Source organism: Bos grunniens, chromosome X, assembly GCF_055505025.1.
Source record: "Bos grunniens cultivar Pamir isolate PY7600 chromosome X, Bosgru_T2T1.0, whole genome shotgun sequence".
Classification (NCBI taxonomy): domain Eukaryota; kingdom Metazoa; phylum Chordata; class Mammalia; order Artiodactyla; family Bovidae; genus Bos; species Bos grunniens.
The window spans coordinates 58082223-58154311 of NC_141194.1; the positions used below are offsets into that span (position 1 = coordinate 58082223).

At 44.0% G+C, this 72089-nt stretch overlaps 3 protein-coding genes and 2 pseudogenes across 3 annotated transcripts; all 5 read right to left on the bottom strand.

Moving 5' to 3' along the window:
- Positions 1 to 687: 687 nt before the first annotated feature.
- LOC147340510 (germ cell-less protein-like 1 pseudogene) lies at positions 688 to 2308 on the bottom strand (annotated as a pseudogene).
- Positions 2309 to 17026: 14718 nt separating this feature from the next.
- LOC147340511 (germ cell-less protein-like 1) lies at positions 17027 to 22525 on the bottom strand. The gene has a single exon (XM_086387604.1). The coding sequence runs from the start codon at positions 18958 to 18960 to the stop codon at positions 17455 to 17457; it is 1506 nt and encodes a 501-aa protein (XP_086243730.1). The 5' UTR covers positions 18961 to 22525; the 3' UTR covers positions 17027 to 17454.
- Positions 22526 to 33209: 10684 nt separating this feature from the next.
- On the bottom strand, positions 33210 to 34830 carry LOC147340512 (germ cell-less protein-like 1 pseudogene; annotated as a pseudogene).
- Positions 34831 to 49531: 14701 nt separating this feature from the next.
- Positions 49532 to 53625, bottom strand: LOC147340513 (germ cell-less protein-like 1). Its single transcript, XM_086387605.1, has one exon. The coding sequence runs from the start codon at positions 51463 to 51465 to the stop codon at positions 49960 to 49962; it is 1506 nt and encodes a 501-aa protein (XP_086243731.1). The 5' UTR covers positions 51466 to 53625; the 3' UTR covers positions 49532 to 49959.
- Positions 53626 to 65781: 12156 nt separating this feature from the next.
- On the bottom strand, positions 65782 to 68341 carry LOC147340514 (germ cell-less protein-like 1). The gene has a single exon (XM_086388482.1). The coding sequence runs from the start codon at positions 67713 to 67715 to the stop codon at positions 66210 to 66212; it is 1506 nt and encodes a 501-aa protein (XP_086244608.1). The 5' UTR covers positions 67716 to 68341; the 3' UTR covers positions 65782 to 66209.
- Between the last annotated feature and the right edge of the window lie 3748 nt (positions 68342 to 72089).

Below are 72089 nucleotides of genomic sequence, written 5' to 3' on the forward strand. Positions count from 1 at the left end.
TCTTAGAGTTTTCCATTCTTTGACCTCAAAATGACTCAATGGAGGGAATGGGATGGTGACAATTTGTAAGCTAACAGTAATCAGAAACTAACAAATTCAAATCGTGACTAGTGTGCTTCTCCTTTTGTGACAAAAACACTTTTTATCTTACCCTTTTGATTACTAGTGTGGACTTCTCGTGATGCTACTTCCAGATGCCAAATAATTCCCATTATAATTCAAAAGCATTCCTTTCCAGAGGTTACCAGACCTGTTTTTAAGCGGGAAAGAGTCTTTCCACGTACAATTCCAACGTCAAATGTTTCTGAAGGGCAAAGGCCATCAGCGTGCTTAGAGAGTGCATTCTGGTGCATAAATAATTCATGGCTGTATGCCACAGAAAAAGTCTGTCTAGTACCGAGATGTCCTCATAGCATCAATCTGCCGCCTTCCACTCCACCCCCAATATAGGGTTGTATAAGATTTGAGGCGTCTTTCTAGGGTTAAAATGCTAGGAAAGTCAAAATAAAGCCAAAGTAACATCAAGATACGATATGAAGTCAACTAACCTAAGAATGTTGAGGAACAACCAATAAAGAGAAGATCATCAGTGTAGCCTGGGTGCGTTCACAGAGTGAGAGATCATGGGAACCAAGTACTACACGCTCAGTGGCAGGGAATGGGGAAAGGGAAGCAATCCAAAGGAAGCTAGCGGTAGTAGTGGTAATGAGTGGGGCAGAGTGGCTCTAAACACGCGAACTGAAAGAGAAACCAAACGGTTTCTTTAACATTCCTTTAATCAAGCTAAAGGAAATGCATATTTTAAAAGAGTTTCCCCAACAGTAGTAGAGTAGGTAGGTTCACAGGTTCTCTCTAAAGTCAACTGGTCTTTGACTTTGCAGAAATGATGGGAGGGGGCATTGATGGATGGTAAACCAGGAGGACAGGTTGCCACTTTAACAGCACAAATGAGGTCTAAAGGTGTTGGGGGAGCAGGGCTTTAAAATTTCTCCTCTTCATAGGCTCAGGTAAACAATCTCAAGTATTATGAGCTACAGTTCAACAAAGACTCTGACAGAGGTGGGCCACCAGAGGTGGGCAAGTCCGGTTGGTCCCGCAGAAGGAGCTGGCATCTGGACAAAGCTGGTCGTCCCTGACCCCAGGAAAAGAGCTGCTCACCTCTCTGAGATTTTGTTTTCAGGAGTCCTCACTCAGGAAAACGCCCCTCTCTGGGGAGGTACAGGAAATTACAGGTCACATATATGGGGAAAACCACATCTTCGTTCTCCAGATTCACCACCTCTAGCTCTTCATCCTTTCCCAGGGAAAGCACCTGGAGTTCTGTCTCCTTCCGGAAAATGGCTCTTCCAGCCCTGTCCAAGGAGGCCAGGCGCAAGCGGAACGCGACCTTTCTCTGCCAGAGTAAGCTGACCCCGAGACCGCAGGACGTGTTCAGCGCGCTGCGCTTGAAAATGATGCGCCGGTTGGCATAGCACACCACCAAGTCCCAGCCGACGTTGAAGCCTGCCCACCGCCAGCTGCACTGCTTATCCCTGAGGAGCTGGCCCCCGCACCGCATGCTGGTCCTCTGGAGGTCGGACACGAAGACATCCACGGGCCCGAGGTCTCTGGTCTGCTCAGCCCGGAGGAGGGCAAGCCACTGCTCTTTGTACACTGGGGTCAGCCACGTGGCAGGGATCAGTGCATCCTGGTCGATGATGCGTGCTGACGGCAGGTCGCAGATCATGTAGGCAAGCCGCAGCTGCTGGAACGCTGGCACGAAGGCTCTGCCCTGCTCGGTCTCCAGGAAAGGGGTGCCCTCTGACTCCTGCCTGGACCTGGCAAACCACGAGTCGGCGTCAGGCAGCAGGTCTCTGCGGGGGCCTCTCCATGTCGGCTGCAGCTGCAGGAACATCCACTTTTTCAGCGTCGTGTACACATCCATCTCTACCTCCATCACGAAGAGCTCTGAAGAGGCAATGACCTCTTTCATGAGATCCAGGCTAACTTCTCTCAATAACTCCTCACTATGCTGGGTCATCAGGTTGTCCAGCAGCCACTGAAGACACATGGCCCTGATGTTCTGGAGTCCGTAGCTCTCAGCAGAGCAGTAGTAGCTGCACACGGTCTGATCACTGACCGTCTCCTTCATTATCTCTCCGCACTGCTGAATCAGCTTGTCCAGCTGCAGCATGCTGGCTGTGGCCAGCATGGGGACCACTCGACCGGGTGGGATGAGCACAGAGTTTCGGTACAGGGAACCTAAAGCCTCGTGCAGTGCCTCACAATCAATGTTCTCGTCAGGCATCTGCAACTCTACAGTATCCATGGTTGTCTCACGCCACGCACCACTGAACATGCTAGCAAAGTATCCTGACCGGCACAAGTAGACCTTGTGCAAGTTCCACTCCTTCCCCAGGGCACGGATCTGCACGTCACTCCCTTCTCCTCTCAGAAAAAGTGTCTTATAAACGGACTCTAAACTGTCTTTTGCTCGCTTCCTGTGAGGCGCTTTTGTGAGCTGCCCTTCTGGGCCTGTCTTCCGCTTGTGGCGCCCTTGGCTGGTGGTGGGTCTGGCCTCTTCGCTCTCCTCCCCTTCCTCTATCACTGCCACTGCTACCTCCTCGGCCTCCTCCTCCCCCTCAGGGGCACCTGGCTCCTCTGGGGCATGCCCCACTCTGTTCGAGGGCATCTGACTGTTTACTGCTCCCATGGCTTTTACCTCAGGGGTACAGAGGGCAAGCTTCCTCACCAGACGCAGCCGCCACTGGCACTAGCTCAGCCCACGGTGTCGTTGGATACGGCTGATGTTTGTGACGTCATCTTGGACGCCACGCAAAGCCACACCCACGAGGCTTTCCCCTACCCCTCCCACTCCCCATCACAGGATAAGTGCACTCTGTACCAGGAATTCCACTCTGTGTATCTTTCCCTCCAGGGATGATTTCTCTGCGGCTCCCTTCGTAGGATAATGGTGGAACAGAGGACTTTGTGTATGAATTTTCCCCATGAATCTTAAGAACATCATTTCCTCTTCCCCATTTGAAATAATTACTGATCACTCCTGTTTTTGGATAATTACGTCTTGGTTCCAGCTCTGTGCTCTATGCACCTTAATTTCTGTAATTATTTTCTTAGGTTATCCCATCATTTGCGGCTGTCAAAACATTTTCTGTGATAAAAGTGGCAATGTGTGCCCAGTCTTTGCTTTTGTCTCTATTTTAGACACCAGCTAAGCATGTAACAAACTTAAACACTGAAAGAAATGAGGAATGAATGAGATGGATTTTGATTTTTGAGGAAATTAATAATATTAAATACTGACAAGTGTTATATGCTAAACAAAGTATACGGTGTAGAGAGAGTGTGGACCTTTCAATGACAAGGAAAGTACAATGCAAGGGAAAAAACTTTGAAAACGGTAAGTCTCTCAGGTCATTTGACCTTGCCTGAGTAGAATGTTTGGGGCTTCCCAAACATTCCCAGTGGTAAACAATCCACCTGCCAATGCAGGAGACGCATGAGGCATGGGTTGGGAAGACTTCCTCGAGGAGGAAACGACAACCCACTCCAGTATTCATGCCTGAAAAATTCCATGAATAGCAGAGACTTGCAAACTAGTGTCCATGGGGTCGCAAAGATTCTGCCCTATTCAAATCATGTGAGTAGAATGTTTACACACTTTGAATAGGACAGGATAACCTTAAATCACATTTTAAATATTCTCTGTTAGATGGCTATAGAAAGTTGATAAGAAGGTCTATATAATGCTTCAGGTTGAGTGGTGCTTGGCATGAGACAAACATGAATACTGACTCTAGAGTTGTGACAGCTAATGGTGAATGGTGAACAGTGCCGCCAGATTCATGGTCTCCGAAGGAGAAGATTTAACTCGGGACCAAAGACAGTCTCAGTCACTTGGAGCATTGTGTAGATTTTATCTAAAGTGAAAGTGACAGAAAAAGCTTCAGACATAGATGTCAGAAGGGAGCAGGAGAGAACCCACCTCACTACTTTAAGCAAGGCGTTATACACTTCTCAAGTAGCTGCTGAGACTAGATAAAAGATACCTCAAGACTTCGAGAATTTTTCCAGACCCTTTCCTGTAACATACCTCCTGGAATGACATCAGCACGAGATTAGCCAGAAGGAACAGGTTAACCCAGAGCTACAGCTGTGGAAGTTTTTACCCAGACCTTCTCCCATAACATATATCCAAAGCTTAAAAAAAAAAAAAAAAAAAAAAGACATGTCCTTGAATAAGAGATACTGCTGCCTACGAGGCCTACATATCTATAGCAAAGAATGTGAAAAAGAAAGAATGTTTATCTCCTCCTTAAAGGGGCCTTAGGCTTTGACTCCTTATCAACCTGCCTAAGTTAACTCTCTCATTTCCCCCTTTTTATTTTAGGAGAATATTGTTGCTGAGGGGAAAGGGGCAGAGAAATCTGTCAGTAACTGCTTCCTGCAGGTGAGGGGCACTGACCCTAAGTGGTTGAAGCAACATATTCTCCTTACCCTTTTACTTAGGGTTTCTGATCCAAGGGCCCCAAGTAGTAAATACACAGTTATATATGTAAGGAGCAAACAGCAAAAAAACAGAATGATTACAATGATTGTAGTCAAGATAGTTTTTCACAAAGGAGAGCTTGTAAACCAAGATTGTATCTGTAACCATGGTGGAACATCAGGGGAGTCCATTTTGAAGAGTGGCCAGAATCTCTGCATCACTGTTACTTTGTCTGGGAAGCCATTGTATCCTTTAGAAAGAACAAACTAGATAAGTAGATTAAAAGGCAGAGACCAAATATCAGTAGATGAATTACTGTAATCAGCAGTCCAAGAATAACCTGCAAGAATCAGGTTACATTTGATAGTAACTTTGATCCTGGTCTGGATAGAGTCAACACTTGGGCTGCCCTATTTATAAGAATGGAGCCATCTGGCATATTCATATACATTTTGAATGTAGGTATAAAAAACCCAGTTAGAAGTAGTTGAAAGAATGAAAACCTGAAATTTAACAGACAAAATAAATCTTATAATTTCTTTTCAGGTGAATGAGTCTATAACCCAGCGTAGACAGGTGCTTGAGGTAGCCAGTTGTCAAAGTTTGTCCAGGGAGGCCTTGGCTTCTTACTGTGGTATTACTGTAAAAGCCAAAATAGTTGTCCCCATTAACAATTTAGGTGCTTTTCTGGGTATGAGAAGATGCAAGAATTTGGGCTCAAGAAAATCTTTACCTGAAAATCTCTAACTATCCAAAGGCCTGTTTTGTCCATTTTTCCAGAACACAGAGCGAGTGCCTAATTTCTGATTTTCACCCTGAACTCCTTTCAGGGGACGTTGAAGGTCAGCAGCTGTAGTGTCCATGAGTTAATCTTTGTAGAGGCAGATAGCAAGTGCCAGTTGCCAGAGCAGGGCCCTTTTATGGCCATGAGTTTGACCATGGTTTGCAGAGCATTTCATTACCATCTTGTTCCATGGTGCTGGGAGGGTTCATTCGCAGGTCTGCCAAAGATCTCACTGATAGGCCACTCAGTGTGTTATTACTGGACTAGGCCCTGTGAGTAACAAAAGTCTCTGGACCACACCTGTCTTACTAGTCTCTTGGTCCAGGAAAATATTCTGTCTTGTTGCTTCTTATATACAGAGTCACACCATTATACTTATGGATTTCATATGGAGCTGCACACCATCATTATATCAGTGGCTCAGTCACACACTTGATAATGTAAGGAACAACACTTCTTGAAGCAGGCAGTATAGAAAACAATATCGTTAGAAGTAATAGTAGAATCATCAGGAAGAACTTCAATCAAGAACTTCTATTAAGTATAGCCCAGTGACATATCCATGTCATCTGATTTCGTTTGCTAAATGACTTTCAGATCAGATCAGATCAGATCAATCGCTCAGTCGTGTCCAACTCTTTGCAACCCCACGAATCGCAGCACGCCAGGCCTCCCTGTCCATCACCAACTCCCGGAGTTCACCCAGACTCACGTCCATCGAGTCAGTGATGCCATCCAGCCATCTCATCCTCTGTCGTCCCCTTCTCCTCCTGCCCCCAATCCCTCCCAGCCTCAGAGTCTTTTCCAATGAGTCAACTCTTCGCATGAGGTGGCCAAAGTACTGGAGTTTCAGCTTTAGCATCATTCCTTCCAAAGAAATCCCAGGGCTGATCTCCTTCAGAATGGACTGGTTGGATCTCCTTGCAGTCCAAGGGACTCTCAAGAGGCTTCTCCAACACCACAGTTCAAAAGCATCAATTCTTCGGCACTCAGCCTTCTTCACAGTCCAACTCTCACATCCATACATGACCACAGGAAAAACTATAGCCTTGACTAGACGAACCTCTGTTGGCAAAGTAGTGTCTCTGCTTTTGAATCTGCTATCTAGGTTGGTCATAGCTTTCCTGTCAAGGAGCAAGCGTCTTTTAGTTTCATGGCTTCAGTCACCATCTGCAGTGATTTTCGAGCCCAAAAAGATAAAGTCTGACACTGTTCCACTGTTTCCCCATCGATTTCCCATGAAGCGATGGGACCGGACGCCATGATCTTCGTTTTCTGAATGTTGAGCTTTAAGCCAACTTTTTCACTCTCCACTTTCTCTTTCATCAAGAGGCTTTTTAGTTCCTCTTCACTGTCTGCCATAAGGGTGGTGTCATCTACATATCTGAGGTTATTGATATTTCTCCCGGCAATCTTGATTCCAGCTTGTGTTCTTCCAGTCCAGCGTTTCTCATGATGTACTCTGCATAGAAGGTAAATAAGCAGGGTGGCAATAAACAGCCTTGACGTACTCCTTTTCATCTTTGGAACCAGTCTGTTGTTCCATGTCCAGTTCGAACTGTTGCTTCCTGACCTGCATACAGATTTCTCCAGAGGCAGGTCAGGTGGTCTGCTATTCCCATCTCTTTCAGAATTTTCCACAGTTTATTGTGATCCACACAGCCAAAGGCTTTGGCATAGTCAATAAAGCAGAAATAGATGTTTTTCTGGAACTCTCTTGCTTTTTCCATGATCCAGCGGATGTTGGCAATTTGATCTCTGGTTCCTCTGCCTTTTCTAAAACCAGCTTGAACATCTGGAAGTTCACGGTTTATGTATTGCTGAAGCCTGGCTTGGAGAGTGTTGAGCATTACTTTACTAGCATGTGAGATGAGTGCACTTGTGTGGTAGTTTGAGCATTCTTTGGCATTGTCTTTCTTTGGGATTGGAATGAAAACTGACCTTTTCCAGTCCTGTGGCCACTGCTGAGTTTCCAAATCTGCTGGCATATTGAGCCCAGCACTTTCACAGCATCATCTTTCAGGATTTGAGATAGCTCCACTGGAGTTCCATCACCTCCACTAGCTTTGTTCGTAGTGATGCTTTCTAAGGCCCACTTGGCTTCACATTCCAGGATGTCTGGCTCTAGGTCAGTGATCACACCATCGTGATTATCTGGCTCGTGAAGATCTTTTTTGTACAGTTCTTCCGTGTATACTTGCCACCTCTCCTGAATATCTTCTGCTTCTGTTAGGCCCATACCATTTCTGTCCTTTCTCGAGCCCATCTTTGCATGAAATGTTCCCTTGGTATCTCTTGTTTTCTTGAAGAGATCTCTACTCTTTCCCATTCTGTTGTTTTCCTCTATTTCTTTGCATTGATCGCTGAGGAAGGCTTTCTTATCTCTTCTTGCTATTCTTTGGAACTCTGCATTCAGATGCTTATATCCTTCCTTTTCTCCTTTGCTTTTCCCTTCTCTTCTTTTCACAGCTATTTGTAAGGCCTCCCCAGACAGCCATTTTGCTTTTTTGAACTTCTTTTCCATGGGGATGGTTTGATCCCTGTCTCCCGTACAATGTCACGAACCTCATTCCATAGTTCATCAGGCACTCTTTTCTATCAGATCTAGGCCCTTAAATCTGTTTCTCACTTCCACTGTATAATCATAAGGGATTTGATTTAGGTCATACCTGAATGGTCTAGAGGTTTTCCCTACTTTCTTCAATTAAAGTCTGATTTTGGCAATAAGGAGTTCATGATCTGAGCCACAGTCAGCTCCTGGTCTTGTTTTTGCTGACTGTGTAGAGCTTCTCCATCTTTGGCTGCAAAGAATATAATCAGTCTGATTTTGGTGTGGACCATCTGTTGATGTCCATGTGTAGAGTCTTCTCTTGTGTTATTGGAAGAGGGTATTTGTTATGACCAGTGCATTTTCTTGGCAAAACTCTATTAGTCTTTGTCCTGCTTCATTCCGTATTCCAAGGCCAAATTTGCCTGTTACTCCAGGTGTTTCTTGATTTCCTACTTTTGCATTCAGTCCCCTATAATGAAAAGGACATCTTTTTTGGGTGTTAGTTCTAAAAGGCCTGGTAGGTCTTCATAGAACCGTTCAACTTCAGCTTCTTCAGCCTTACTGGTTGGGCCATAGACTTGGATTACTGAGATATTGAATGGTTTGCCTTGGAAACGAACAGAGATCATTCTGTCGTTTTTGAGATTGCATCCAAGTACTGCATTTCAGACTCTTTTGTTGACCATGACGGCTACTCCATTTCTTCTGAGGGATTCCTGCCCACAGTAGTAGATATAATGGTCACCTGAGTTAAATTCACCCATTCCAGTCCATTTGAGTTCGCTGATTCCAAGAATGTCGACATTCACTCTTGCCATCTCTTGTTTGACTACGTCCAATTTGCCTTGATTCATGGACCTGACATTCCAGGTTCCTATGCAATATTGCTCTTTACAGCATCGGACCTTGCTTCTATCACCAGTCACATCCACAGCTGGGTATTGTTTTTGCTTTGGCTCCATTCCTTCATTCTTTCTGGAGTTATTTCTCCACTGATCTCCAGTAGCATATTGGGCACCTACTGACCTGGGGAGTTCCTCTTTCAGTATCCTCTCCTTTTGCCTTTTCATACTGCTCATGGGGTTGTCAAGGCAAGAATACTGAAGTGGTTTGCCATTCCCTTCTCCAGTGGACCACATTCTGTCAGACCTCTCCACCATGACCCACCCGTCTTGGGTTGTCCCATGGGCATGGCTTAGTTTCATTGAGTTAGAAAAGGCTGTTGTCCTAGTGTGATTAGATTGACTAGTTTTCTGTGAGTACAGTTTCAGTGTGTCTGCCCTCTGATGCCCTCTTGCACCACCTACCGTCTTACTTGGGCTTCTCTTACCTTGGGCGTGGGTTATCTCTTCATGGCTGCTCCAGCAAAGCCCAGCCGCCGTTCCTTACCTTGGACGAGGGGTATCTCCTCACCGCCGCCCTTCCTGACCTTCAACGTGGGATAGCTCCTCTAGGCCTCCTGTGCCCAGGCAGCCACGGCTCCTTGGATGTGGGGTCGGTCCTCCCGGCCGCCGCCCCTGGCCTCGGGCTTGGGATTTCTCCTCCCGGCCACCGCCCCTTACCTGAGACGCGGGGTAGCTCCTCTCGGCCATTCCTGCGCCCTGTCGGTGAGTCCCACTCAATCAAGAGTAGGCTCCATTATTGGAGCCACCCTGACCCTGAGAGTCAAATTTGCTCAAGATATTCCATTTGTTCATGATAGTCAGCCTGCTTTGTGAAACTGGTTGAAAGTGAAAGGCACTCAGTCGTGTTCGACTGTTTGCGACCCCATGGACTATACAGTCCGTGGAATTCTCCAGGCCAGAATACTGGACAGGGTAGCCTTTCCCTTCTCCAGGGGATCTTCCCAACCCAGGGATCGAACCCAGGTCTCCTCCACCGCACGTGGATTCTTTACCAGCTGAGCCACACGAGGGAAGTTCTGCTAAATACATCACTTACCATGGGGAACACAAAATCGGCTGTCTCTAGTTGTAACAAATGATGCTTATTCTCCTGATAGAGGCCGTGCCACAATGAGGTACTATTTGTTATGTAACATCTTATATAACACCCATATGGCATACGCTAACTTATCTTGTGTGTTCAGGATAATTGTTGAGACTCCGTGATATGTTAAACTACACATTCCAGCAGATCTTGTTTCCCAGAAACGGGTGGGGGAGGGGGGAGGGGTTAGAGAGAGGGGATTATCCAGTAACAGTCAAACCAATTTCTTTTAAAAACTCACCAGGAAGGGCTTCTCTGGTGGCTCAGATGGTAAAGAATCTGCCTGCAATGCAGGAGACCCGGGTTCGGTCCCTGGGTCGGGAAGATCCCCTGGAGAAGGGAATGGCAACCCACTCCAGTATTCTTGCCTGAAGAATACCATGGACAGAGGAGCCTCCTGGGCTATAGTCCATGGGGTTGCAAAGAGTCAGACATGACTGAGCGACTCTCTCTCTCTCTCTCTCACACACACACACACACACACGAAGAATAACTGACTCCCTATTCATATAGGCTTTGTGACTTGCTATTCTCACATTAGGGAAAATCATAACTAGCAAGGGTGGTCCAAAACTTGTCTTTGATTCTAACAAAAGTCATGTGGTGCTCAAAGGTGAACCCAGCTGGATTCATTGCCTGGTTTTTATAATCCAAGCCCTTGACTTCAAGTCCTGTTTCAAGGACTAATAATCATTGTGTTTCGTTTGATTACTTGTTTTGCAGTTGGCCAATGCATCCTGTCTGGAGTCTTAAATGCTATTGCACAGCCCGTGTCACACCAGAGTATTCAATGATGCATTCTACTGCAAAAGGAGCAGGAGAGACCAATCCATGTCCTACTACAGACTACATTCTCTAAACAAATTCCTGATCATCAAAATCAGAGCAATGTTGATAATCTAGATAACATGGGTTAATGGCTTGTGGCCAGAAGGGGGTACTAAAAAGTATCTCTTGACATCCAGGCTAGGACATGTTATTCTCCCATTAGACATTGAAAAAAATCTCAGGGAATGCCAACTTCAGGTGAGATCATGAGATCTTGTCACTCTGAGATCATGATAAAGTGAGACAAAACAAAGGCCACTTCATGATTTTTTTGTTCCTTAGCACAGACAAAAGCAAAATCACTGTACAAATCACCGTATATCCCTCTCCTAGCTAGTATGAGTGACTGCTAGTTTGGGGGTTTTGTTTTCCCCTTTGCTTTGTTTCTTTGCTTGTTTTCAGCAATTGTAGCTTTAACCTCACTCTAATCTATTCTCTCTATAGAAAAGGTTTATTAAGATACTGTCATAGGAATTCCCTGTCTTTCTGACAGTATCCAATCCAGATCAGAGCTCTGCTTCTTTAAAAATTCACCCAAATCACCTAAAACAAGCCCACCTCTTTTTTTCTTTAATTTTTTTTTGAGGTGGTCCCTTTATTTAGTCTTTATTCAATTTGTTACCATATTGCTTCTGTTTTTTTTTTTTTTGTTTTGTTTGTTTGTTTTCTTTTATGTTTTGGTTTTTGGCCACAAGACATGTGGGACCTTAGTTTCCCCAACCAGGGAGCGAACCCACACCACCTACTTTGGAAGGCAAAGGCTCATCCACCGGACCAGCAGGGAAGTCCCAAGCCCAAATCTCTTAACATCCCTTTTCTATCACCCACGTACTTGTGTGGCCCACAGTTCCTTCACTGTGTATGTTCTCCTTCACTGCAAAGAATAATAAACTCAAATTGTTCAACTACAAATGTGTTCCTGCTGGTCTTAAGCTGGGAGGCATCGAAATATCATATCACGTTAAACCTGATGGCAAAGCAAAGCAGAAGACTCAAATGTATTTGATTTATGTATTTACGTATTTGTATCTAAATGTATTTACAATAACCCCACATGCTATTATTTCTAATGTAAGTTTCAGTTTACAAAGACATTTATTTTGTATCCTTTCAACCAGCGATTTCAAGGCCTAGCGACTGAGAAGAGGGCTAGTATACTGGTGGAGATATTAACAATATGAACAGTAAAAGACCAACCATAAAATATATTGAAAATAGATATTCATGATCGTGGAATGGGAGAAAGAAAGCAAAGGTTGAGTTTTGGACAATGAGTTTGAGATGATGGCCTGACCACCAGGTCAGATGCTGTATGGGCCACAGAAGATTAGACCCAAATTCTTCACATTCCAAAGCACAGGGTTCCAGAACAAACGGTTCCTTTGGGTGGCTGCCAACCTTCCTCAAGCCCTGTCCCCAGCCTCCATAACATCTCAGTAAGCACAGTGAGACAAATAAGACCCTGATGAGACCCTGTAAATCCAAATGTGACCATTCTGTATGTCCGTTTTTCTAACTCCTCCCCATCCCCACAAACATCACCCACCCCCACATAGGTTATCCAGGCGACCTATGTATTCAGAAGCAGAAAGAAATGTAAATTTTACTTGGAATGACTGATTATAGAACAGCACTATCTCACAGAATTCTCTGCGCTGATAGAGATGTTCCATATCTGCGCTGCGCACAGTATAGTAGCCACGGGTTTACATGTAGCCATCGAGCACTTCAAATGCTGCGAGTGAGACTGAGAGACTGAATTTTCCATTTTATTTAATTTTAATCAATTTAAATAATCACATACGACTAGGGGCTACCATCTTTAAGAATATACCTCTACAGCAAGTCTCCTCACCTGTGGTGGACCATACTCAGCCACTTGCCTTCACCCAAAACATGCTCTTCGTGACCGCTTGGATGATTTTAATTCACTTAGAGTCACCACTCTTCATAAAATCCCATGTACAGCAAACACGCTAATCAAAACCATCAGCTGCTTGTAGATTCCTATTTTTGCCATCACCATGTACTATTTTTATTTTTTAAAATAATTGACAGACATCACCAATGTAATGCAGTGTGTTTATGTGATGAATACTGCTCAGAGAATTAAGGATCTTTTGGGTATTCAAATCTTACCTTGAATCTGCCCAGATAGTTTTTGTTCCTTCCACTGCATCTTATTACCCTGCTAGTCTTTAAACCAAGTTTGATAGTTGAAGTTTGCTACTATGTGGAGTGAAATTTATCCTTTGGTGTCTGATCTCAGAATCTAATCATAGCAACTGACATGGAAAACGTGTTCACAGACTAAACCAAACTTTCATCTGCACTGTTAGAACAAATCATTCCCGAAGACTGTTCATATATCAATTGGCTATTGTCTAAATAAATGAGGTAAATTTCAATTCTCTTACTACTAGAAAAAAAAAATTGCCACCTTTCTTTAGAATGTCATGAATAGACAAATTTTACTTCTGAAACACAAGCACTTGAAGAAGTATAAGTTTCAGCTAACATCCTGGTTATTTTCTCCTTACCAGAATCAGTGTCTTTCTATTTATTTACTCAAATGAGGAAGGAATCTACATTTAGATTAAAATTGGTTGCCTGGACTATACGTTCTATTTTGTTCCTTTGTAGATCGCACCACCTTTGAGATTTCCAAGTGGTGGGGCAGACTGCTGGCTATAGGTCTGGATTCAAAGAAGAGGTCTGTGCATGGGCTATGAATTTGAGAGTCTATGACATATAGATGGTGCCTGGAGTCAAGCAAGTAAACCTTAGAACAGGGGGCAGATGACACACCCCTTTCAAGAGATTTATCTTGAATAAAGGGAAGGGCATCAAGGCCCAGGTAGCTGAGTGGACAAGGAAAGGGTGGAACCTCATGAGGGCTCATAAAATATAAATGTGTGTGTGTGTGTGTATGAATGTCTTAGAAGTCATGTTACTAGCTGAACAGGTGATGACATAAAAACCTTGGATTCTGCTTCAATCCACTTATTTCCGTGTGTGTGTGTGTGTGTGTGTGTGTGTGTGTTTGCTGACCCCAATTCAAAAGTTTAAGTTTAATCGCATGATTAAACTGATGTGATGTGCTTATATAAAATAGGTGAATTTTGCTATTTTAACTCTCACCAGGCAGTTTCATGTCCAAATTCTGTGGCTGAGACTTGGCAAGTACCTTCCTGTAGACCTTGTGGCTGGACACTCCCTCTTCTTTTTATTTTCCTCTTAAAAAGATGGTTTTCTTTTTCCAGCACATGATTTATCTTTCATCGAAATTTCAGTGTCATCTTTGTGCTGTTTATATATAGACCCTTTCCACAGTAGCATAATTTACACTGGTCTGCTGTCTGTGTCCATCCCACTTCCATCCCTGGGGCACTGCTTTCTCCTTCATAAGTCATTGTTTATTTAAGTCTCTTGTGTCTTTGAATACGAATGCTAAGCTTTATCTTCTTACAGCATCTATCTCTAGGACACCACTGGAAGGGAAGATGACAGAAGAGGGTTTGTCTACCGAATTGTAATAACATTTCATTCCTGTCTCCTTAAGACAGGCAGAAGCAGAGATGAACTATCAAAAGATGCAACAGAACCAGATGTAGAAACAGCCAGAGACAGGACAGCCTGACAGAAAAACAGAGATAGCTGGTCAGGCAGGCTGAGAAAGCCCAACAGATGGACAGACTCAGAAATTGTACCTCCTCCCCCAAAAGAGACAGGTAGAAAGGCATACACAGAAAGGGGCAGACAGAGACAGGTAGAAATAGATGGAGACAGAGACAGGGAGGCAGAGGAAGCCAGGCACAGACAGGGACAAACAGACACCCATTCAAACTAAGGCAAAGAATGACGGTTGCAGACAGAGACAGGGAGACAGGCAGAGGCTGATTGACACAGATAGAAAGACAGAGACGACAGACCGAGAGACAGAGAAAGACAGACGCACACTGAAAGAGAGCCAACAGACATAGAGATAGTGACGGGGAGAGAGAGAGTCAGAGAGAAACAAGGTTGGGGGTGGGGAGAAAGACAGAGACAGATCGGGACAGAAAGGGAAAGACAAAGACAGACGGATGGAGAAAGAGACACAGAGAGATGCAGATACAGGCGGATACAGAAGCACTGGAGAAATACAGAGACAGAGACAGAAACATAGAGACCCAGACACAAACAGATTGTCAGAAACAGAGAGAAACAGAAAGATACGGACAGTAAGACAGAGACAGAGAGTGACGAAGATAGGCAGTCTGAGACAGAGACTGAGGAAGACAAAGACAGAGGTAGATAGAAATTAGACAGGGATGCAGACAGACATCATGGAGACAGAGATAGGGGATGACAGAGAGAGCGGCAGCCATACAGAGAGGGAAAAACAGAGACAGGGATAAATCCTCATCATTGTCAAGGACCACGTGGTATCCCATAGGGGTACATCTCCTTTAGTGTGGCGTTTACTTTGCTGTTATTTAGCTTGATGGTTTCCTATAGCGTTACCATGACTGTACTTCGCCCTGCCTCCCCATTTCCCCATGCCTTACGAAGAGGCTAACAAAATGAGTATCAACATGGGAAAAGGTTTCTTCCTCATCCTGAGCAGTCAAAAAGAAAAGAAAAAAAAAAAAGAGAAAAAATAGAGACAGGTATTGGATAAATTGCCCAAACTGGCAAATGGCAACAGTCAGGGTTTGTGAGAGTTTAAATGTTTAAATGAGTGTATTTCAGCTGTCACTGTTTGTACATTATTGAACATCTTTCTATTGTAAGCGGCAACAAGCAATTTAAGGATTTAAAGCTCGTTGGGTAGGAAAACAAAAGCAGATCTTTCAGTCAAGGTACGCTTGTAGCTAAGTAGTCTCTGAATTTCCCAACTGAGGATACCTCTGTTTAGATGAAATGGCATCTTGGCATTCAGCTCAAGAAAAAGTGATTTCAAATTGCTTAGAGAGTTTATATAAAGAAAGTGAAATTCTTACCGGAAAAAAAAAATAACAATAATTTTTACGTTTCACCTGAATCATGACTTACTCTTCTCCCCAGTTATTTTTAAACACAAATAAAATGAAGTCTATTGTTTGTAGTTGGTTAGGTATATGGAATATAAGGGAACACGAGAAAGGGTAGGGGGCTGCAAAATTAAGGGCAAACATCGAAGGATGCACAGCAGCTTCCTGGTTGAACCATTTCATATAAGTAACTGTCACGTAAATATTACTCTAATACTAGTATGTGGGTTTGGGATAAGGAAGCCTTTCAAATCTCCTTAAAGAGTAAAAGGAATGAATGAATGGATAAAGTCAAAAGTAATTTGTTCACTGAATGACAATGGATAAAATCTAATTGGGAAGAGAAACATAAACCACCAGTAAGGAAAATTCTGATTTCAACTAAGTAAAGCCTTAAATCTGGTGACTGTTTTTTTTTTTTTTTTTAATTTAAATGTACATTTATTTATTTTAATTGGAGGCTAATTACTTTACAATATTGTATTGGTTTTGCCATACATCAACATGAATCTGCCAAACACCAATAGAGTATACTATTTTTTTAATTTGTTCATCTTGTATTAATTTATCACACTCTTTCCAAGCATGTATTTATTATTTATATGGATTCTTAAATAGAGTTTTCCATTCTTTGACCTCAAAATGACTCAATGGAGGGAATGGGATGGTGACAATTTGTAAGTTAACAGTAATCAGAAACTAACAAATTCAAATCGTGACTAGTGTGCTTCTCCTTTTGTGACAAAAACACTTTTTATCTTACCCTTTTGATTACTAGTGTGGACTTCTCGTGATGCCACTTCCAGATGCCAAATAATTCCCATGATAATTCAAAAGCGTTCCTTTCCAGAGGTTACCAGACCTGTTTTTAAGCGGGAAAGAGTCTTTCCACGTACAATTCCAACGTCAAATGTTTCTGAAGGGCAAAGGCCATCAGCGTGCTTAGAGAGTGCATTCTGGTGCATAAATAATTCATGGCTGTATGCCACAGAAAAAGTCTGTCTAGTACCGAGATGTCCTCATAGCATCAATCTGCCGCCTTCCACTCCACCCCCAATATAGGGTTGTATAAGATTTGAGGCGTCTTTCTAGGGTTAAAATGCTAGGAAAGTCAAAATAAAGCCAAAGTAACATCAAGATACGATATGAAGTCAACTAACCTAAGAATGTTGAGGAACAACCAATAAAGAGAAGATCATCAGTGTAGCCTGGGTGCGTTCACAGAGTGAGAGATCATGGGAACCAAGTACTACACGCTCAGTGGCAGGGAATGGGGAAAGGGAAGCAATCCAAAGGAAGCTAGCGGTAGTAGTGGTAATGAGTGGGGCAGAGTGGCTCTAAACACGCGAACTGAAAGAGAAACCAAACGGTTTCTTTAACATTCCTTTAATCAAGCTAAAGGAAATGCATATTTTAAAAGAGTTTCCCCAACAGTAGTAGAGTAGGTAGGTTCACAGGTTCTCTCTAAAGTCAACTGGTCTTTGACTTTGCAGAAATGATGGGAGGGGGCATTGATGGATGGTAAACCAGGAGGACAGGTTGCCACTTTAACAGCACAAATGAGGTCTAAAGGTGTTGGGGGAGCAGGGCTTTAAAATTTCTCCTCTTCATAGGCTCAGGTAAACAATCTCAAGTATTATGAGCTACAGTTCAACAAAGACTCTGACAGAGGTGGGCCACCAGAGGTGGGCAAGTCCGGTTGGTCCCGCAGAAGGAGCTGGCATCTGGACAAAGCTGGTCGTCCCTGACCCCAGGAAAAGAGCTGCTCACCTCTCTGAGATTTTGTTTTCAGGAGTCCTCACTCAGGAAAACGCCCCTCTCTGGGGAGGTACAGGAAATTACAGGTCACATATATGGGGAAAACCACATCTTCGTTCTCCAGATTCACCACCTCTAGCTCTTCATCCTTTCCCAGGGAAAGCACCTGGAGTTCTGTCTCCTTCCGGAAAATGGCTCTTCCAGCCCTGTCCAAGGAGGCCAGGCGCAAGCGGAACGCGACCTTTCTCTGCCAGAGTAAGCTGACCCCGAGACCGCAGGACTTGTTCAGCGCGCTGCGCTTGAAAATGATGCGCCGGTTGGCATAGCACACCACCAAGTCCCAGCCGACGTTGAAGCCTGCCCACCGCCAGCTGCACTGCTTATCCCTGAGGAGCTGGCCCCCGCACCGCATGCTGGTCCTCTGGAGGTCGGACACGAAGACATCCACGGGCCCGAGGTCTCTGGTCTGCTCAGCCCGGAGGAGGGCAAGCCACTGCTCTTTGTACACTGGGGTCAGCCACGTGGCAGGGATCAGTGCATCCTGGTCGATGATGCGTGCTGACGGCAGGTCGCAGATCATGTAGGCAAGCCGCAGCTGCTGGAACGCTGGCACGAAGGCTCTGCCCTGCTCGGTCTCCAGGAAAGGGGTGCCCTCTGACTCCTGCCTGGACCTGGCAAACCACGAGTCGGCGTCAGGCAGCAGGTCTCTGCGGGGGCCTCTCCATGTCGGCTGCAGCTGCAGGAACATCCACTTTTTCAGCGTCGTGTACACATCCATCTCTACCTCCATCACGAAGAGCTCTGAAGAGGCAATGACCTCTTTCATGAGATCCAGGCTAACTTCTCTCAATAACTCCTCACTATGCTGGGTCATCAGGTTGTCCAGCAGCCACTGAAGACACATGGCCCTGATGTTCTGGAGTCCGTAGCTCTCAGCAGAGCAGTAGTAGCTGCACACGGTCTGATCACTGACCGTCTCCTTCATTATCTCTCCGCACTGCTGAATCAGCTTGTCCAGCTGCAGCATGCTGGCTGTGGCCAGCATGGGGACCACTCGACCGGGTGGGATGAGCACAGAGTTTCGGTACAGGGAACCTAAAGCCTCGTGCAGTGCCTCACAATCAATGTTCTCGTCAGGCATCTGCAACTCTACAGTATCCATGGTTGTCTCACGCCACGCACCACTGAACATGCTAGCAAAGTATCCTGACCGGCACAAGTAGACCTTGTGCAAGTTCCACTCCTTCCCCAGGGCACGGATCTGCACGTCACTCCCTTCTCCTCTCAGAAAAAGTGTCTTATAAACGGACTCTAAACTGTCTTTTGCTCGCTTCCTGTGAGGCGCTTTTGAGAGCTGCCCTTCTGGGCCTGTCTTCCGCTTGTGGCGCCCTTGGCTGGTGGTGGGTCTGGCCTCTTCGCTCTCCTCCCCTTCCTCTATCACTGCCACTGCTACCTCCTCGGCCTCCTCCTCCCCCTCAGGGGCACCTGGCTCCTCTGGGGCATGCCCCACTCTGTTCGAGGGCATCTGACTGTTTACTGCTCCCATGGCTTTTACCTCAGGGGTACAGAGGGCAAGCTTCCTCACCAGACGCAGCCGCCACTGGCACTAGCTCAGCCCACGGTGTCGTTGGATACGGCTGATGTTTGTGACGTCATCTTGGACGCCACGCAAAGCCACACCCACGAGGCTTTCCCCTACCCCTCCCACTCCCCATCACAGGATAAGTGCACTCTGTACCAGGAATTCCACTCTGTGTATCTTTCCCTCCAGGGATGATTTCTCTGCGGCTCCCTTCGTAGGATAATGGTGGAACAGAGGACTTTGTGTATGAATTTTCCCCATGAATCTTAAGAACATCATTTCCTCTTCCCCATTTGAAATAATTACTGATCACTCCTGTTTTTGGATAATTACGTCTTGGTTCCAGCTCTGTGCTCTATGCACCTTAATTTCTGTAATTATTTTCTTAGGTTATCCCATCATTTGCGGCTGTCAAAACATTTTCTGTGATAAAAGTGGCAATGTGTGCCCAGTCTTTGCTTTTGTCTCTATTTTAGACACCAGCTAAGCATGTAACAAACTTAAACACTGAAAGAAATGAGGAATGAATGAGATGGATTTTGATTTTTGAGGAAATTAATAATATTAAATACTGACAAGTGTTATATGCTAAACAAAGTATTCGGTGTAGAGAGAGTGTGGACCTTTCAATGACAAGGAAAGTACAATGCAAGGGAAAAAACTTTGAAAACGGTAAGTCTCTCAGGTCATTTGACCTTGCCTGAGTAGAATGTTTGGGGCTTCCCAAACATTCCCAGTGGTAAACAATCCACCTGCCAATGCAGGAGACGCATGAGGCATGGGTTGGGAAGACTTCCTCGAGGAGGAAACGACAACCCACTCCAGTATTCATGCCTGAAAAATTCCATGAATAGCAGAGACTTGCAAACTAGTGTCCATGGGGTCGCAAAGATTCTGCCCTATTCAAATCATGTGAGTAGAATGTTTACACACTTTGAATAGGACAGGATAACCTTAAATCACATTTTAAATATTCTCTGTTAGATGGCTATAGAAAGTTGATAAGAAGGTCTATATAATGCTTCAGGTTGAGAGGTGCTTGGCATGAGACAAACATGAATACTGACTCTAGAGTTGTGACAGCTAATGGTGAATGGTGAACAGTGCCGCCAGATTCATGGTCTCCGAAGGAGAAGATTTAACTCGGGACCAAAGACAGTCTCAGTCACTTGGAGCATTGTGTAGATTTTATCTAAAGTGAAAGCGACAGAAAAAGCTTCAGACATAGACGTCAGAAGGGAGCAGGAGAGAACCCACCTCACTACTTTAAGCACGGCGTTATACACTTCTCAACTAGCTGCTGAGACTAGATAAAAGATACCTCAAGACTTCGAGAATTTTTCCAGACCCTTTCCTGTAACATACCTCCTGGGATGACATCAGCACGAGATTAGCCAGAAGGAACGGGTTAACCCAGAGCTACAGCTGTGGAAGTTTTTACCCAGACCTTCTCCCATAACATATATCCAAAGCTTAAAAAAAAAAAAAAAAAAAAAAAAGACATGTCCTTGAATAAGAGATACTGCTGCCTACGAGGCCTACATATCTATAGCAAAGAATGTGAAAAAGAAAGAATGTTTATCTCCTCCTTAAAGGGGCCTTAGGCTTTGACTCCTTATCAACCTGCCTAAGTTAACTCTCTCATTTCCCCCTTTTTATTTTAGGAGAATATTGTTGCTGAGGGGAAAGGGGCAGAGAAATCTGTCAGTAACTGCTTCCTGCAGGTGAGGGGCACTGACCCTAAGTGGTTGAAGCAACATATTCTCCTTACCCTTTTACTTAGGGTTTCTGATCCAAGGGCCCCAAGTAGTAAATACACAGTTATATATGTAAGGAGCAAACAGCAAAAAACAGAATGATTACAATGATTGTAGTCAAGATAGTTTTTCACAAAGGAGAGCTTGTAAACCAAGATTGTATCTGTAACCATGGTGGAACATCAGGGGAGTCCATTTTGAAGAGTGGCCAGAATCTCTGCATCACTGTTACTTTGTCTGGGAAGCCATTGTATCCTTTAGAAAGAACAAACTAGATAAGTAGATTAAAAGGCAGAGACCAAATATCAGTAGATGAATTACTGTAATCAGCAGTCCAAGAATAACCTGCAAGAATCAGGTGACATTTGATAGTAACTTTGATCCTGGTCTGGGTAGAGTCAACACTTGGGCTGCCCTATTTATAAGAATGGAGCCATCTGGCATATTCATATACATTTTGAATGTAGGTATAAAAAACCCAGTTAGAAGTAGTTGAAAGAATGAAAACCTGAAATTTAACAGACAAAATAAATCTTATAATTTCTTTTCTGGTGAATGAGTCTGTAACCCAGCGTAGACAGGTGCTTGAGGTAGCCAGTTGTCAAAGTTTGTCCAGGTAGGCCTTGGCTTCTTACTGTGGTATTACTGTAAAAGCCAAAATAGTTGTCCCCATTAACAATTTAGGTGCTTTTCTAGGTATGAGAAGATGCAAGAATTTGGGCTCAAGAAAATCTTTACCTGAAAATCTCTAACTATCCAAAGGCCTGTTTTGTCCATTTTTCCAGAACACAGAGCGAGTGCCTAATTTCTGATTTTCACCCTGAACTCCTTTCAGGGGACGTTGAAGGTCAGCAGCTGTAGTGTCCATGAGTTAATCTTTGTAGAGGCAGATAGCAAGTGCCAGTTGCCAGAGCAGGGCCCTTTTATGGCCATGAGTTTGACCATGGTTTGCAGAGCATTTCATTACCATCTTGTTCCATGGTGCTGGGAGGGTTCATTCGCAGGTCTGCCAAAGATCTCACTGATAGGCCACTCAGTGTGTTATTACTGGACTAGGCCCTGTGAGTAACAAAAGTCTCTGGACCACACCTGTCTTACTAGTCTCTTGGTCCAGGAAAATATTCTGTCTTGTTGCTTCTTATATACAGAGTCACACCATTATACTTATGGATTTCATATGGAGCTGCACACCATCATTATATCAGTGGCTCAGTCACACACTTGATAATGTAAGGAACAACACTTCTTGAAGCAGGCAGTATAGAAAACAATATCGTTAGAAGTAATAGTAGAATCATCAGGAAGAACTTCAATCAAGAACTTCTATTAAGTATAGCCCAGTGACATATCCATGTCATCTGATTTCGTTTGCTAAATGACTTTCAGATCAGATCAGATCAGATCAATCGCTCAGTCGTGTCCAACTCTTTGCAACCCCACGAATCGCAGCACGCCAGGCCTCCCTGTCCATCACCAACTCCCGGAGTTCACCCAGACTCACGTCCATCGAGTCAGTGATGCCATCCAGCCATCTCATCCTCTGTCGTCCCCTTCTCCTCCTGCCCCCAATCCCTCCCAGCCTCAGAGTCTTTTCCAATGAGTCAACTCTTCGCATGAGGTGGCCAAAGTACTGGAGTTTCAGCTTTAGCATCATTCCTTCCAAAGAAATCCCAGGGCTGATCTCCTTCAGAATGGACTGGTTGGATCTCCTTGCAGTCCAAGGGACTCTCAAGAGGCTTCTCCAACACCACAGTTCAAAAGCCTCAATTCTTCGGCACTCAGCCTTCTTCACAGTCCAACTCTCACATCCATACATGACCACAGGAAAAACTATAGCCTTGACTAGACGAACCTCTGTTGGCAAAGTAGTGTCTCTGCTTTTGAATCTGCTGTCTAGGTTGGTCATAGCTTTCCTGTCAAGGAGCAAGCGTCTTTTAGTTTCATGGCTTCAGTCACCATCTGCAGTGATTTTCGAGCCCAAAAAGATAAAGTCTGACACTGTTCCACTGTTTCCCCATCGATTTCCCATGAAGCGATGGGACCGGACGCCATGATCTTCGTTTTCTGAATGTTGAGCTTTAAGCCAACTTTTTCACTCTCCACTTTCTCTTTCATCAAGAGGCTTTTTAGTTCCTCTTCACTGTCTGCCATAAGGGTGGTGTCATCTACATATCTGAGGTTATTGATATTTCTCCCAGCAATCTTGATTCCAGCTTGTGTTCTTCCAGTCCAGCGTTTCTCATGATGTACTCTGCATAGAAGGTAAATAAGCAGGGTGGCAATAAACAGCCTTGACGTACTCCTTTTCATCTTTGGAACCAGTCTGTTGTTCCATGTCCAGTTCGAACTGTTGCTTCCTGACCTGCATACAGATTTCTCCAGAGGCAGGTCAGGTGGTCTGCTATTCCCATCTCTTTCAGAATTTTCCACAGTTTATTGTGATCCACACAGTCAAAGGCTTTGGCATAGTCAATAAAGCAGAAATAGATGTTTTTCTGGAACTCTCTTGCTTTTTCCATGATCCAGCGGATGTTGGCAATTTGATCTCTGGTTCCTCTGCCTTTTCTAAAACCAGCTTGAACATCTGGAAGTTCACGGTTTACGTATTGCTGAAGCCTGGCTTGGAGAGTGTTGAGCATTACTTTACTAGCATGTGAGATGAGTGCACTTGTGTGGTAGTTTGAGCATTCTTTGGCATTGTCTTTCTTTGGGATTGGAATGAAAACTGACCTTTTCCAGTCCTGTGGCCACTGCTGAGTTTCCAAATCTGCTGGCATATTGAGCCCAGCACTTTCACAGCATCATCTTTCAGGATTTGAGATAGCTCCACTGGAGTTCCATCACCTCCACTAGCTTTGTTCGTAGTGATGCTTTCTAAGGCCCACTTGGCTTCACATTCCAGGATGTCTGGCTCTAGGTCAGTGATCACACCATCGTGATTATCTGGCTCGTGAAGATCTTTTTTGTACAGTTCTTCCGTGTGTACTTGCCACCTCTCCTGAATATCTTCTGCTTCTGTTAGGCCCATACCATTTCTGTCCTTTCTCGAGCCCATCTTTGCATGAAATGTTCCCTTGGTATCTCTTGTTTTCTTGAAGAGATCTCTACTCTTTCCCATTCTGTTGTTTTCCTCTATTTCTTTGCATTGATCGCTGAGGAAGGCTTTCTTATCTCTTCTTGCTATTCTTTGGAACTCTGCATTCAGATGCTTATATCCTTCCTTTTCTCCTTTGCTTTTCCCTTCTCTTCTTTTCACAGCTATTTGTAAGGCCTCCCCAGACAGCCATTTTGCTTTTTTGCATTTCTTTTCCATGGGGATGGTTTGATCCCTGTCTCCCGTACAATGTCACGAACCTCATTCCATAGTTCATCAGGCACTCTTATCTATCAGATCTAGGCCCTTAAATCTGTTTCTCACTTCCACTGTATAATCATAAGGGATTTGATTTAGGTCATACCTGAATGGTCTAGAGGTTTTCCCTACTTTCTTCAATTAAAGTCTGATTTTGGCAATAAGGAGTTCATGATCTGAGCCACAGTCAGCTCCTGGTCTTGTTTTTGCTGACTGTGTAGAGCTTCTCCATCTTTGGCTGCAAAGAATATAATCAGTCTGATTTTGGTGTGGACCATCTGTTGATGTCCATGTGTAGAGTCTTCTCTTGTGTTATTGGAAGAGGGTATTTGTTATGACCAGTGCATTTTCTTGGCAAAACTCTATTAGTCTTTGTCCTGCTTCATTCCGTATTCCAAGGCCAAATTTGCCTGTTACTCCAGGTGTTTCTTGATTTCCTACTTTTGCATTCAGTCCCCTATAATGAAAAGGACATCTTTTTTGGGTGTTAGTTCTAAAAGGCCTGGTAGGTCTTCATAGAACCGTTCAACTTCAGCTTCTTCAGCCTTACTGGTTGGGCCATAGACTTGGATTACTGAGATATTGAATGGTTTGCCTTGGAAACGAACAGAGATCATTCTGTCGTTTTTGAGATTGCATCCAAGTACTGCATTTCAGACTCTTTTGTTGACCATGACGGCTACTCCATTTCTTCTGAGGGATTCCTGCCCACAGTAGTAGATATAATGGTCACCTGAGTTAAATTCACCCATTCCAGTCCATTTGAGTTCGCTGATTCCAAGAATGTCGACATTCACTCTTGCCATCTCTTGTTTGACTACGTCCAATTTGCCTTGATTCATGGACCTGACATTCCAGGTTCCTATGCAATATTGCTCTTTACAGCATCGGACCTTGCTTCTATCACCAGTCACATCCACAGCTGGGTATTGTTTTTGCTTTGGCTCCATTCCTTCATTCTTTCTGGAGTTATTTCTCCACTGATCTCCAGTAGCATATTGGGCACCTACTGACCTGGGGAGTTCCTCTTTCAGTATCCTCTCCTTTTGCCTTTTCATACTGCTCATGGGGTTGTCAAGGCAAGAATACTGAAGTGGTTTGCCATTCCCTTCTCCAGTGGACCACATTCTGTCAGACCTCTCCACCATGACCCACCCGTCTTGGGTTGTCCCATGGGCATGGCTTAGTTTCATTGAGTTAGAAAAGGCTGTTGTCCTAGTGTGATTAGATTGACTAGTTTTCTGTGAGTACAGTTTCAGTGTGTCTGCCCTCTGATGCCCTCTTGCACCACCTACCGTCTTACTTGGGCTTCTCTTACCTTGGGCGTGGGTTATCTCTTCACGGCTGCTCCAGCAAAGCCCAGCCGCCGTTCCTTACCTTGGACGAGGGGTATCTCCTCACCGCCGCCCTTCCTGACCTTCAACGTGGGATAGCTCCTCTAGGCCTCCTGTGCCCAGGCAGCCACGGCTCCTTGGATGTGGGGTCGGTCCTCCCGGCCGCCGCCCCTGGCCTCGGGCTTGGGATTTCTCCTCCCGGCCACCGCCCCTTACCTGAGACGCGGGGTAGCTCCTCTCGGCCATTCCTGCGCCCTGTCGGTGAGTCCCACTCAATCAAGAGTAGGCTCCATTATTGGAGCCACCCTGACCCTGAGAGTCAAATTTGCTCAAGATATTCCATTTGTTCATGATAGTCAGCCTGCTTTGTGAAACTGGTTGAAAGTGAAAGTCACTCAGTCGTGTTCGACTGTTTGCGACCCCATGGACTATACAGTCCGTGGAATTCTCCAGGCCAGAATACTGGACAGGGTAGCCTTTCCCTTCTCCAGGGGATCTTCCCAACCCAGGGATCGAACCCAGGTCTCCTCCACCGCACGTGGATTCTTTACCAGCTGAGCCACACGAGGGAAGTTCTGCTAAATACATCACTTACCTTGAGGAACACAAAATCGGCTGTCTCTAGTTGTAACAAATGATGCTTATTCTCCTGATAGAGGCCGTGCCACAATGAGGTACTATTTGTTATGTAACATCTTATATAACACCCATATGGCATACGCTAACTTATCTTGTGTGTTCAGGATAATTGTTGAGACTCCGTGATATGTTAAACTACACATTCCAGCAGATCTTGTTTCCCAGAAACGGGTGGGGGAGGGGGGAGGGGTTAGAGAGAGGGGATTATCCAGTAACAGTCAAACCAATTTCTTTTAAAAACTCACCAGGAAGGGCTTCTCTGGTGGCTCAGATGGTAAAGAATCTGCCTGCAATGCAGGAGACCCGGGTTCGGTCCTTGGGTCGGGAAGATCCCCTGGAGAAGGGAATGGCAACCCACTCCAGTATTCTTGCCTGAAGAATACCATGGACAGAGGAGCCTCCTGGGCTATAGTCCATGGGGTTGCAAAGAGTCAGACATGACTGAGCGACTCTCTCTCTCTCTCTCACACACACACACACACACACACGAAGAATAACTGACTCCCTATTCATATAGGCTTTGTGACTTGCTATTCTCACATTAGGGAAAATCATAACTAGCAAGGGTGGTCCAAAACTTGTCTTTGATTCTAACAAAAGTCATGTGGTGCTCAAAGGTGAACCCAGCTGGATTCATTGCCTGGTTTTTATAATCCAAGCCCTTGACTTCAAGTCCTGTTTCAAGGACTAATAATCATTGTGTTTCGTTTGATTACTTGTTTTGCAGTTGGCCAATGCATCCTGTCTGGAGTCTTAAATGCTATTGCACAGCCCGTGTCACACCAGAGTATTCAATGATGCATTCTACTGCAAAAGGAGCAGGAGAGACCAATCCATGTCCTACTACAGACTACATTCTCTAAACAAATTCCTGATCATCAAAATCAGAGCAATGTTGATAATCTAGATAACATGGGTTAATGGCTTGTGGCCAGAAGGGGGTACTAAAAAGTATCTCTTGACATCCAGGCTAGGACATGTTATTCTCCCATTAGACATTGAAAAAAATCTCAGGGAATGCCAACTTCAGGTGAGATCATGAGATCTTGTCACTCTGAGATCATGATAAAGTGAGACAAAACAAAGGCCACTTCATGATTTTTTTGTTCCTTAGCACAGACAAAAGCAAAATCACTGTACAAATCACCGTATATCCCTCTCCTAGCTAGTATGAGTGACTGCTAGTTTGGGGGTTTTGTTTTCCCCTTTGCTTTGTTTCTTTGCTTGTTTTCAGCAATTGTAGCTTTAACCTCACTCTAATCTATTCTCTCTATAGAAAAGGTTTATTAAGATACTGTCATAGGAATTCCCTGTCTTTCTGACAGTATCCAATCCAGATCAGAGCTCTGCTTCTTTAAAAATTCACCCAAATCACCTAAAACAAGCCCACCTCTTTTTTTCTTTAATTTTTTTTTGAGGTGGTCCCTTTATTTAGTCTTTATTCAATTTGTTACCATATTGCTTCTGTTTTTTTTTTTTTTTGTTTGTTTGTTTGTTTTCTTTTATGTTTTGGTTTTTGGCCACAAGACATGTGGGACCTTAGTCTCCCCAACCAGGGAGCGAACCCACACCACCTACTTTGGAAGGCAAAGGCTCATCCACCGGACCAGCAGGGAAGTCCCAAGCCCAAATCTCTTAACATCCCTTTTCTATCACCCACGTACTTGTGTGGCCCACAGTTCCTTCACTGTGTATGTTCTCCTTCACTGCAAAGAATAATAAACTCAAATTGTTCAACTACAAATGTGTTCCTGCTGGTCTTAAGCTGGGAGGCATCGAAATATCATATCACGTTAAACCTGATGGCAAAGCAAAGCAGAAGACTCAAATGTATTTGATTTATGTATTTACGTATTTGTATCTAAATGTATTTACAATAACCCCACATGCTATTATTTCTAATGTAAGTTTCAGTTTACAAAGACATTTATTTTGTATCCTTTCAACCAGCGATTTCAAGGCCTAGCGACTGAGAAGAGGGCTAGTATACTGGTGGAGATATTAACAATATGAACAGTAAAAGACCAACCATAAAATATATTGAAAATAGATATTCATGATCGTGGAATGGGAGAAAGAAAGCAAAGGTTGAGTTTTGGACAATGAGTTTGAGATGATGGCCTGACCACCAGGTCAGATGCTGTATGGGCCACAGAAGATTAGACCCAAATTCTTCACATTCCAAAGCACAGGGTTCCAGAACAAACGGTTCCTTTGGGTGGCTACCAACCTTCCTCAAGCCCTGTCCCCAGCCTCCATAACATCTCAGTAAGCACAGTGAGACAAATAAGACCCTGATGAGACCCTGTAAATCCAAATGTGACCATTCTGTATGTCCGTTTTTCTAACTCCTCCCCATCCCCACAAACATCACCCACCCCCACATAGGTTATCCAGGCGACCTATGTATTCAGAAGCAGAAAGAAATGTAAATTTTGCTTGGAATGACTGATTATAGAACAGCACTATCTCACAGAATTCTCTGCGCTGATAGAGATGTTCCATATCTGCGCTGCGCACAGTATAGTAGCCACGGGTTTACATGTAGCCATCGAGCACTTCAAATGCTGCGAGTGAGACTGAGAGACTGAATTTTCCATTTTATTTAATTTTAATCAATTTAAATAATCACATACGACTAGGGGCTACCATCTTTAAGAATATACCTCTACAGCAAGTCTCCTCACCTGTGGTGGACCATACTCAGCCACTTGCCTTCACCCAAAACATGCTCTTCGTGACCGCTTGGATGATTTTAATTCACTTAGAGTCACCACTCTTCATAAAATCCCATGTACAGCAAACACGCTAATCAAAACCATCAGCTGCTTGTAGATTCCTATTTTTGCCATCACCATGTACTATTTTTATTTTTTAAAATAATTGACAGACATCACCAATGTAATGCAGTGTGTTTATGTGATGAATACTGCTCAGAGAATTAAGGATCTTTTGGGTATTCAAATCTTAACTTGAATCTGCCCAGATAGTTTTTGTTCCTTCCACTGCATCTTATTACCCTGCTAGTCTTTAAACCAAGTTTGATAGTTGAAGTTTGCTACTATGTGGAGTGAAATTTATCCTTTGGTGTCTGATCTCAGAATCTAATCATAGCAACTGACATGGAAAACGTGTTCACAGACTAAACCAAACTTTCATCTGCACTGTTAGAACAAATCATTCCCGAAGACTGTTCATATATCAATTGGCTATTGTCTAAATAAATGAGGTAAATTTCAATTCTCTTACTACTAGAAAAAAAAAATTGCCACCTTTCTTTAGAATGTCATGAATAGACAAATTTTACTTCTGAAACACAAGCACTTGAAGAAGTATAAGTTTCAGCTAACATCCTGGTTATCTTCTCCTTACCAGAATCAGTGTCTTTCTATTTATTTACTCAAATGAGGAAGGAATCTACATTTAGATTAAAATTGGTTGCCTGGACTATACGTTCTATTTTGTTCCTTTGTAGATCGCACCACCTTTGAGATTTCCAAGTGGTGGGGCAGACTGCTGGCTATAGGTCTGGATTCAAAGAAGAGGTCTGTGCATGGGCTATGAATTTGAGAGTCTATGACATATAGATGGTGCCTGGAGTCAAGCAAGTAAACCTTAGAACAGGGGGCAGATGACACACCCCTTTCAAGAGATTTATCTTGAATAAAGGGAAGGGCATCAAGGCCCAGGTAGCTGAGTGGACAAGGAAAGGGTGGAACCTCATGAGGGCTCATAAAATATAAATGTGTGTGTGTGTGTATGAATGTCTTAGAAGTCATGTTACTAGCTGAACAGGTGATGACATAAAAACCTTGGATTCTGCTTCAATCCACTTATTTCCGTGTGTGTGTGTGTGTGTGTGTTTGCTGACCCCAATTCAAAAGTTTAAGTTTAATCGCATGATTAAACTGATGTGATGTGCTTATATAAAATAGGTGAATTTTGCTATTTTAACTCTCACCAGGCAGTTTCATGTCCAAATTCTGTGGCTGAGACTTGGCAAGTACCTTCCTGTAGACCTTGTGGCTGGACACTCCCTCTTCTTTTTATTTTCCTCTTAAAAAGATGGTTTTCTTTTTCCAGCACATGATTTATCTTTCATCGAAATTTCAGTGTCATCTTTGTGCTGTTTATATATAGACCCTTTCCACAGTAGCATAATTTACACTGGTCTGCTGTCTGTGTCCATCCCACTTCCATCCCTGGGGCACTGCTTTCTCCTTCATAAGTCATTGTTTATTTAAGTCTCTTGTGTCTTTGAATACGAATGCTAAGCTTTATCTTCTTACAGCATCTATCTCTAGGACACCACTGGAAGGGAAGATGACAGAAGAGGGTTTGTCTACCGAATTGTAATAACATTTCATTCCTGTCTCCTTAAGACAGGCAGAAGCAGAGATGGACTATCAAAAGATGCAACAGAACCAGATGTAGAAACAGCCAGAGACAGGACAGCCTGACAGAAAAACAGAGATAGCTGGTCAGGCAGGCTGAGAAAGCCCAACAGATGGACAGACTCAGAAATTGTACCTCCTCCCCCAAAAGAGACAGGTAGAAAGGCATACACAGAAAGGGGCAGACAGAGACAGGTAGAAATAGATGGAGACAGAGACAGGGAGGCAGAGGAAGCCAGGCACAGACAGGGACAAACAGACACCCATTCAAACTAAGGCAAAGAATGATGGTTGCAGACAGAGACAGGGAGACAGGCAGAGGCTGATTGACACAGATAGAAAGACAGAGACAGACAGACTGAGAGACAGAGAAAGACAGACGCACACTGAAAGAGAGCCAACAGACATAGAGATAGTGATGGGGAGAGAGAGAGTCAGAGAGAAACAAGGTTGGGGGTGGGGAGAAAGACAGAGACAGATCGGGACAGAAAGGGAAAGACAAAGACAGACGGATGGAGAAAGAGACACAGAGAGATGCAGATACAGACGGATACAGAAGCACTGGAGAAATACAGAGACAGAGACAGAAACATAGAGACCCAGACACAAACAGATTGTCAGAAACAGAGAGAAACAGAAAGATACGGACAGTAAGACAGAGACAGAGAGTGACGAAGATAGGCAGTCTGAGACAGAGACTGAGGAAGACAAAGACAGAGGTAGATAGAAATTAGACAGGGATGCAGACAGACATCATGGAGACAGAGATAGGGGATGACAGAGAGAGCGGCAGACATACAGAGAGGGAAAAACAGAGACAGGGATAAATCCTCATCATTGTCAAGGACCACGTGGTATCCCATAGGGGTACATCTCCTTTAGTGTGGCGTTTACTTTGCTGTTATTTAGCTTGATGGTTTCCTATAGCGTTACCATGACTGTACTTCGCCCTGCCTCCCCATTTCCCCATGCCTTACGAAGAGGCTAACAGAATGAGTATCAACATGGGAAAAGGTTTCTTCCTCATCCTGAGCAGTCAAAAAGAAAAGAAAAAAAAAAAGAGAAAAAATAGAGACAGGTATTGGATAAATTGCCCAAACTGGCAAATGGCAACAGTCAGGGTTTGTGAGAGTTTAAATGTTTAAATGAGTGTATTTCAGCTGTCACTCTTTGTACATTATTGAACATCTTTCTATTGTAAGCGGCAACAAGCAATTTAAGGATTTAAAGCTCGTTGGGTAGGAAAACAAAAGCAGATCTTTCAGTCAAGGTACACTTGTAGCTAAGTAGTCTCTGAATTTCCCAACTGACGATACCTCTGTTTAGATGAAATGGCATCTTGGCATTCAGCTCAAGAAAAAGTGATTTCAAATTGCTTAGAGAGTTTATATAAAGAAAGTGAAATTCTTACCAAAAAAAAAAAAAAAATAACAATAATTTTTACGTTTCAACTGAATCATGACTTACTCTTCTCCCCAGTTATTTTTAAACACAAATAAAATGAAGTCTATGGTTTGTAGTTGGTTAGGTATATGGAATATAAGGGAACACGAGAAAGGGTAGGGGGCTGCAAAATTAAGGGCAAACATCGAAGGATGCAACAGCAGCTTCCTGGTTGAACCATTTCATATAAGTAACTGTCACGTAAATATTACTCTAATACTAGTATGTGGGTTTGGGATAAGGAAGCCTTTCAAATCTCCTTAAAGAGTAAAAGGAATGAATGAATGGATAAAGTCAAAAGTAATTTGTTCACTGAATGACAATGGATAAAATCTAATTGGGAAGAGAAACATAAACCACCAGTAAGGAAAATTCTGATTTCAACTAAGTAAAGCCTTAAATCTGGTGACTGTTTTTTTTTTTAATTTAAATGTACATTTATTTATTTTAATTGGAGGCTAATTACTTTACAATATTGTATTGGTTTTGCCATACATCAACATGAATCTGCCAAACACCAATAGAGTATACTATTTTTTTAATTTGTTCATCTTGTATTAATTTATCACACTCTTTCCAAGCATGTATTTATTATTTATATGGATTCTTAAATAGTTTTCCATTCTTTGACCTCAAAATGACTCAATGGAGGGAATGGGATGGTGACAATTTGTAAGTTAACAGTAATCAGAAACTAACAAATTCAAATCGTGACTAGTGTGCTTCTCCTTTTGTGACAAAAACACTTTTTATCTTACCCTTTTGATTACTAGTGTGGACTTCTCGTGATGCCACTTCCAGATGCCAAATAATTCCCATGATAATTCAAAAGCGTTCCTTTCCAGAGGTTACCAGACCTGTTTTTAAGCGGGAAAGAGTCTTTCCACGTACAATTCCAACGTCAAATGTTTCTGAAGGGCAAAGGCCATCAGCGTGCTTAGAGAGTGCATTCTGGTGCATAAATAATTCATGGCTGTATGCCACAGAAAAAGTCTGTCTAGTACCGAGATGTCCTCATAGCATCAATCTGCCGCCTTCCACTCCACCCCCAATATAGGGTTGTATAAGATTTGAGGCGTCTTTCTAGGGTTAAAATGCTAGGAAAGTCAAAATAAAGCCAAAGTAACATCAAGATACGATATGAAGTCAACTAACCTAAGAATGTTGAGGAACAACCAATAAAGAGAAGATCATCAGTGTAGCCTGGGTGCGTTCACAGAGTGAGAGATCATGGGAACCAAGTACTACACGCTCAGTGGCAGGGAATGGGGAAAGGGAAGCAATCCAAAGGAAGCTAGCGGTAGTAGTGGTAATGAGTGGGGCAGAGTGGCTCTAAACACGCGAACTGAAAGAGAAACCAAACGGTTTCTTTAACATTCCTTTAATCAAGCTAAAGGAAATGCATATTTTAAAAGAGTTTCCCCAACAGTAGTAGAGTAGGTAGGTTCACAGGTTCTCTCTAAAGTCAACTGGTCTTTGACTTTGCAGAAATGATGGGAGGGGGCATTGATGGATGGTAAACCAGGAGGACAGGTTGCCACTTTAACAGCACAAATGAGGTCTAAAGGTGTTGGGGGAGCAGGGCTTTAAAATTTCTCCTCTTCATAGGCTCAGGTAAACAATCTCAAGTATTATGAGCTACAGTTCAACAAAGACTCTGACAGAGGTGGGCCACCAGAGGTGGGCAAGTCCGGTTGGTCCCGCAGAAGGAGCTGGCATCTGGACAAAGCTGGTCGTCCCTGACCCCAGGAAAAGAGCTGCTCACCTCTCTGAGATTTTGTTTTCAGGAGTCCTCACTCAGGAAAACGCCCCTCTCTGGGGAGGTACAGGAAATTACAGGTCACATATATGGGGAAAACCACATCTTCGTTCTCCAGATTCACCACCTCTAGCTCTTCATCCTTTCCCAGGGAAAGCACCTGGAGTTCTGTCTCCTTCCGGAAAATGGCTCTTCCAGCCCTGTCCAAGGAGGCCAGGCGCAAGCGGAACGCGACCTTTCTCTGCCAGAGTAAGCTGACCCCGAGACCGCAGGACGTGTTCAGCGCGCTGCGCTTGAAAATGATGCGCCGGTTGGCATAGCACACCACCAAGTCCCAGCCGACGTTGAAGCCTGCCCACCGCCAGCTGCACTGCTTATCCCTGAGGAGCTGGCCCCCGCACCGCATGCTGGTCCTCTGGAGGTCGGACACGAAGACATCCACGGGCCCGAGGTCTCTGGTCTGCTCAGCCCGGAGGAGGGCAAGCCACTGCTCTTTGTACACTGGGGTCAGCCACGTGGCAGGGATCAGTGCATCCTGGTCGATGATGCGTGCTGACGGCAGGTCGCAGATCATGTAGGCAAGCCGCAGCTGCTGGAACGCTGGCACGAAGGCTCTGCCCTGCTCGGTCTCCAGGAAAGGGGTGCCCTCTGACTCCTGCCTGGACCTGGCAAACCACGAGTCGGCGTCAGGCAGCAGGTCTCTGCGGGGGCCTCTCCATGTCGGCTGCAGCTGCAGGAACATCCACTTTTTCAGCGTCGTGTACACATCCATCTCTACCTCCATCACGAAGAGCTCTGAAGAGGCAATGACCTCTTTCATGAGATCCAGGCTAACTTCTCTCAATAACTCCTCACTATGCTGGGTCATCAGGTTGTCCAGCAGCCACTGAAGACACATGGCCCTGATGTTCTGGAGTCCGTAGCTCTCAGCAGAGCAGTAGTAGCTGCACACGGTCTGATCACTGACCGTCTCCTTCATTATCTCTCCGCACTGCTGAATCAGCTTGTCCAGCTGCAGCATGCTGGCTGTGGCCAGCATGGGGACCACTCGACCGGGTGGGATGAGCACAGAGTTTCGGTACAGGGAACCTAAAGCCTCGTGCAGTGCCTCACAATCAATGTTCTCGTCAGGCATCTGCAACTCTACAGTATCCATGGTTGTCTCACGCCACGCACCACTGAACATGCTAGCAAAGTATCCTGACCGGCACAAGTAGACCTTGTGCAAGTTCCACTCCTTCCCCAGGGCACGGATCTGCACGTCACTCCCTTCTCCTCTCAGAAAAAGTGTCTTATAAACGGACTCTAAACTGTCTTTTGCTCGCTTCCTGTGAGGCGCTTTTGTGAGCTGCCCTTCTGGGCCTGTCTTCCGCTTGTGGCGCCCTTGGCTGGTGGTGGGTCTGGCCTCTTCGCTCTCCTCCCCTTCCTCTATCACTGCCACTGCTACCTCCTCGGCCTCCTCCTCCCCCTCAGGGGCACCTGGCTCCTCTGGGGCATGCCCCACTCTGTTCGAGGGCATCTGACTGTTTACTGCTCCCATGGCTTTTACCTCAGGGGTACAGAGGGCAAGCTTCCTCACCAGACGCAGCCGCCACTGGCACTAGCTCAGTCCACGGTGTCGTTGGATACGGCTGATGTTTGTGACGTCATCTTGGACGCCACGCAAAGCCACACCCACGAGGCTTTCCCCTACCCCTCCCACTCCCCATCACAGGATAAGTGCACTCTGTACCAGGAATTCCACTCTGCGTATCTTTCCCTCCAGGGATGATTTCTCTGCGGCTCCCTTCGTAGGATAATGGTGGAACAGAGGACTTTGTGTATGAATTTTCCCCATGAATCTTAAGAACATCATTTCCTCTTCCCCATTTGAAATAATTACTGATCACTCCTGTTTTTGGATAATTACGTCTTGGTTCCAGCTCTGTGCTCTATGCACCTTAATTTCTGTAATTATTTTCTTAGGTTATCCCATCATTTGCGGCTGTCAAAACATTTTCTGTGATAAAAGTGGCAATGTGTGCCCAGTCTTTGCTTTTGTCTCTATTTTAGACACCAGCTAAGCATGTAACAAACTTAAACACTGAAAGAAATGAGGAATGAATGAGATGGATTTTGATTTTTGAGGAAATTAATAATATTAAATACTGACAAGTGTTATATGCTAAACAAAGTATACAGTGTAGAGAGAGTGTGGACCTTTCAATGACAAGGAAAGTACAATGCAAGGGAAAAAACTTTGAAAACGGTAAGTCTCTCAGGTCATTTGACCTTGCCTGAGTAGAATGTTTGGGGCTTCCCAAACATTCCCAGTGGTAAACAATCCACCTGCCAATGCAGGAGACGCATGAGGCATGGGTTGGGAAGACTTCCTCGAGGAGGAAACGACAACCCACTCCAGTATTCATGCCTGAAAAATTCCATGAATAGCAGAGACTTGCAAACTAGTGTCCATGGGGTCGCAAAGATTCTGCCCTATTCAAATCATGTGAGTAGAATGTTTACACACTTTGAATAGGACAGGATAACCTTAAATCACATTTTAAATATTCTCTGTTAGATGGCTATAGAAAGTTGATAAGAAGGTCTATATAATGCTTCAGGTTGAGAGGTGCTTGGCATGAGACAAACATGAATACTGACTCTAGAGTTGTGACAGCTAATGGTGAATGGTGAACAGTGCCGCCAGATTCATGGTCTCCGAAGGAGAAGATTTAACTCGGGACCAAAGACAGTCTCAGTCACTTGGAGCATTGTGTAGATTTTATCTAAAGTGAAAGTGACAGAAAAAGCTTCAGACATAGACGTCAGAAGGGAGCAGGAGAGAACCCACCTCACTACTTTAAGCAAGGCATTATACACTTCTCAACTAGCTGCTGAGACTAGATAAAAGATACCTCAAGACTTCGAGAATTTTTCCAGACCCTTTCCTGTAACATACCTCCTGGGATGACATCAGCACGAGATTAGCCAGAAGGAACGGGTTAACCCAGAGCTACAGCTGTGGAAGTTTTTACCCAGACCTTCTCCCATAACATATATCCAAAGCTTAAAAAAAAAAAAAAAAAAAGACATGTCCTTGAATAAGAGATACTGCTGCCTACGAGGCCTACATATCTATAGCAAAGAATGTGAAAAAGAAAGAATGTTTATCTCCTCCTTAAAGGGGCCTTAGGCTTTGACTCCTTATCAACCTGCCTAAGTTAACTCTCTCATTTCCCCCTTTTTATTTTAGGAGAATATTGTTGCTGAGGGGAAAGGGGCAGAGAAATCTGTCAGTAACTGCTTCCTGCAGGTGAGGGGCACTGACCCTAAGTGGTTGAAGCAACATATTCTCCTTACCCTTTTACTTAGGGTTTCTGATCCAAGGGCCCCAAGTAGTAAATACACAGTTATATATGTAAGGAGCAAACAGCAAAAAACAGAATGATTACAATGATTGTAGTCAAGATAGTTTTTCACAAAGGAGAGCTTGTAAACCAAGATTGTATCTGTAACCATGGTGGAACATCAGGGGAGTCCATTTTGAAGAGTGGCCAGAATCTCTGCATCACTGTTACTTTGTCTGGGAAGCCATTGTATCCTTTAGAAAGAACAAACTAGATAAGTAGATTAAAAGGCAGAGACCAAATATCAGTAGATGAATTACTGTAATCAGCAGTCCAAGAATAACCTGCAAGAATCAGGTTACATTTGATAGTAACTTTGATCCTGGTCTGGGTAGAGTCAACACTTGGGCTGCCCTATTTATAAGAATGGAGCCATCTGGCATATTCATATACATTTTGAATGTAGGTATAAAAAACCCAGTTAGAAGTAGTTGAAAGAATGAAAACCTGAAATTTAACAGACAAAATAAATCTTATAATTTCTTTTCAGGTGAATGAGTCTGTAACCCAGCGTAGACAGGTGCTTGAGGTAGCCAGTTGTCAAAGTTTGTCCAGGTAGGCCTTGGCTTCTTACTGTGGTATTACTGTAAAAGCCAAAATAGTTGTCCCCATTAACAATTTAGGTGCTTTTCTGGGTATGAGAAGATGCAAGAATTTGGGCTCAAGAAAATCTTTACCTGAAAATCTCTAACTATCCAAAGGCCTGTTTTGTCCATTTTTCCAGAACACAGAGCGAGTGCCTAATTTCTGATTTTCACCCTGAACTCCTTTCAGGGGACGTTGAAGGTCAGCAGCTGTAGTGTCCATGAGTTAATCTTTGTAGAGGCAGATAGCAAGTGCCAGTTGCCAGAGCAGGGCCCTTTTATGGCCATGAGTTTGACCATGGTTTGCAGAGCATTTCATTACCATCTTGTTCCATGGTGCTGGGAGGGTTCATTCGCAGGTCTGCCAAAGATCTCACTGATAGGCCACTCAGTGTGTTATTACTGGACTAGGCCCTGTGAGTAACAAAAGTCTCTGGACCACACCTGTCTTACTAGTCTCTTGGTCCAGGAAAATATTCTGTCTTGTTGCTTCTTATATACAGAGTCACACCATTATACTTATGGATTTCATATGGAGCTGCACACCATCATTATATCAGTGGCTCAGTCACACACTTGATAATGTAAGGAACAACACTTCTTGAAGCAGGCAGTATAGAAAACAATATCGTTAGAAGTAATAGTAGAATCATCAGGAAGAACTTCAATCAAGAACTTCTATTAAGTATAGCCCAGTGACATATCCATGTCATCTGATTTCGTTTGCTAAATGACTTTCAGATCAGATCAGATCAGATCAATCGCTCAGTCGTGTCCAACTCTTTGCAACCCCACGAATCGCAGCACGCCAGGCCTCCCTGTCCATCACCAACTCCCGGAGTTCACCCAGACTCACGTCCATCGAGTCAGTGATGCCATCCAGCCATCTCATCCTCTGTCGTCCCCTTCTCCTCCTGCCCCCAATCCCTCCCAGCCTCAGAGTCTTTTCCAATGAGTCAACTCTTCGCATGAGGTGGCCAAAGTACTGGAGTTTCAGCTTTAGCATCATTCCTTCCAAAGAAATCCCAGGGCTGATCTCCTTCAGAATGGACTGGTTGGATCTCCTTGCAGTCCAAGGGACTCTCAAGAGGCTTCTCCAACACCACAGTTCAAAAGCCTCAATTCTTCGGCACTCAGCCTTCTTCACAGTCCAACTCTCACATCCATACATGACCACAGGAAAAACTATAGCCTTGACTAGACGAACCTCTGTTGGCAAAGTAGTGTCTCTGCTTTTGAATCTGCTGTCTAGGTTGGTCATAGCTTTCCTGTCAAGGAGCAAGCGTCTTTTAGTTTCATGGCTTCAGTCACCATCTGCAGTGATTTTCGAGCCCAAAAAGATAAAGTCTGACACTGTTCCACTGTTTCCCCATCGATTTCCCATGAAGCGATGGGACCGGACGCCATGATCTTCGTTTTCTGAATGTTGAGCTTTAAGCCAACTTTTTCACTCTCCACTTTCTCTTTCATCAAGAGGCTTTTTAGTTCCTCTTCACTGTCTGCCATAAGGGTGGTGTCATCTACATATCTGAGGTTATTGATATTTCTCCCGGCAATCTTGATTCCAGCTTGTGTTCTTCCAGTCCAGCGTTTCTCATGATGTACTCTGCATAGAAGGTAAATAAGCAGGGTGGCAATAAACAGCCTTGACGTACTCCTTTTCATCTTTGGAACCAGTCTGTTGTTCCATGTCCAGTTCGAACTGTTGCTTCCTGACCTGCATACAGATTTCTCCAGAGGCAGGTCAGGTGGTCTGCTATTCCCATCTCTTTCAGAATTTTCCACAGTTTATTGTGATCCACACAGTCAAAGGCTTTGGCATAGTCAATAAAGCAGAAATAGATGTTTTTCTGGAACTCTCTTGCTTTTTCCATGATCCAGCGGATGTTGGCAATTTGATCTCTGGTTCCTCTGCCTTTTCTAAAACTAGCTTGAACATCTGGAAGTTCACGGTTTACGTATTGCTGAAGCCTGGCTTGGAGAGTGTTGAGCATTACTTTACTAGCATGTGAGATGAGTGCACTTGTGTGGTAGTTTGAGCATTCTTTGGCATTGTCTTTCTTTGGGATTGGAATGAAAACTGACCTTTTCCAGTCCTGTGGCCACTGCTGAGTTTCCAAATCTGCTGGCATATTGAGCCCAGCACTTTCACAGCATCATCTTTCAGGATTTGAGATAGCTCCACTGGAGTTCCATCACCTCCACTAGCTTTGTTCGTAGTGATGCTTTCTAAGGCCCACTTGGCTTCACATTCCAGGATGTCTGGCTCTAGGTCAGTGATCACACCATCGTGATTATCTGGCTCGTGAAGATCTTTTTTGTACAGTTCTTCCGTGTATACTTGCCACCTCTCCTGAATATCTTCTGCTTCTGTTAGGCCCATACCATTTCTGTCCTTTCTCGAGCCCATCTTTGCATGAAATGTTCCCTTGGTATCTCTTGTTTTCTTGAAGAGATCTCTACTCTTTCCCATTCTGTTGTTTTCCTCTATTTCTTTGCATTGATCGCTGAGGAAGGCTTTCTTATCTCTTCTTGCTATTCTTTGGAACTCTGCATTCAGATGCTTATATCCTTCCTTTTCTCCTTTGCTTTTCCCTTCTCTTCTTTTCACAGCTATTTGTAAGGCCTCCCCAGACAGCCATTTTGCTTTTTTGCATTTCTTTTCCATGGGGATGGTTTGATCCCTGTCTCCTGTACAATGTCACGAACCTCATTCCATAGTTCATCAGGCACTCTTATCTATCAGATCTAGGCCCTTAAATCTGTTTCTCACTTCCACTGTATAATCATAAGGGATTTGATTTAGGTCATACCTGAATGGTCTAGAGGTTTTCCCTACTTTCTTCAATTAAAGTCTGATTTTGGCAATAAGGAGTTCATGATCTGAGCCACAGTCAGCTCCTGGTCTTGTTTTTGCTGACTGTGTAGAGCTTCTCCATCTTTGGCTGCAAAGAATATAATCAGTCTGATTTTGGTGTGGACCATCTGTTGATGTCCATGTGTAGAGTCTTCTCTTGTGTTATTGGAAGAGGGTATTTGTTATGACCAGTGCATTTTCTTGGCAAAACTCTATTAGTCTTTGTCCTGCTTCATTCCATATTCCAAGGCCAAATTTGCCTGTTACTCCAGGTGTTTCTTGATTTCCTACTTTTGCATTCAGTCCCCTATAATGAAAAGGACATCTTTTTTGGGTGTTAGTTCTAAAAGGCCTGGTAGGTCTTCATAGAACCGTTCAACTTCAGCTTCTTCAGCCTTACTGGTTGGGCCATAGACTTGGATTACTGAGATATTGAATGGTTTGCCTTGGAAACGAACAGAGATCATTCTGTCGTTTTTGAGATTGCATCCAAGTACTGCATTTCAGACTCTTTTGTTGACCATGACGGCTACTCCATTTCTTCTGAGGGATTCCTGCCCACAGTAGTAGATATAATGGTCACCTGAGTTAAATTCACCCATTCCAGTCCATTTGAGTTCGCTGATTCCAAGAATGTCGACATTCACTCTTGCCATCTCTTGTTTGACTACGTCCAATTTGCCTTGATTCATGGACCTGACATTCCAGGTTCCTATGCAATATTGCTCTTTACAGCATCGGACCTTGCTTCTATCACCAGTCACATCCACAGCTGGGTATTGTTTTTGCTTTGGCTCCATTCCTTCATTCTTTCTGGAGTTATTTCTCCACTGATCTCCAGTAGCATATTGGGCACCTACTGACCTGGGGAGTTCCTCTTTCAGTATCCTCTCCTTTTGCCTTTTCATACTGCTCATGGGGTTGTCAAGGCAAGAATACTGAAGTGGTTTGCCATTCCCTTCTCCAGTGGACCACATTCTGTCAGACCTCTCCACCATGACCCACCCATCTTGGGTTGTCCCATGGGCATGGCTTAGTTTCATTGAGTTAGAAAAGGCTGTTGTCCTAGTGTGATTAGATTGACTAGTTTTCTGTGAGTACAGTTTCAGTGTGTCTGCCCTCTGATGCCCTCTTGCACCACCTACCGTCTTACTTGGGCTTCTCTTACCTTGGGCGTGGGTTATCTCTTCACGGCTGCTCCAGCAAAGCCCAGCCGCCGTTCCTTACCTTGGACGAGGGGTATCTCCTCACCGCCGCCCTTCCTGACCTTCAACGTGGGATAGCTCCTCTAGGCCTCCTGTGCCCAGGCAGCCACGGCTCCTTGGATGTGGGGTCGGTCCTCCCGGCCGCCGCCCCTGGCCTCGGGCTTGGGATTTCTCCTCCCGGCCACCGCCCCTTACCTGAGACGCGGGGTAGCTCCTCTCGGCCATTCCTGCGCCCTGTCGGTGAGTCCCACTCAATCAAGAGTAGGCTCCATTATTGGAGCCACCCTGACCCTGAGAGTCAAATTTGCTCAAGATATTCCATTTGTTCATGATAGTCAGCCTGCTTTGTGAAACTGGTTGAAAGTGAAAGTCACTCAGTCGTGTTCGACTGTTTGCGACCCCATGGACTATACAGTCCGTGGAATTCTCCAGGCCGGAATACTGGACAGGGTAGCCTTTCCCTTCTCCAGGGGATCTTCCCAACCCAGGGATCGAACCCAGGTCTCCTCCACCGCACGTGGATTCTTTACCAGCTGAGCCACACGAGGGAAGTTCTGCTAAATACATCACTTACCTTGAGGAACACAAAATCGGCTGTCTCTAGTTGTAACAAATGATGCTTATTCTCCTGATAGAGGCCGTGCCACAATGAGGTACTATTTGTTATGTAACATCTTATATAACACCCATATGGCATACGCTAACTTATCTTGTGTGTTCAGGATAATTGTTGAGACTCCGTGATATGTTAAACTACACATTCCAGCAGATCTTGTTTCCCAGAAACGGGTGGGGGAGGGGGGAGGGGTTAGAGAGAGGGGATTATCCAGTAACAGTCAAACCAATTTCTTTTAAAAACTCACCAGGAAGGGCTTCTCTGGTGGCTCAGATGGTAAAGAATCTGCCTGCAATGCAGGAGACCCGGGTTCGGTCCCTGGGTCGGGAAGATCCCCTGGAGAAGGGAATGGCAACCCACTCCAGTATTCTTGCCTGAAGAATACCATGGACAGAGGAGCCTCCTGGGCTATAGTCCATGGGGTTGCAAAGAGTCAGACATGACTGAGCGACTCTCTCTCTCTCTCTCTCACACACACACACACACACACGAAGAATAACTGACTCCCTATTCATATAGGCTTTGTGACTTGCTATTCTCACATTAGGGAAAATCATAACTAGCAAGGGTGGTCCAAAACTTGTCTTTGATTCTAACAAAAGTCATGTGGTGCTCAAAGGTGAACCCAGCTGGATTCATTGCCTGGTTTTTATAATCCAAGCCCTTGACTTCAAGTCCTGTTTCAAGGACTAATAATCATTGTGTTTCGTTTGATTACTTGTTTTGCAGTTGGCCAATGCATCCTGTCTGGAGTCTTAAATGCTATTGCACAGCCCGTGTCACACCAGAGTATTCAATGATGCATTCTACTGCAAAAGGAGCAGGAGAGACCAATCCATGTCCTACTACAGACTACATTCTCTAAACAAATTCCTGATCATCAAAATCAGAGCAATGTTGATAATCTAGATAACATGGGTTAATGGCTTGTGGCCAGAAGGGGGTACTAAAAAGTATCTCTTGACATCCAGGCTAGGACATGTTATTCTCCCATTAGACATTGAAAAAAATCTCAGGGAATGCCAACTTCAGGTGAGATCATGAGATCTTGTCACTCTGAGATCATGATAAAGTGAGACAAAACAAAGGCCACTTCATGATTTTTTTGTTCCTTAGCACAGACAAAAGCAAAATCACTGTACAAATCACCGTATATCCCTCTCCTAGCTAGTATGAGTGACTGCTAGTTTGGGGGTTTTGTTTTCCCCTTTGCTTTGTTTCTTTGCTTGTTTTCAGCAATTGTAGCTTTAACCTCACTCTAATCTATTCTCTCTATAGAAAAGGTTTATTAAGATACTGTCATAGGAGTTCCCTGTCTTTCTGACAGTATCCAATCCAGATCAGAGCTCTGCTTCTTTAAAAATTCACCCAAATCACCTAAAACAAGCCCACCTCTTTTTTTCTTTAATTTTTTTTTGAGGTGGTCCCTTTATTTAGTCTTTATTCAATTTGTTACCATATTGCTTCTGTTTTTTTTTGTTTGTTTGTTTGTTTTCTTTTATGTTTTGGTTTTTGGCCACAAGACATGTGGGACCTTAGTTTCCCCAACCAGGGAGCGAACCCACACCACCTACTTTGGAAGGCAAAGGCTCATCCACCGGACCAGCAGGGAAGTCCCAAGCCCAAATCTCTTAACATCCCTTTTCTATCACCCACGTACTTGTGTGGCCCACAGTTCCTTCACTGTGTATGTTCTCCTTCACTGCAAAGAATAATAAACTCAAATTGTTCAACTACAAATGTGTTCCTGCTGGTCTTAAGCTGGGAGGCATCGAAATATCATATCACGTTAAACCTGATGGCAAAGCAAAGCAGAAGACTCAAATGTATTTGATTTATGTATTTACGTATTTGTATCTAAATGTATTTACAATAACCCCACATGCTATTATTTCTAATGTAAGTTTCAGTTTACAAAGACATTTATTTTGTATCCTTTCAACCAGCGATTTCAAGGCCTAGCGACTGAGAAGAGGGCTAGTATACTGGTGGAGATATTAACAATATGAACAGTAAAAGACCAACCATAAAATATATTGAAAATAGATATTCATGATCGTGGAATGGGAGAAAGAAAGCAAAGGTTGAGTTTTGGACAATGAGTTTGAGATGATGGCCTGACCACCAGGTCAGATGCTGTATGGGCCACAGGAGATTAGACCCAAATTCTTCACATTCCAAAGCACAGGGTTCCAGAACAAACGGTTCCTTTGGGTGGCTGCCAACCTTCCTCAAGCCCTGTCCCCAGCCTCCATAACATCTCAGTAAGCACAGTGAGACAAATAAGACCCTGATGAGACCCTGTAAATCCAAATGTGACCATTCTGTATGTCCGTTTTTCTAACTCCTCCCCATCCCCACAAACATCACCCACCCCCACATAGGTTATCCAGGCGACCTATGTATTCAGAAGCAGAAAGAAATGTAAATTTTACTTGGAATAACTGATTATAGAACAGCACTATCTCACAGAATTCTCTGCGCTGATAGAGATGTTCCATATCTGCGCTGCGCACAGTATAGTAGCCACGGGTTTACATGTAGCCATCGAGCACTTCAAATGCTGCGAGTGAGACTGAGAGACTGAATTTTCCATTTTATTTAATTTTAATCAATTTAAATAATCACATACGACTAGGGGCTACCATCTTTAAGAATATACCTCTACAGCAAGTCTCCTCACCTGTGGTGGACCATACTCAGCCACTTGCCTTCACCCAAAACATGCTCTTCGTGACCGCTTGGATGATTTTAATTCACTTAGAGTCACCACTCTTCATAAAATCCCATGTACAGCAAACACGCTAATCAAAACCATCAGCTGCTTGTAGATTCCTATTTTTGCCATCACCATGTACTATTTTTATTTTTTAAAATAATTGACAGACATCACCAATGTAATGCAGTGTGTTTATGTGATGAATACTGCTCAGAGAATTAAGGATCTTTTGGGTATTCAAATCTTACCTTGAATCTGCCCAGATAGTTTTTGTTCCTTCCACTGCATCTTATTACCCTGCTAGTCTTTAAACCAAGTTTGACAGTTGAAGTTTGCTACCATGTGGAGTGAAATTTATCCTTTGGTGTCTGATCTCAGAATCTAATCATAGCAACTGACATGGAAAACGTGTTCACAGACTAAACCAAACTTTCATCTGCACTGTTAGAACAAATCATTCCCGAAGACTGTTCATATATCAATTGGCTATTGTCTAAATAAATGAGGTAAATTTCAATTCTCTTACTACTAGAAAAAAAAAATTGCCACCTTTCTTTAGAATGTCATGAATAGACAAATTTTACTTCTGAAACACAAGCACTTGAAGAAGTATAAGTTTCAGCTAACATCCTGGTTATCTTCTCCTTACCAGAATCAGTGTCTTTCTATTTATTTACTCAAATGAGGAAGGAATCTACATTTAGATTAAAATTGGTTGCCTGGACTATACGTTCTATTTTGTTCCTTTGTAGATCGCACCACCTTTGAGATTTCCAAGTGGTGGGGCAGACTGCTGGCTATAGGTCTGGATTCAAAGAAGAGGTCTGTGCATGGGCTATGAATTTGAGAGTCTATGACATATAGATGGTGCCTGGAGTCAAGCAAGTAAACCTTAGAACAGGGGGCAGATGACACACCCCTTTCAAGAGATTTATCTTGAATAAAGGGAAGGGCATCAAGGCCCAGGTAGCTGAGTGGACAAGGAAAGGGTGGAACCTCATGAGGGCTCATAAAATATAAATGTGTGTGTGTGTGTATGAATGTCTTAGAAGTCATGTTACTAGCTGAACAGGTGATGACATAAAAACCTTGGATTCTGCTTCAATCCACTTATTTCCGTGTGTGTGTGTGTGTGTGTGTGTGTGTGTTTGCTGACCCCAATTCAAAAGTTTAAGTTTAATCGCATGATTAAACTGATGTGATGTGCTTATATAAAATAGGTGAATTTTGCTATTTTAACTCTCACCAGGCAGTTTCATGTCCAAATTCTGTGGCTGAGACTTGGCAAGTACCTTCCTGTAGACCTTGTGGCTGGACACTCCCTCTTCTTTTTATTTTCCTCTTAAAAAGATGGTTTTCTTTTTCCAGCACATGATTTATCTTTCATCGAAATTTCAGTGTCATCTTTGTGCTGTTTATATATAGACCCTTTCCACAGTAGCATAATTTACACTGGTCTGCTGTCTGTGTCCATCCCACTTCCATCCCTGGGGCACTGCTTTCTCCTTCATAAGTCATTGTTTATTTAAGTCTCTTGTGTCTTTGAATACGAATGCTAAGCTTTATCTTCTTACAGCATCTATCTCTAGGACACCACTGGAAGGGAAGATGACAGAAGAGGGTTTGTCTACCGAATTGTAATAACATTTCATTCCTGTCTCCTTAAGACAGGCAGAAGCAGAGATGGACTATCAAAAGATGCAACAGAACCAGATGTAGAAACAGCCAGAGACAGGACAGCCTGACAGAAAAACAGAGATAGCTGGTCAGGCAGGCTGAGAAAGCCCAACAGATGGACAGACTCAGAAATTGTACCTCCTCCCCCAAAAGAGACAGGTAGAAAGGCATACACAGAAAGGGGCAGACAGAGACAGGTAGAAATAGATGGAGACAGAGACAGGGAGGCAGAGGAAGCCAGGCACAGACAGGGACAAACAGACACCCATTCAAACTAAGGCAAAGAATGATGGTTGCAGACAGAGACAGGGAGACAGGCAGAGGCTGATTGACACAGATAGAAAGACAGAGACAGACAGACTGAGAGACAGAGAAAGACAGACGCACACTGAAAGAGAGCCAACAGACATAGAGATAGTGATGGGGAGAGAGAGAGTCAGAGAGAAACAAGGTTGGGGGTGGGGAGAAAGACAGAGACAGATCGGGACAGAAAGGGAAAGACAAAGACAGACGGATGGAGAAAGAGACACAGAGAGATGCAGATACAGACGGATACAGAAGCACTGGAGAAATACAGAGACAGAGACAGAAACATAGAGACCCAGACACAAACAGATTGTCAGAAACAGAGAGAAACAGAAAGATACGGACAGTAAGACAGAGACAGAGAGTGACGAAGATAGGCAGTCTGAGACAGAGACTGAGGAAGACAAAGACAGAGGTAGATAGAAATTAGACAGGGATGCAGACAGACATCATGGAGACAGAGATAGGGGATGACAGAGAGAGCGGCAGACATACAGAGAGGGAAAAACAGAGACAGGGATAAATCCTCATCATTGTCAAGGACCACGTGGTATCCCATAGGGGTACATCTCCTTTAGTGTGGCGTTTACTTTGCTGTTATTTAGCTTGATGGTTTCCTATAGCGTTACCATGACTGTACTTCGCCCTGCCTCCCCATTTCCCCATGCCTTACGAAGAGGCTAACAGAATGAGTATCAACATGGGAAAAGGTTTCTTCCTCATCCTGAGCAGTCAAAAAGAAAAGAAAAAAAAAAAGAGAAAAAATAGAGACAGGTATTGGATAAATTGCCCAAACTGGCAAATGGCAACAGTCAGGGTTTGTGAGAGTTTAAATGTTTAAATGAGTGTATTTCAGCTGTCACTCTTTGTACATTATTGAACATCTTTCTATTGTAAGCGGCAACAAGCAATTTAAGGATTTAAAGCTCGTTGGGTAGGAAAACAAAAGCAGATCTTTCAGTCAAGGTACACTTGTAGCTAAGTAGTCTCTGAATTTCCCAACTGAGGATACCTCTGTTTAGATGAAATGGCATCTTGGCATTCAGCTCAAGAAAAAGTGATTTCAAATTGCTTAGAGAGTTTATATAAAGAAAGTGAAATTCTTACCAAAAAAAAAAAAAAATAACAATAATTTTTACGTTTCAACTGAATCATGACTTACTCTTCTCCCCAGTTATTTTTAAACACAAATAAAATGAAGTCTATTGTTTGTAGTTGGTTAGGTATATGGAATATAAGGGAACACGAGAAAGGGTAGGGGGCTGCAAAATTAAGGGCAAACATCGAAGGATGCAACAGCAGCTCCCTGGTTGAACCATTTCATATAAGTAACTGTCACGTAAATATTACTCTAATACTAGTATGTGGGTTTGGGATAAGGAAGCCTTTCAAATCTCCTTAAAGAGTAAAAGGAATGAATGAATGGATAAAGTCAAAAGTAATTTGTTCACTGAATGACAATGGATAAAATCTAATTGGGAAGAGAAACATAAACCACCAGTAAGGAAAATTCTGATTTCAACTAAGTAAAGCCTTAAATCTGGTGACTGTTTTTTTTTTTTAATTTAAATGTACATTTATTTATTTTAATTGGAGGCTAATTACTTTACAATATTGTATTGGTTTTGCCATACATCAACATGAATCTGCCAAACACCAATAGAGTATACTATTTTTTTAATTTGTTCATCTTGTATTAATTTATCACACTCTTTCCAAGCATGTATTTATTATTTATATGGATTCTTAAATAGTTTTCCATTCTTTGACCTCAAAATGACTCAATGGAGGGAATGGGATGGTGACAATTTGTAAGTTTACAGTAATCAGAAACTAACAAATTCAAATCGTGACTAGTGTGCTTCTCCTTTTGTGACAAAAACACTTTTTATCTTACCCTTTTGATTACTAGTGTGGACTTCTCGTGATGCCACTTCCAGATGCCAAATAATTCCCATGATAATTCAAAAGCGTTCCTTTCCAGAGGTTACCAGACCTGTTTTTAAGCGGGAAAGAGTCTTTCCACGTACAATTCCAACGTCAAATGTTTCTGAAGGGCAAAGGCCATCAGCGTGCTTAGAGAGTGCATTCTGGTGCATAAATAATTCATGGCTGTATGCCACAGAAAAAGTCTGTCTAGTACCGAGATGTCCTCATAGCATCAATCTGCCGCCTTCCACTCCACCCCCAATATAGGGTTGTATAAGATTTGAGGCGTCTTTCTAGGGTTAAAATGCTAGGAAAGTCAAAATAAAGCCAAAGTAACATCAAGATACGATATGAAGTCAACTAACCTAAGAATGTTGAGGAACAACCAATAAAGAGAAGATCATCAGTGTAGCCTGGGTGCGTTCACAGAGTGAGAGATCATGGGAACCAAGTACTACACGCTCAGTGGCAGGGAATGGGGAAAGGGAAGCAATCCAAAGGAAGCTAGCGGTAGTAGTGGTAATGAGTGGGGCAGAGTGGCTCTAAACACGCGAACTGAAAGAGAAACCAAACGGTTTCTTTAACATCCCTTTAATCAAGCTAAAGGAAATGCATATTTTAAAAGAGTTTCCCCAACAGTAGTAGAGTAGGTAGGTTCACAGGTTCTCTCTAAAGTCAACTGGTCTTTGACTTTGCAGAAATGATGGGAGGGGGCATTGATGGATGGTAAACCAGGAGGACAGGTTGCCACTTTAACAGCACAAATGAGGTCTAAAGGTGTTGGGGGAGCAGGGCTTTAAAATTTCTCCTCTTCATAGGCTCAGGTAAACAATCTCAAGTATTATGAGCTACAGTTCAACAAAGACTCTGACAGAGGTGGGCCACCAGAGGTGGGCAAGTCCGGTTGGTCCCGCAGAAGGAGCTGGCATCTGGACAAAGCTGGTCGTCCCTGACCCCAGGAAAAGAGCTGCTCACCTCTCTGAGATTTTGTTTTCAGGAGTCCTCACTCAGGAAAACGCCCCTCTCTGGGGAGGTACAGGAAATTACAGGTCACATATATGGGGAAAACCACATCTTCGTTCTCCAGATTCACCACCTCTAGCTCTTCATCCTTTCCCAGGGAAAGCACCTGGAGTTCTGTCTCCTTCCGGAAAATGGCTCTTCCAGCCCTGTCCAAGGAGGCCAGGCGCAAGCGGAACGCGACCTTTCTCTGCCAGAGTAAGCTGACCCCGAGACCGCAGGACTTGTTCAGCGCGCTGCGCTTGAAAATGATGCGCCGGTTGGCATAGCACACCACCAAGTCCCAGCCGACGTTGAAGCCTGCCCACCGCCAGCTGCACTGCTTATCCCTGAGGAGCTGGCCCCCGCACCGCATGCTGGTCCTCTGGAGGTCGGACACGAAGACATCCACGGGCCCGAGGTCTCTGGTCTGCTCAGCCCGGAGGAGGGCAAGCCACTGCTCTTTGTACACTGGGGTCAGCCACGTGGCAGGGATCAGTGCATCCTGGTCGATGATGCGTGCTGACGGCAGGTCGCAGATCATGTAGGCAAGCCGCAGCTGCTGGAACGCTGGCACGAAGGCTCTGCCCTGCTCGGTCTCCAGGAAAGGGGTGCCCTCTGACTCCTGCCTGGACCTGGCAAACCACGAGTCGGCGTCAGGCAGCAGGTCTCTGCGGGGGCCTCTCCATGTCGGCTGCAGCTGCAGGAACATCCACTTTTTCAGCGTCGTGTACACATCCATCTCTACCTCCATCACGAAGAGCTCTGAAGAGGCAATGACCTCTTTCATGAGATCCAGGCTAACTTCTCTCAATAACTCCTCACTATGCTGGGTCATCAGGTTGTCCAGCAGCCACTGAAGACACATGGCCCTGATGTTCTGGAGTCCGTAGCTCTCAGCAGAGCAGTAGTAGCTGCACACGGTCTGATCACTGACCGTCTCCTTCATTATCTCTCCGCACTGCTGAATCAGCTTGTCCAGCTGCAGCATGCTGGCTGTGGCCAGCATGGGGACCACTCGACCGGGTGGGATGAGCACAGAGTTTCGGTACAGGGAACCTAAAGCCTCGTGCAGTGCCTCACAATCAATGTTCTCGTCAGGCATCTGCAACTCTACAGTATCCATGGTTGTCTCACGCCACGCACCACTGAACATGCTAGCAAAGTATCCTGACCGGCACAAGTAGACCTTGTGCAAGTTCCACTCCTTCCCCAGGGCACGGATCTGCACGTCACTCCCTTCTCCTCTCAGAAAAAGTGTCTTATAAACGGACTCTAAACTGTCTTTTGCTCGCTTCCTGTGAGGCGCTTTTGTGAGCTGCCCTTCTGGGCCTGTCTTCCGCTTGTGGCGCCCTTGGCTAGTGGTGGGTCTGGCCTCTTCGCTCTCCTCCCCTTCCTCTATCACTGCCACTGCTACCTCCTCGGCCTCCTCCTCCCCCTCAGGGGCACCTGGCTCCTCTGGGGCATGCCCCACTCTGTTCGAGGGCATCTGACTGTTTACTGCTCCCATGGCTTTTACCTCAGCGGTACAGAGGGCAAGCTTCCTCACCAGACGCAGCCGCCACTGGCACTAGCTCAGCCCACGGTGTCGTTGGATACGGCTGATGTTTGTGACGTCATCTTGGACGCCACGCAAAGCCACACCCACGAGGCTTTCCCCTACCCCTCCCACTCCCCATCACAGGATAAGTGCACTCTGTACCAGGAATTCCACTCTGCGTATCTTTCCCTCCAGGGATGATTTCTCTGCGGCTCCCTTCGTAGGATAATGGTGGAACAGAGGACTTTGTGTATGAATTTTCCCCATGAATCTTAAGAACATCATTTCCTCTTCCCCATTTGAAATAATTACTGATCACTCCTGTTTTTGGATAATTACGTCTTGGTTCCAGCTCTGTGCTCTATGCACCTTAATTTCTGTAATTATTTTCTTAGGTTATCCCATCATTTGCGGCTGTCAAAACATTTTCTGTGATAAAAGTGGCAATGTGTGCCCAGTCTTTGCTTTTGTCTCTATTTTAGACACCAGCTAAGCATGTAACAAACTTAAACACTGAAAGAAATGAGGAATGAATGAGATGGATTTTGATTTTTGAGGAAATTAATAATATTAAATACTGACAAGTGTTATATGCTAAACAAAGTATACGGTGTAGAGAGAGTGTGGACCTTTCAATGACAAGGAAAGTACAATGCAAGGGAAAAAACTTTGAAAACGGTAAGTCTCTCAGGTCATTTGACCTTGCCTGAGTAGAATGTTTGGGGCTTCCCAAACATTCCCAGTGGTAAACAATCCACCTGCCAATGCAGGAGACGCATGAGGCATGGGTTGGGAAGACTTCCTCGAGGAGGAAACGACAACCCACTCCAGTATTCATGCCTGAAAAATTCCATGAATAGCAGAGACTTGCAAACTAGTGTCCATGGGGTCGCAAAGATTCTGCCCTATTCAAATCATGTGAGTAGAATGTTTACACACTTTGAATAGGACAGGATAACCTTAAATCACATTTTAAATATTCTCTGTTAGATGGCTATAGAAAGTTGATAAGAAGGTCTATATAATGCTTCAGGTTGAGTGGTGCTTGGCATGAGACAAACATGAATACTGACTCTAGAGTTGTGACAGCTAATGGTGAATGGTGAACAGTGCCGCCAGATTCATGGTCTCCGAAGGAGAAGATTTAACTCGGGACCAAAGACAGTCTCAGTCACTTGGAGCATTGTGTAGATTTTATCTAAAGTGAAAGTGACAGAAAAAGCTTCAGACATAGACGTCAGAAGGGAGCAGGAGAGAACCCACCTCACTACTTTAAGCAAGGCGTTATACACTTCTCAACTAGCTGCTGAGACTAGATAAAAGATACCTCAAGACTTCGAGAATTTTTCCAGACCCTTTCCTGTAACATACCTCCTGGGATGACATCAGCACGAGATTAGCCAGAAGGAACAGGTTAACCCAGAGCTACAGCTGTGGAAGTTTTTACCCAGACCTTCTCCCATAACATATATCCAAAGCTTAAAAAAAAAAAAAAAAAAAAAGACATGTCCTTGAATAAGAGATACTGCTGCCTACGAGGCCTACATATCTATAGCAAAGAATGTGAAAAAGAAAGAATGTTTATCTCCTCCTTAAAGGGGCCTTAGGCTTTGACTCCTTATCAACCTGCCTAAGTTAACTCTCTCATTTCCCCCTTTTTATTTTAGGAGAATATTGTTGCTGAGGGGAAAGGGGCAGAGAAATCTGTCAGTAACTGCTTCCTGCAGGTGAGGGGCACTGACCCTAAGTGGTTGAAGCAACATATTCTCCTTACCCTTTTACTTAGGGTTTCTGATCCAAGGGCCCCAAGTAGTAAATACACAGTTATATATGTAAGGAGCAAACAGCAAAAAACAGAATGATTACAATGATTGTAGTCAAGATAGTTTTTCACAAAGGAGAGCTTGTAAACCAAGATTGTATCTGTAACCATGGTGGAACATCAGGGGAGTCCATTTTGAAGAGTGGCCAGAATCTCTGCATCACTGTTACTTTGTCTGGGAAGCCATTGTATCCTTTAGAAAGAACAAACTAGATAAGTAGATTAAAAGGCAGAGACCAAATATCAGTAGATGAATTACTGTAATCAGCAGTCCAAGAATAACCTGCAAGAATCAGGTTACATTTGATAGTAACTTTGATCCTGGTCTGGGTAGAGTCAACACTTGGGCTGCCCTATTTATAAGAATGGAGCCATCTGGCATATTCATATACATTTTGAATGTAGGTATAAAAAACCCAGTTAGAAGTAGTTGAAAGAATGAAAACCTGAAATTTAACAGACAAAATAAATCTTATAATTTCTTTTCTGGTGAATGAGTCTGTAACCCAGCGTAGACAGGTGCTTGAGGTAGCCAGTTGTCAAAGTTTGTCCAGGTAGGCCTTGGCTTCTTACTGTGGTATTACTGTAAAAGCCAAAATAGTTGTCCCCATTAACAATTTAGGTGCTTTTCTAGGTATGAGAAGATGCAAGAATTTGGGCTCAAGAAAATCTTTACCTGAAAATCTCTAACTATCCAAAGGCCTGTTTTGTCCATTTTTCCAGAACACAGAGCGAGTGCCTAATTTCTGATTTTCACCCTGAACTCCTTTCAGGGGACGTTGAAGGTCAGCAGCTGTAGTGTCCATGAGTTAATCTTTGTAGAGGCAGATAGCAAGTGCCAGTTGCCAGAGCAGGGCCCTTTTATGGCCATGAGTTTGACCATGGTTTGCAGAGCATTTCATTACCATCTTGTTCCATGGTGCTGGGAGGGTTCATTCGCAGGTCTGCCAAAGATCTCACTGATAGGCCACTCAGTGTGTTATTACTGGACTAGGCCCTGTGAGTAACAAAAGTCTCTGGACCACACCTGTCTTACTAGTCTCTTGGTCCAGGAAAATATTCTGTCTTGTTGCTTCTTATATACAGAGTCACACCATTATACTTATGGATTTCATATGGAGCTGCACACCATCATTATATCAGTGGCTCAGTCACACACTTGATAATGTAAGGAACAACACTTCTTGAAGCAGGCAGTATAGAAAACAATATCGTTAGAAGTAATAGTAGAATCATCAGGAAGAACTTCAATCAAGAACTTCTATTAAGTATAGCCCAGTGACATATCCATGTCATCTGATTTCGTTTGCTAAATGACTTTCAGATCAGATCAGATCAGATCAATCGCTCAGTCGTGTCCAACTCTTTGCAACCCCACGAATCGCAGCACGCCAGGCCTCCCTGTCCATCACCAACTCCCGGAGTTCACCCAGACTCACGTCCATCGAGTCAGTGATGCCATCCAGCCATCTCATCCTCTGTCGTCCCCTTCTCCTCCTGCCCCCAATCCCTCCCAGCCTCAGAGTCTTTTCCAATGAGTCAACTCTTCGCATGAGGTGGCCAAAGTACTGGAGTTTCAGCTTTAGCATCATTCCTTCCAAAGAAATCCCAGGGCTGATCTCCTTCAGAATGGACTGGTTGGATCTCCTTGCAGTCCAAGGGACTCTCAAGAGGCTTCTCCAACACCACAGTTCAAAAGCCTCAATTCTTCGGCACTCAGCCTTCTTCACAGTCCAACTCTCACATCCATACATGACCACAGGAAAAACTATAGCCTTGACTAGACGAACCTCTGTTGGCAAAGTAGTGTCTCTGCTTTTGAATCTGCTGTCTAGGTTGGTCATAGCTTTCCTGTCAAGGAGCAAGCGTCTTTTAGTTTCATGGCTTCAGTCACCATCTGCAGTGATTTTCGAGCCCAAAAAGATAAAGTCTGACACTGTTCCACTGTTTCCCCATCGATTTCCCATGAAGCGATGGGACCGGACGCCATGATCTTCGTTTTCTGAATGTTGAGCTTTAAGCCAACTTTTTCACTCTCCACTTTCTCTTTCATCAAGAGGCTTTTTAGTTCCTCTTCACTGTCTGCCATAAGGGTGGTGTCATCTACATATCTGAGGTTATTGATATTTCTCCCGGCAATCTTGATTCCAGCTTGTGTTCTTCCAGTCCAGCGTTTCTCATGATGTACTCTGCATAGAAGGTAAATAAGCAGGGTGGCAATAAACAGCCTTGACGTACTCCTTTTCATCTTTGGAACCAGTCTGTTGTTCCATGTCCAGTTCGAACTGTTGCTTCCTGACCTGCATACAGATTTCTCCAGAGGCAGGTCAGGTGGTCTGCTATTCCCATCTCTTTCAGAATTTTCCACAGTTTATTGTGATCCACACAGTCAAAGGCTTTGGCATAGTCAATAAAGCAGAAATAGATGTTTTTCTGGAACTCTCTTGCTTTTTCCATGATCCAGCGGATGTTGGCAATTTGATCTCTGGTTCCTCTGCCTTTTCTAAAACCAGCTTGAACATCTGGAAGTTCACGGTTTACGTATTGCTGAAGCCTGGCTTGGAGAGTGTTGAGCATTACTTTACTAGCATGTGAGATGAGTGCACTTGCGTGGTAGTTTGAGCATTCTTTGGCATTGTCTTTCTTTGGGATTGGAATGAAAACTGACCTTTTCCAGTCCTGTGGCCACTGCTGAGTTTCCAAATCTGCTGGCATATTGAGCCCAGCACTTTCACAGCATCATCTTTCAGGATTTGAGATAGCTCCACTGGAGTTCCATCACCTCCACTAGCTTTGTTCGTAGTGATGCTTTCTAAGGCCCACTTGGCTTCACATTCCAGGATGTCTGGCTCTAGGTCAGTGATCACACCATCGTGATTATCTGGCTCGTGAAGATCTTTTTTGTACAGTTCTTCCGTGTATACTTGCCACCTCTCCTGAATATCTTCTGCTTCTGTTAGGCCCATACCATTTCTGTCCTTTCTCGAGCCCATCTTTGCATGAAATGTTCCCTTGGTATCTCTTGTTTTCTTGAAGAGATCTCTACTCTTTCCCATTCTGTTGTTTTCCTCTATTTCTTTGCATTGATCGCTGAGGAAGGCTTTCTTATCTCTTCTTGCTATTCTTTGGAACTCTGCATTCAGATGCTTATATCCTTCCTTTTCTCCTTTGCTTTTCCCTTCTCTTCTTTTCACAGCTATTTGTAAGGCCTCCCCAGACAGCCATTTTGCTTTTTTGCATTTCTTTTCCATGGGGATGGTTTGATCCCTGTCTCCTGTACAATGTCACGAACCTCATTCCATAGTTCATCAGGCACTCTTATCTATCAGATCTAGGCCCTTAAATCTGTTTCTCACTTCCACTGTATAATCATAAGGGATTTGATTTAGGTCATACCTGAATGGTCTAGAGGTTTTCCCTACTTTCTTCAATTAAAGTCTGATTTTGGCAATAAGGAGTTCATGATCTGAGCCACAGTCAGCTCCTGGTCTTGTTTTTGCTGACTGTGTAGAGCTTCTCCATCTTTGGCTGCAAAGAATATAATCAGTCTGATTTTGGTGTGGACCATCTGTTGATGTCCATGTGTAGAGTCTTCTCTTGTGTTATTGGAAGAGGGTATTTGTTATGACCAGTGCATTTTCTTGGCAAAACTCTATTAGTCTTTGTCCTGCTTCATTCCGTATTCCAAGGCCAAATTTGCCTGTTACTCCAGGTGTTTCTTGATTTCCTACTTTTGCATTCAGTCCCCTATAATGAAAAGGACATCTTTTTTGGGTGTTAGTTCTAAAAGGCCTGGTAGGTCTTCATAGAACCGTTCAACTTCAGCTTCTTCAGCCTTACTGGTTGGGCCATAGACTTGGATTACTGAGATATTGAATGGTTTGCCTTGGAAACGAACAGAGATCATTCTGTCGTTTTTGAGATTGCATCCAAGTACTGCATTTCAGACTCTTTTGTTGACCATGACGGCTACTCCATTTCTTCTGAGGGATTCCTGCCCACAGTAGTAGATATAATGGTCACCTGAGTTAAATTCACCCATTCCAGTCCATTTGAGTTCGCTGATTCCAAGAATGTCGACATTCACTCTTGCCATCTCTTGTTTGACTACGTCCAATTTGCCTTGATTCATGGACCTGACATTCCAGGTTCCTATGCAATATTGCTCTTTACAGCATCGGACCTTGCTTCTATCACCAGTCACATCCACAGCTGGGTATTGTTTTTGCTTTGGCTCCATTCCTTCATTCTTTCTGGAGTTATTTCTCCACTGATCTCCAGTAGCATATTGGGCACCTACTGACCTGGGGAGTTCCTCTTTCAGTATCCTCTCCTTTTGCCTTTTCATACTGCTCATGGGGTTGTCAAGGCAAGAATACTGAAGTGGTTTGCCATTCCCTTCTCCAGTGGACCACATTCTGTCAGACCTCTCCACCATGACCCACCCGTCTTGGGTTGTCCCATGGGCATGGCTTAGTTTCATTGAGTTAGAAAAGGCTGTTGTCCTAGTGTGATTAGATTGACTAGTTTTCTGTGAGTACAGTTTCAGTGTGTCTGCCCTCTGATGCCCTCTTGCACCACCTACCGTCTTACTTGGGCTTCTCTTACCTTGGGCGTGGGTTATCTCTTCACGGCTGCTCCAGCAAAGCCCAGCCGCCGTTCCTTACCTTGGACGAGGGGTATCTCCTCACCGCCGCCCTTCCTGACCTTCAACGTGGGATAGCTCCTCTAGGCCTCCTGTGCCCAGGCAGCCACGGCTCCTTGGATGTGGGGTCGGTCCTCCCGGCCGCCGCCCCTGGCCTCGGGCTTGGGATTTCTCCTCCCGGCCACCGCCCCTTACCTGAGACGCGGGGTAGCTCCTCTCGGCCATTCCTGCGCCCTGTCGGTGAGTCCCACTCAATCAAGAGTAGGCTCCATTATTGGAGCCACCCTGACCCTGAGAGTCAAATTTGCTCAAGATATTCCATTTGTTCATGATAGTCAGCCTGCTTTGTGAAACTGGTTGAAAGTGAAAGTCACTCAGTCGTGTTCGACTGTTTGCGACCCCATGGACTATACAGTCCGTGGAATTCTCCAGGCCGGAATACTGGACAGGGTAGCCTTTCCCTTCTCCAGGGGATCTTCCCAACCCAGGGATCGAACCCAGGTCTCCTCCACCGCACGTGGATTCTTTACCAGCTGAGCCACACGAGGGAAGTTCTGCTAAATACATCACTTACCTTGAGGAACACAAAATCGGCTGTCTCTAGTTGTAACAAATGATGCTTATTCTCCTGATAGAGGCCGTGCCACAATGAGGTACTATTTGTTATGTAACATCTTATATAACACCCATATGGCATACGCTAACTTATCTTGTGTGTTCAGGATAATTGTTGAGACTCCGTGATATGTTAAACTACACATTCCAGCAGATCTTGTTTCCCAGAAACGGGTGGGGGAGGGGGGAGGGGTTAGAGAGAGGGGATTATCCAGTAACAGTCAAACCAATTTCTTTTAAAAACTCACCAGGAAGGGCTGCTCTGGTGGCTCAGATGGTAAAGAATCTGCCTGCAATGCAGGAGACCCGGGTTCGGTCCCTGGGTCGGGAAGATCCCCTGGAGAAGGGAATGGCAACCCACTCCAGTATTCTTGCCTGAAGAATACCATGGACAGAGGAGCCTCCTGGGCTATAGTCCATGGGGTTGCAAAGAGTCAGACATGACTGAGCGACTCTCTCTCTCTCTCTCTCACACACACACACACACACACACGAAGAATAACTGACTCCCTATTCATATAGGCTTTGTGACTTGCTATTCTCACATTAGGGAAAATCATAACTAGCAAGGGTGGTCCAAAACTTGTCTTTGATTCTAACAAAAGTCATGTGGTGCTCAAAGGTGAACCCAGCTGGATTCATTGCCTGGTTTTTATAATCCAAGCCCTTGACTTCAAGTCCTGTTTCAAGGACTAATAATCATTGTGTTTCGTTTGATTACTTGTTTTGCAGTTGGCCAATGCATCCTGTCTGGAGTCTTAAATGCTATTGCACAGCCCGTGTCACACCAGAGTATTCAATGATGCATTCTACTGCAAAAGGAGCAGGAGAGACCAATCCATGTCCTACTACAGACTACATTCTCTAAACAAATTCCTGATCATCAAAATCAGAGCAATGTTGATAATCTAGATAACATGGGTTAATGGCTTGTGGCCAGAAGGGGGTACTAAAAAGTATCTCTTGACATCCAGGCTAGGACATGTTATTCTCCCATTAGACATTGAAAAAAATCTCAGGGAATGCCAACTTCAGGTGAGATCATGAGATCTTGTCACTCTGAGATCATGATAAAGTGAGACAAAACAAAGGCCACTTCATGATTTTTTTGTTCCTTAGCACAGACAAAAGCAAAATCACTGTACAAATCACCGTATATCCCTCTCCTAGCTAGTATGAGTGACTGCTAGTTTGGGGGTTTTGTTTTCCCCTTTGCTTTGTTTCTTTGCTTGTTTTCAGCAATTGTAGCTTTAACCTCACTCTAATCTATTCTCTCTATAGAAAAGGTTTATTAAGATACTGTCATAGGAATTCCCTGTCTTTCTGACAGTATCCAATCCAGATCAGAGCTCTGCTTCTTTAAAAATTCACCCAAATCACCTAAAACAAGCCCACCTCTTTTTTTCTTTAATTTTTTTTTGAGGTGGTCCCTTTATTTAGTCTTTATTCAATTTGTTACCATATTGCTTCTGTTTTTTTTTTTTTGTTTGTTTGTTTGTTTTCTTTTATGTTTTGGTTTTTGGCCACAAGACATGTGGGACCTTAGTTTCCCCAACCAGGGAGCGAACCCACACCACCTACTTTGGAAGGCAAAGGCTCATCCACCGGACCAGCAGGGAAGTCCCAAGCCCAAATCTCTTAACATCCCTTTTCTATCACCCACGTACTTGTGTGGCCCACAGTTCCTTCACTGTGTATGTTCTCCTTCACTGCAAAGAATAATAAACTCAAATTGTTCAACTACAAATGTGTTCCTGCTGGTCTTAAGCTGGGAGGCATCGAAATATCATATCATGTTAAACCTGATGGCAAAGCAAAGCAGAAGACTCAAATGTATTTGATTTATGTATTTACGTATTTGTATCTAAATGTATTTACAATAACCCCACATGCTATTATTTCTAATGTAAGTTTCAGTTTACAAAGACATTTATTTTGTATCCTTTCAACCAGCGATTTCAAGGCCTAGCGACTGAGAAGAGGGCTAGTATACTGGTGGAGATATTAACAATATGAACAGTAAAAGACCAACCATAAAATATATTGAAAATAGATATTCATGATCGTGGAATGGGAGAAAGAAAGCAAAGGTTGAGTTTTGGACAATGAGTTTGAGATGATGGCCTGACCACCAGGTCAGATGCTGTATGGGCCACAGAAGATTAGACCCAAATTCTTCACATTCCAAAGCACAGGGTTCCAGAACAAACGGTTCCTTTGGGTGGCTGCCAACCTTCCTCAAGCCCTGTCCCCAGCCTCCATAACATCTCAGTAAGCACAGTGAGACAAATAAGACCCTGATGAGACCCTGTAAATCCAAATGTGACCATTCTGTATGTCCGTTTTTCTAACTCCTCCCCATCCCCACAAACATCACCCACCCCCACATAGGTTATCCAGGCGACCTATGTATTCAGAAGCAGAAAGAAATGTAAATTTTACTTGGAATGACTGATTATAGAACAGCACTATCTCACAGAATTCTCTGCGCTGATAGAGATGTTCCATATCTGCGCTGCGCACAGTATAGTAGCCACGGGTTTACATGTAGCCATCGAGCACTTCAAATGCTGCGAGTGAGACTGAGAGACTGAATTTTCCATTTTATTTAATTTTAATCAATTTAAATAATCACATACGACTAGGGGCTACCATCTTTAAGAATATACCTCTACAGCAAGTCTCCTCACCTGTGGTGGACCATACTCAGCCACTTGCCTTCACCCAAAACATGCTCTTCGTGACCGCTTGGATGATTTTAATTCACTTAGAGTCACCACTCTTCATAAAATCCCATGTACAGCAAACACGCTAATCAAAACCATCAGCTGCTTGTAGATTCCTATTTTTGCCATCACCATGTACTATTTTTATTTTTTAAAATAATTGACAGACATCACCAATGTAATGCAGTGTGTTTATGTGATGAATACTGCTCAGAGAATTAAGGATCTTTTGGGTATTCAAATCTTACCTTGAATCTGCCCAGATAGTTTTTGTTCCTTCCACTGCATCTTATTACCCTGCTAGTCTTTAAACCAAGTTTGATAGTTGAAGTTTGCTACTATGTGGAGTGAAATTTATCCTTTGGTGTCTGATCTCAGAATCTAATCATAGCAACTGACATGGAAAACGTGTTCACAGACTAAACCAAACTTTCATCTGCACTGTTAGAACAAATCATTCCCGAAGACTGTTCATATATCAATTGGCTATTGTCTAAATAAATGAGGTAAATTTCAATTCTCTTACTACTAGAAAAAAAAAATTGCCACCTTTCTTTAGAATGTCATGAATAGACAAATTTTACTTCTGAAACACAAGCACTTGAAGAAGTATAAGTTTCAGCTAACATCCTGGTTATCTTCTCCTTACCAGAATCAGTGTCTTTCTATTTATTTACTCAAATGAGGAAGGAATCTACATTTAGATTAAAATTGGTTGCCTGGACTATACGTTCTATTTTGTTCCTTTGTAGATCGCACCACCTTTGAGATTTCCAAGTGGTGGGGCAGACTGCTGGCTATAGGTCTGGATTCAAAGAAGAGGTCTGTGCATGGGCTATGAATTTGAGAGTCTATGACATATAGATGGTGCCTGGAGTCAAGCAAGTAAACCTTAGAACAGGGGGCAGATGACACACCCCTTTCAAGAGATTTATCTTGAATAAAGGGAAGGGCATCAAGGCCCAGGTAGCTGAGTGGACAAGGAAAGGGTGGAACCTCATGAGGGCTCATAAAATATAAATGTGTGTGTGTGTGTATGAATGTCTTAGAAGTCATGTTACTAGCTGAACAGGTGATGACATAAAAACCTTGGATTCTGCTTCAATCCACTTATTTCCGTGTGTGTGTGTGTGTGTGTGTTTGCTGACCCCAATTCAAAAGTTTAAGTTTAATCGCATGATTAAACTGATGTGATGTGCTTATATAAAATAGGTGAATTTTGCTATTTTAACTCTCACCAGGCAGTTTCATGTCCAAATTCTGTGGCTGAGACTTGGCAAGTACCTTCCTGTAGACCTTGTGGCTGGACACTCCCTCTTCTTTTTATTTTCCTCTTAAAAAGATGGTTTTCTTTTTCCAGCACATGATTTATCTTTCATCGAAATTTCAGTGTCATCTTTGTGCTGTTTATATATAGACCCTTTCCACAGTAGCATAATTTACACTGGTCTGCTGTCTGTGTCCATCCCACTTCCATCCCTGGGGCACTGCTTTCTCCTTCATAAGTCATTGTTTATTTAAGTCTCTTGTGTCTTTGAATACGAATGCTAAGCTTTATCTTCTTACAGCATCTATCTCTAGGACACCACTGGAAGGGAAGATGACAGAAGAGGGTTTGTCTACCGAATTGTAATAACATTTCATTCCTGTCTCCTTAAGACAGGCAGAAGCAGAGATGGACTATCAAAAGATGCAACAGAACCAGATGTAGAAACAGCCAGAGACAGGACAGCCTGACAGAAAAACAGAGATAGCTGGTCAGGCAGGCTGAGAAAGCCCAACAGATGGACAGACTCAGAAATTGTACCTCCTCCCCCAAAAGAGACAGGTAGAAAGGCATACACAGAAAGGGGCAGACAGAGACAGGTAGAAATAGATGGAGACAGAGACAGGGAGGCAGAGGAAGCCAGGCACAGACAGGGACAAACAGACACCCATTCAAACTAAGGCAAAGAATGATGGTTGCAGACAGAGACAGGGAGACAGGCAGAGGCTGATTGACACAGATAGAAAGACAGAGACAGACAGACTGAGAGACAGAGAAAGACAGACGCACACTGAAAGAGAGCCAACAGACATAGAGATAGTGATGGGGAGAGAGAGAGTCAGAGAGAAACAAGGTTGGGGGTGGGGAGAAAGACAGAGACAGATCGGGACAGAAAGGGAAAGACAAAGACAGACGGATGGAGAAAGAGACACAGAGAGATGCAGATACAGACGGATACAGAAGCACTGGAGAAATACAGAGACAGAGACAGAAACATAGAGACCCAGACACAAACAGATTGTCAGAAACAGAGAGAAACAGAAAGATACGGACAGTAAGACAGAGACAGAGAGTGACGAAGATAGGCAGTCTGAGACAGAGACTGAGGAAGACAAAGACAGAGGTAGATAGAAATTAGACAGGGATGCAGACAGACATCATGGAGACAGAGATAGGGGATGACAGAGAGAGCGGCAGACATACAGAGAGGGAAAAACAGAGACAGGGATAAATCCTCATCATTGTCAAGGACCACGTGGTATCCCATAGGGGTACATCTCCTTTAGTGTGGCGTTTACTTTGCTGTTATTTAGCTTGATGGTTTCCTATAGCATTACCATGACTGTACTTCGCCCTGCCTCCCCATTTCCCCATGCCTTACGAAGAGGCTAACAGAATGAGTATCAACATGGGAAAAGGTTTCTTCCTCATCCTGAGCAGTCAAAAAGAAAAGAAAAAAAAAAAGAGAAAAAATAGAGACAGGTATTGGATAAATTGCCCAAACTGGCAAATGGCAACAGTCAGGGTTTGTGAGAGTTTAAATGTTTAAATGAGTGTATTTCAGCTGTCACTCTTTGTACATTATTGAACATCTTTCTATTGTAAGCGGCAACAAGCAATTTAAGGATTTAAAGCTCGTTGGGTAGGAAAACAAAAGCAGATCTTTCAGTCAAGGTACACTTGTAGCTAAGTAGTCTCTGAATTTCCCAACTGAGGATACCTCTGTTTAGATGAAATGGCATCTTGGCATTCAGCTCAAGAAAAAGTGATTTCAAATTGCTTAGAGAGTTTATATAAAGAAAGTGAAATTCTTACCAAAAAAAAAAAAAATAACAATAATTTTTACGTTTCAACTGAATCATGACTTACTCTTCTCCCCAGTTATTTTTAAACACAAATAAAACGAAGTCTATTGTTTGTAGTTGGTTAGGTATATGGAATATAAGGGAACACGAGAAAGGGTAGGGGGCTGCAAAATTAAGGGCAAACATCGAAGGATGCAACAGCAGCTTCCTGGTTGAACCATTTCATATAAGTAACTGTCACGTAAATATTACTCTAATACTAGTATGTGGGTTTGGGATAAGGAAGCCTTTCAAATCTCCTTAAAGAGTAAAAGGAATGAATGAATGGATAAAGTCAAAAGTAATTTGTTCACTGAATGACAATGGATAAAATCTAATTGGGAAGAGAAACATAAACCACCAGTAAGGAAAATTCTGATTTCAACTAAGTAAAGCCTTAAATCTGGTGACTGTTTTTTTTTTTTAATTTAAATGTACATTTATTTATTTTAATTGGAGGCTAATTACTTTACAATATTGTATTGGTTTTGCCATACATCAACATGAATCTGCCAAACACCAATAGAGTATACTATTTTTTTAATTTGTTCATCTTGTATTAATTTATCACACTCTTTCCAAGCATGTATTTATTATTTATATGGATTCTTAAATAGTTTTCCATTCTTTGACCTCAAAATGACTCAATGGAGGGAATGGGATGGTGACAATTTGTAAGTTTACAGTAATCAGAAACTAACAAATTCAAATCGTGACTAGTGTGCTTCTCCTTTTGTGACAAAAACACTTTTTATCTTACCCTTTTGATTACTAGTGTGGACTTCTCGTGATGCCACTTCCAGATGCCAAATAATTCCCATGATAATTCAAAAGCGTTCCTTTCCAGAGGTTACCAGACCTGTTTTTAAGCGGGAAAGAGTCTTTCCACGTACAATTCCAACGTCAAATGTTTCTGAAGGGCAAAGGCCATCAGCGTGCTTAGAGAGTGCATTCTGGTGCATAAATAATTCATGGCTGTATGCCACAGAAAAAGTCTGTCTAGTACCGAGATGTCCTCATAGCATCAATCTGCCGCCTTCCACTCCACCCCCAATATAGGGTTGTATAAGATTTGAGGCGTCTTTCTAGGGTTAAAATGCTAGGAAAGTCAAAATAAAGCCAAAGTAACATCAAGATACGATATGAAGTCAACTAACCTAAGAATGTTGAGGAACAACCAATAAAGAGAAGATCATCAGTGTAGCCTGGGTGCGTTCACAGAGTGAGAGATCATGGGAACCAAGTACTACACGCTCAGTGGCAGGGAATGGGGAAAGGGAAGCAATCCAAAGGAAGCTAGCGGTAGTAGTGGTAATGAGTGGGGCAGAGTGGCTCTAAACACGCGAACTGAAAGAGAAACCAAACGGTTTCTTTAACATTCCTTTAATCAAGCTAAAGGAAATGCATATTTTAAAAGAGTTTCCCCAACAGTAGTAGAGTAGGTAGGTTCACAGGTTCTCTCTAAAGTCAACTGGTCTTTGACTTTGCAGAAATGATGGGAGGGGGCATTGATGGATGGTAAACCAGGAGGACAGGTTGCCACTTTAACAGCACAAATGAGGTCTAAAGGTGTTGGGGGAGCAGGGCTTTAAAATTTCTCCTCTTCATAGGCTCAGGTAAACAATCTCAAGTATTATGAGCTACAGTTCAACAAAGACTCTGACAGAGGTGGGCCACCAGAGGTGGGCAAGTCCGGTTGGTCCCGCAGAAGGAGCTGGCATCTGGACAAAGCTGGTCGTCCCTGACCCCAGGAAAAGAGCTGCTCACCTCTCTGAGATTTTGTTTTCAGGAGTCCTCACTCAGGAAAACGCCCCTCTCTGGGGAGGTACAGGAAATTACAGGTCACATATATGGGGAAAACCACATCTTCGTTCTCCAGATTCACCACCTCTAGCTCTTCATCCTTTCCCAGGGAAAGCACCTGGAGTTCTGTCTCCTTCCGGAAAATGGCTCTTCCAGCCCTGTCCAAGGAGGCCAGGCGCAAGCGGAACGCGACCTTTCTCTGCCAGAGTAAGCTGACCCCGAGACCGCAGGACTTGTTCAGCGCGCTGCGCTTGAAAATGATGCGCCGGTTGGCATAGCACACCACCAAGTCCCAGCCGACGTTGAAGCCTGCCCACCGCCAGCTGCACTGCTTATCCCTGAGGAGCTGGCCCCCGCACCGCATGCTGGTCCTCTGGAGGTCGGACACGAAGACATCCACGGGCCCGAGGTCTCTGGTCTGCTCAGCCCGGAGGAGGGCAAGCCACTGCTCTTTGTACACTGGGGTCAGCCACGTGGCAGGGATCAGTGCATCCTGGTCGATGATGCGTGCTGACGGCAGGTCGCAGATCATGTAGGCAAGCCGCAGCTGCTGGAACGCTGGCACGAAGGCTCTGCCCTGCTCGGTCTCCAGGAAAGGGGTGCCCTCTGACTCCTGCCTGGACCTGGCAAACCACGAGTCGGCGTCAGGCAGCAGGTCTCTGCGGGGGCCTCTCCATGTCGGCTGCAGCTGCAGGAACATCCACTTTTTCAGCGTCGTGTACACATCCATCTCTACCTCCATCACGAAGAGCTCTGAAGAGGCAATGACCTCTTTCATGAGATCCAGGCTAACTTCTCTCAATAACTCCTCACTATGCTGGGTCATCAGGTTGTCCAGCAGCCACTGAAGACACATGGCCCTGATGTTCTGGAGTCCGTAGCTCTCAGCAGAGCAGTAGTAGCTGCACACGGTCTGATCACTGACCGTCTCCTTCATTATCTCTCCGCACTGCTGAATCAGCTTGTCCAGCTGCAGCATGCTGGCTGTGGCCAGCATGGGGACCACTCGACCGGGTGGGATGAGCACAGAGTTTCGGTACAGGGAACCTAAAGCCTCGTGCAGTGCCTCACAATCAATGTTCTCGTCAGGCATCTGCAACTCTACAGTATCCATGGTTGTCTCACGCCACGCACCACTGAACATGCTAGCAAAGTATCCTGACCGGCACAAGTAGACCTTGTGCAAGTTCCACTCCTTCCCCAGGGCACGGATCTGCACGTCACTCCCTTCTCCTCTCAGAAAAAGTGTCTTATAAACGGACTCTAAACTGTCTTTTGCTCGCTTCCTGTGAGGCGCTTTTGTGAGCTGCCCTTCTGGGCCTGTCTTCCGCTTGTGGCGCCCTTGGCTAGTGGTGGGTCTGGCCTCTTCGCTCTCCTCCCCTTCCTCTATCACTGCCACTGCTACCTCCTCGGCCTCCTCCTCCCCCTCAGGGGCACCTGGCTCCTCTGGGGCATGCCCCACTCTGTTCGAGGGCATCTGACTGTTTACTGCTCCCATGGCTTTTACCTCAGCGGTACAGAGGGCAAGCTTCCTCACCAGACGCAGCCGCCACTGGCACTAGCTCAGCCCACGGTGTCGTTGGATACGGCTGATGTTTGTGACGTCATCTTGGACGCCACGCAAAGCCACACCCACGAGGCTTTCCCCTACCCCTCCCACTCCCCATCACAGGATAAGTGCACTCTGTACCAGGAATTCCACTCTGCGTATCTTTCCCTCCAGGGATGATTTCTCTGCGGCTCCCTTCGTAGGATAATGGTGGAACAGAGGACTTTGTGTATGAATTTTCCCCATGAATCTTAAGAACATCATTTCCTCTTCCCCATTTGAAATAATTACTGATCACTCCTGTTTTTGGATAATTACGTCTTGGTTCCAGCTCTGTGCTCTATGCACCTTAATTTCTGTAATTATTTTCTTAGGTTATCCCATCATTTGCGGCTGTCAAAACATTTTCTGTGATAAAAGTGGCAATGTGTGCCCAGTCTTTGCTTTTGTCTCTATTTTAGACACCAGCTAAGCATGTAACAAACTTAAACACTGAAAGAAATGAGGAATGAATGAGATGGATTTTGATTTTTGAGGAAATTAATAATATTAAATACTGACAAGTGTTATATGCTAAACAAAGTATACGGTGTAGAGAGAGTGTGGACCTTTCAATGACAAGGAAAGTACAATGCAAGGGAAAAAACTTTGAAAACGGTAAGTCTCTCAGGTCATTTGACCTTGCCTGAGTAGAATGTTTGGGGCTTCCCAAACATTCCCAGTGGTAAACAATCCACCTGCCAATGCAGGAGACGCATGAGGCATGGGTTGGGAAGACTTCCTCGAGGAGGAAACGACAACCCACTCCAGTATTCATGCCTGAAAAATTCCATGAATAGCAGAGACTTGCAAACTAGTGTCCATGGGGTCGCAAAGATTCTGCCCTATTCAAATCATGTGAGTAGAATGTTTACACACTTTGAATAGGACAGGATAACCTTAAATCACATTTTAAATATTCTCTGTTAGATGGCTATAGAAAGTTGATAAGAAGGTCTATATAATGCTTCAGGTTGAGTGGTGCTTGGCATGAGACAAACATGAATACTGACTCTAGAGTTGTGACAGCTAATGGTGAATGGTGAACAGTGCCGCCAGATTCATGGTCTCCGAAGGAGAAGATTTAACTCGGGACCAAAGACAGTCTCAGTCACTTGGAGCATTGTGTAGATTTTATCTAAAGTGAAAGTGACAGAAAAAGCTTCAGACATAGACGTCAGAAGGGAGCAGGAGAGAACCCAACTCACTACTTTAAGCAAGGCGTTATACACTTCTCAACTAGCTGCTGAGACTAGATAAAAGATACCTCAAGACTTCGAGAATTTTTCCAGACCCTTTCCTGTAACATACCTCCTGGAATGACATCAGCACGAGATTAGCAAGAAGGAACAGGTTAACCCAGAGCTACAGCTGTGGAAGTTTTTACCCAGACCTTCTCCCATAACATATATCCAAAGCTTAAAAAAAAAAAAAAAAAAAGACATGTCCTTGAATAAGAGATACTGCTGCCTACGAGGCCTACATATCTATAGCAAAGAATGTGAAAAAGAAAGAATGTTTATCTCCTCCTTAAAGGGGCCTTAGGCTTTGACTCCTTATCAACCTGCCTAAGTTAACTCTCTCATTTCCCCCTTTTTATTTTGGAGAATATTGTTGCTGAGGGGAAAGGGGCAGAGAAATCTGTCAGTAACTGCTTCTTGCAGGTGAGGGGCACTGACCCTAAGTGGTTGAAGCAACATATTCTCCTTACCCTTTTACTTAGGGTTTCTGATCCAAGGGCCCCAAGTAGTAAATACACAGTTATATATGTAAGGAGCAAACAGCAAAAAACAGAATGATTACAATGATTGTAGTCAAGATAGTTTTTCACAAAGGAGAGCTTGTAAACCAAGATTGTATCTGTAACCATGGTGGAACATCAGGGGAGTCCATTTTGAAGAGTGGCCAGAATCTCTGCATCACTGTTACTTTGTCTGGGAAGCCATTGTATCCTTTAGAAAGAACAAACTAGATAAGTAGATTAAAAGGCAGAGACCAAATATCAGTAGATGAATTACTGTAATCAGCAGTCCAAGAATAACCTGCAAGAATCAGGTGACATTTGATAGTAACTTTGATCCTGGTCTGGATAGAGTCAACACTTGGGCTGCCCTATTTATAAGAATGGAGCCATCTGGCATATTCATATACATTTTGAATGTAGGTATAAAAAACCCAGTTAGAAGTAGTTGAAAGAATGAAAACCTGAAATTTAACAGACAAAATAAATCTTATAATTTCTTTTCAGGTGAATGAGTCTATAACCCAGCGTAGACAGGTGCTTGAGGTAGCCAGTTGTCAAAGTTTGTCCAGGTAGGCCTTGGCTTCTTACTGTGGTATTACTGTAAAAGCCAAAATAGTTGTCCCCATTAACAATTTAGGTGCTTTTCTAGGTATGAGAAGATGCAAGAATTTGGGCTCAAGAAAATCTTTACCTGAAAATCTCTAACTATCCAAAGGCCTGTTTTGTCCATTTTTCCAGAACACAGAGCGAGTGCCTAATTTCTGATTTTCACCCTGAACTCCTTTCAGGGGACGTTGAAGGTCAGCAGCTGTAGTGTCCATGAGTTAATCTTTGTAGAGGCAGATAGCAAGTGCCAGTTGCCAGAGCAGGGCCCTTTTATGGCCATGAGTTTGACCATGGTTTGCAGAGCATTTCATTACCATCTTGTTCCATGGTGCTGGGAGGGTTCATTCGCAGGTCTGCCAAAGATCTCACTGATAGGCCACTCAGTGTGTTATTACTGGACTAGGCCCTGTGAGTGACAAAAGTCTCTGGACCACACCTGTCTTACTAGTCTCTTGGTCCAGGAAAATATTCTGTCTTGTTGCTTCTTATATACAGAGTCACACCATTATACTTATGGATTTCATATGGAGCTGCACACCATCATTATATCAGTGGCTCAGTCACACACTTGATAATGTAAGGAACAACACTTCTTGAAGCAGGCAGTATAGAAAACAATATCGTTAGAAGTAATAGTAGAATCATCAGGAAGAACTTCAATCAAGAACTTCTATTAAGTATAGCCCAGTGACATATCCATGTCATCTGATTTCGTTTGCTAAATGACTTTCAGATCAGATCAGATCAGATCAATCGCTCAGTCGTGTCCAACTCTTTGCAACCCCACGAATCGCAGCACGCCAGGCCTCCCTGTCCATCACCAACTCCCGGAGTTCACCCAGACTCACGTCCATCGAGTCAGTGATGCCATCCAGCCATCTCATCCTCTGTCGTCCCCTTCTCCTCCTGCCCCCAATCCCTCCCAGCCTCAGAGTCTTTTCCAATGAGTCAACTCTTCGCATGAGGTGGCCAAAGTACTGGAGTTTCAGCTTTAGCATCATTCCTTCCAAAGAAATCCCAGGGCTGATCTCCTTCAGAATGGACTGGTTGGATCTCCTTGCAGTCCAAGGGACTCTCAAGAGGCTTCTCCAACACCACAGTTCAAAAGCCTCAATTCTTCGGCACTCAGCCTTCTTCACAGTCCAACTCTCACATCCATACATGACCACAGGAAAAACTATAGCCTTGACTAGACGAACCTCTGTTGGCAAAGTAGTGTCTCTGCTTTTGAATCTGCTATCTAGGTTGGTCATAGCTTTCCTGTCAAGGAGCAAGCGTCTTTTAGTTTCATGGCTTCAGTCACCATCTGCAGTGATTTTCGAGCCCAAAAAGATAAAGTCTGACACTGTTCCACTGTTTCCCCATCGATTTCCCATGAAGCGATGGGACCGGACGCCATGATCTTCGTTTTCTGAATGTTGAGCTTTAAGCCAACTTTTTCACTCTCCACTTTCTCTTTCATCAAGAGGCTTTTTAGTTCCTCTTCACTGTCTGCCATAAGGGTGGTGTCATCTACATATCTGAGGTTATTGATATTTCTCCCGGCAATCTTGATTCCAGCTTGTGTTCTTCCAGTCCAGCGTTTCTCATGATGTACTCTGCATAGAAGGTAAATAAGCAGGGTGGCAATAAACAGCCTTGACGTACTCCTTTTCATCTTTGGAACCAGTCTGTTGTTCCATGTCCAGTTCGAACTGTTGCTTCCTGACCTGCATACAGATTTCTCCAGAGGCAGGTCAGGTGGTCTGCTATTCCCATCTCTTTCAGAATTTTCCACAGTTTATTGTGATCCACACAGTCAAAGGCTTTGGCATAGTCAATAAAGCAGAAATAGATGTTTTTCTGGAACTCTCTTGCTTTTTCCATGATCCAGCGGATGTTGGCAATTTGATCTCTGGTTCCTCTGCCTTTTCTAAAACCAGCTTGAACATCTG

Coding starts and splice junctions, on each gene's coding strand:
- LOC147340511 (XM_086387604.1), bottom strand. CDS start 18,960: ATGGGAGCAGTAAACAGTCAGATGCCCTCGAACAGAGTGGGGCATGCC.
- LOC147340513 (XM_086387605.1), bottom strand. CDS start 51,465: ATGGGAGCAGTAAACAGTCAGATGCCCTCGAACAGAGTGGGGCATGCC.
- LOC147340514 (XM_086388482.1), bottom strand. CDS start 67,715: ATGGGAGCAGTAAACAGTCAGATGCCCTCGAACAGAGTGGGGCATGCC.